The 68158-nt window shown below is 46.2% G+C and overlaps 7 protein-coding genes across 13 annotated transcripts; 3 read left to right on the forward strand and 4 right to left on the reverse strand.

Moving 5' to 3' along the window:
* The first annotated feature begins 1065 nt into the window (after positions 1–1065).
* On the forward strand, positions 1066–23225 carry vipr1b (vasoactive intestinal peptide receptor 1b). 2 transcript variants are annotated; one of them, XM_029148120.3, is made up of 13 exons: positions 1066–1393; positions 5864–5954; positions 6763–6873; positions 11901–12001; positions 13334–13431; positions 15277–15409; positions 17810–17963; positions 18061–18121; positions 18210–18282; positions 18422–18513; positions 18852–18981; positions 19531–19572; positions 21057–23225. In XM_029148120.3, the coding sequence occupies exons 1-13, from the start codon at positions 1340–1342 to the stop codon at positions 21246–21248; spliced, it is 1332 nt and encodes a 443-aa protein (XP_029003953.1). In that variant the 5' UTR covers positions 1066–1339; the 3' UTR covers positions 21249–23225. The 2 variants fall into 2 exon arrangements, with proteins under 2 accessions (XP_029003953.1, XP_029003951.1); XM_029148118.3 differs by having other exon boundaries at positions 1067–1393; positions 13331–13431.
* A 3981-nt stretch (positions 23226–27206) lies between these two features.
* On the reverse strand, positions 27207–31435 carry sec22c (SEC22 homolog C, vesicle trafficking protein). Its single transcript, XM_055507869.1, has 7 exons — positions 31295–31435; positions 30690–30901; positions 30302–30465; positions 29981–30160; positions 29717–29835; positions 29528–29593; positions 27207–29439 (listed from the first exon to the last, which is right to left on the reverse strand). The coding sequence occupies exons 2-7, from the start codon at positions 30869–30871 to the stop codon at positions 29239–29241; spliced, it is 912 nt and encodes a 303-aa protein (XP_055363844.1). The 5' UTR covers positions 30872–30901; positions 31295–31435; the 3' UTR covers positions 27207–29238.
* A 92-nt stretch (positions 31436–31527) lies between these two features.
* nktr (natural killer cell triggering receptor) lies at positions 31528–41880 on the forward strand. 5 transcript variants are annotated; one of them, XM_029146543.3, is made up of 17 exons: positions 31528–31665; positions 32472–32551; positions 32994–33068; positions 33998–34105; positions 34262–34306; positions 35199–35286; positions 35925–35954; positions 36093–36238; positions 36698–36908; positions 37050–37217; positions 37303–37390; positions 37495–37643; positions 37717–40404; positions 40484–40567; positions 40687–40746; positions 41008–41103; positions 41190–41880. In XM_029146543.3, the coding sequence occupies exons 2-17, from the start codon at positions 32494–32496 to the stop codon at positions 41257–41259; spliced, it is 4164 nt and encodes a 1387-aa protein (XP_029002376.1). In that variant the 5' UTR covers positions 31528–31665; positions 32472–32493; the 3' UTR covers positions 41260–41880. The 5 variants fall into 5 exon arrangements, with proteins under 5 accessions (XP_029002376.1, XP_029002377.1, XP_029002378.1 ...); XM_029146544.3 differs by lacking the exon at positions 31528–31665 and having other exon boundaries at positions 32337–32551; XM_029146545.3 differs by lacking the exons at positions 31528–31665; positions 32472–32551; positions 32994–33068 and adding an exon at positions 34598–34621 and having other exon boundaries at positions 34035–34105.
* An 883-nt stretch (positions 41881–42763) lies between these two features.
* zbtb47b (zinc finger and BTB domain containing 47b) lies at positions 42764–54547 on the forward strand. Its single transcript, XM_029147748.3, is given in 7 exon segments — positions 42764–43153; positions 51022–51430; positions 51432–52403; positions 52656–52803; positions 52979–53094; positions 53171–53315; positions 53396–54547. Coding segments are annotated over 6 exon segments (2145 nt in total). The 5' UTR covers positions 42764–43153; positions 51022–51103; the 3' UTR covers positions 53833–54547.
* A 3213-nt stretch (positions 54548–57760) lies between these two features.
* Positions 57761–60519, reverse strand: klhl40b (kelch-like family member 40b). The gene is given in 15 exon segments (XM_055507871.1): positions 57761–58304; positions 58307–58379; positions 58381–58413; positions 58497–58559; positions 58561–58646; positions 58649–58682; positions 58753–58800; positions 58802–58865; positions 58949–59109; positions 59261–59495; positions 59497–59618; positions 59621–59669; positions 59671–59731; positions 59734–59779; positions 59781–60519. Coding segments are annotated over 15 exon segments (1911 nt in total). The 5' UTR covers positions 60390–60519; the 3' UTR covers positions 57761–58077.
* A 429-nt stretch (positions 60520–60948) lies between these two features.
* hhatlb (hedgehog acyltransferase like, b) lies at positions 60949–64760 on the reverse strand. Its single transcript, XM_055508183.1, is given in 16 exon segments — positions 60949–61451; positions 61453–61517; positions 61603–61681; positions 61683–61747; positions 61810–62015; positions 62091–62110; positions 62112–62130; positions 62211–62355; positions 62447–62621; positions 62707–62916; positions 62995–63189; positions 63295–63408; positions 63498–63565; positions 63893–64012; positions 64406–64524; positions 64632–64760. Coding segments are annotated over 14 exon segments (1674 nt in total). The 5' UTR covers positions 63999–64012; positions 64406–64524; positions 64632–64760; the 3' UTR covers positions 60949–61244.
* Positions 64761–65192: 432 nt separating this feature from the next.
* On the reverse strand, positions 65193–68142 carry LOC114854848 (glycine--tRNA ligase-like). Of its 2 annotated transcripts, none has more exons than XR_008694496.1 (6): positions 66790–67849; positions 66521–66666; positions 66279–66441; positions 65801–66189; positions 65486–65642; positions 65193–65402 (listed from the first exon to the last, which is right to left on the reverse strand). XR_008694496.1 is itself a non-coding variant. In XM_055508182.1 (6 exons), the coding sequence occupies exons 4-6, from the start codon at positions 65844–65846 to the stop codon at positions 65289–65291; spliced, it is 402 nt and encodes a 133-aa protein (XP_055364157.1). In that variant the 5' UTR covers positions 65847–66189; positions 66279–66441; positions 66521–66596; positions 67880–68142; the 3' UTR covers positions 65193–65288. The 2 variants fall into 2 exon arrangements, 1 of the variants encoding a protein (XP_055364157.1); XM_055508182.1 differs by lacking the exon at positions 66790–67849 and adding an exon at positions 67880–68142 and having other exon boundaries at positions 65486–65727; positions 66521–66596.
* Between the last annotated feature and the right edge of the window lie 16 nt (positions 68143–68158).

The raw sequence follows: 68158 nt of genomic DNA on the forward strand, positions 1-68158 counted from the left end.
GGTGATGTGAGTCCGTTAATGACCTGCTGTGAGTAAGGAGACCATCTATTCGGCACCATTCTATCCCCTACTTGGACCCTGCACTGAGGCCACACAGCAACAAGAAAAAACCTGAAACGCAACACGTTCCGCGCTCCTTGCGCTGATTCCTGCTCCCGTTACTGCGCGCGGGTTTCCCCGTCAATATGAAGGAGCGGGCTGCGGCGGAGAAGTGCCCCGCGGCGTGAACCCGCTCTGTCACGGAGGCCGAGGACGGAGCTGTGCCGCGAGCTCTGGTCAGCTGTGAGTGGAGGCTGATCAGCTGTGACACATCCGCGGAGGAGACGGACGTCCGATGTTTCGGGGCGGATGATGGGCGTCGAGCGTCGGTGTGACCACGCGGCAGTAAAAAGCGGCACAGGTGCTCCGAGGGCCCGTAGATCATGTTTTATTGCTCCCCTTGACACAGAAAGCAGATGGTGTCTGCTGTCACTTTATGCTTTATGCACTTCTCTGTTTTCCTATTTTAATGTTCTGCTTTTACCTCATATAGATTTTCTGTAACATCTCGATTTTGATTACTCTTCTCATCTTTATGCATCACCCACTGAGAGAAAGGACCAGGGTAATTTGGATAATGGACTCTTTTTTTTATCATGGAAGCCTGTTTTATGAATTCCTCACAATATATGTCCGACTCCTGCTCCACAAATCACGCTGCTTTATTCCCATGTAGCTTCAAGAGCTTCCGGCCACCTGGAACTCACTTCTCATCTCATTATGGTCCGTCTACATCCAACGTCTCCAGAACCATCAAAAAAGGTTCAGGCTATGTTTACTCTCAGCAGTCACGTCATTCCTGCAAACTCCCATGTGACACTTCGTAGGTTTCAAGTCATACAAAATGACAGACTTTAAATGTTTCTTTGAATATTTTCTTTGTGTGTTGCTCCACAACATCTGCGGAAGATCAGAGTCGTATCAGAAACCTAAGTCCGCCCAGATCCGGGTTGCCCCATCCGGACTGTTGTTTACGCAACATTTAATTGGCGCACTTCCTATTTTCTGTCGTTAAAACTCATGGTCCTTCTTCAGTAGCGAACGAACAGCGTCCTGGGACGGGCGCGTGTGGAGGTGTGAACGGTCGAGGGGGCGGGTTCGGTCCAGCAGACCTCAGCTCTCCGGCTGAAGGAAGCGCGCAGAGCAAAGCGCAGTCCGACGGTATGGAGCGGCAGCGGCGCGTCACCCTCTGAGCGCACGCACGCACGCACGCACGCGCAAGCAGCCTCGTCGTGTGCGCACACACCTGAGCGGGATCACGGAGTGAGATCCAGAAGAAACATCCAGAGCTAAGGACAGGATGGATGCTCCACAGCTGTTCCTGCTGCTGCTGCTGTGCGGATGTCTGCCCAAAGTAAGTGACGTTACTCTGCGAACACTGTGCGCTCGCTGGCGACGCGTAAAACGACCGCGCGGTTTGTAGTCGTCGTTGTGTGTGAGGTCAGCGCACGAACTTAAGAAGGTTGTTATTGGACGTTTTTGGTCATTTAAAAGAACGACTATCCATCAGTCTGGTTGTAGTTGCAGTTGAGATTTCTTTACCACTTTAATCAGTTTGGAATTGAATGTCCAGGACGCATCTCCTCCATGAGTCCTGATTTCAAAGCAACACATTATGTTCATGTCTTTTGTTGCTGAATCAGTGCAAAGATGAGGTTTCTTTTGTGGCTGGGAACCAAACCAGTCACACCATTAAAACACAGCAGATGTCATACTGTAGGTGATGCGAGACGCTGAACGAAAAGCAATATGACCTTTCAGACTTGATTTAACACGGTCCTCTAAATCTTGTGACTATGTGTAATGCACACATCGCCCCACAGATCAATCATCTTGATCAATTTATGGTCCGGGTTGAGATAATTGGATGAAGAACCTCCGGGCTGTGCTCGCAGGTGGTGAGCTTGTTGTCGCCTTCTCTGGTTCCTTTTAGACAATGACACAGATGTCTTTTTTTTACTGTGGACACACAGTAAATGGCCGTGAGGAAGCCTGCGCCTCAGCCCACCCCGAGGGCTTCAGGGTCCGCCTGATACGTCATTCGCTGACATGTTTTAGTGGCTGCTGCGGCACCGGTGTCCACAGGCTGCTTCGCAATAACACGTGCTGACATGTTTTATATATTGAGTGGGGAAATGGGGTGTTGGGGGAAGCACGGGCAATCTAATAAGGGGCGAGGAAGTGTGCGTAGCGGCTCCAGGTCACTGGTACAGTCGGCACCAGGCAGAGCAGCAACAGGTTGGACTGGGCTTCCTTGAGTCATCTGTGACTGGATGAACGGCAACAGGCTTGTTAAAAGGCTTTTGAGTCGTACAGAGGCAGTTCATTTTAATAGCCGCGGCTCGTTACTCTTCCTCCATGCAGCACAATAACTCGCCAGCACAAGGACGCCACCTTTAGCCCGCGCTTTAAAAGGGATTCGTCTGAATCAGTCTGCTCTGCCAGAGCGACATGTTCCATTAGCATTGTGCCAGTCAAGGCTGACGCGCCGGATAAAGCCGCGCTCACGCCCGCAGCCACACATATTTGTTTTGCACTAATATATTTGTTGAGCTGAAGTGATACTGTGAACTACAGTAAATGAAGCACTACGGATTTTAGCCACAGAGCAGCTTTTTCCTTTTCGTCCGTCTGTCCGGCTGCAGACCTGATACCCCCCCCCCCCCCCCACACACACACACACCCCACCCACACCCCCGCAGCCGTAGACGTTGTTTGACTGGGATCAGTGGGAGCTCTCTCCACATCCCACAGTGGGTGGACAGAGGCGGTGAGGGAGGGGGAGGAGTGACTGTGCACTGTATGCGCAGGTGGAGGACGTGACATGTGTTGACAGCTGAATGAAATACCGATGGAATGGAAGCGACGCACTGGTAATTGTTCAAGCTGTCGACTTTAAGTCGGCCTTAATGATTTGCTCTTAACATCCATTGCTGTTTGTGAGTCAATAATGAGAAATGATGTCACACTCAGCTGAATAAACTATTTCAGGGCTGTGGATAATTCCGTTATTGCATTAAAAACGGAGTCGAAGCTTTGTCAAGGTTGATCTGAACATGTATGTCGAGTGCGGAGAGGATTGTGTTCGGTTTTGTGAAGCCATGAAAGGCGCTTGGTAAGATTTAAAAAAAGAAACTGTCCTTGTTTGTGTTGGAATAGTCACGATCCAGAGACAGGCGCGCGGTGAGGTGATCACCGGGTTCAAGCAGGAAACGAGTTTCCATCCGCTTCCTCTCACAGCCGAGCGCGTCGCGGCGCCGAACTCCTTCCTTCGGCCCTTTTAACCAGTGACCTTTCGGTGACCTTTGTTGTTGCTCACACTCCTCTCTCTCTCTTTTTCTGCCGTCGGTTTCCCGCAGTTTATTGGATTATCTCGCAAAGGACGGGACCGGCGGCCGCGTTGAATGACAGCAGCGGCGGGGGCTGGGAGCTCCGTGCTAACAAACTACCGGAGCCGGCAGATATTGGGGGACGCTGTGTATGTGTGCGTCCCTAAGGCTTCCCAGAGCTCCACTTATCATCTGCTGGACATTTTGATTCATTGCCCGATGCAGAAATCCCATTGGCCGATCTGTCCGAATTGCAGATGCTCCACGTATTCGTCTCTAACTGGCAGCACTTAATATTAGTCTGGAGCATAAATCACCGTCAGGACTCTTTTTTCCTTTCCTAGATTAAGACACGTACCTAAAATACAGCCGCTACCTTGAATCATAATAATGCTTTATTATCACTGGCCTGTCTGTGTATTCTGGCTCTGTTTCACAAGGTTGTACTTCAGCTCATCACCCTCCTCCATCCAGTCTAGAGACCACGCACGCATTCCAGCGTCGTGCCTCTCTCTGCTTCTGATGCTGCCGTTTCTTTCACTGTCTGTGCAGCGAGGTCAGGTTTGTTGAAGCGACAGAAGCGAAGCGTGTCCCCTTTAAAAGCAGCACGTCAGCTACAGCAGAGTTTTTAATTTTAATGGTCGCGAGGCTCTTTCTCCTACAGCGATAACCGTGGTATAAATAATGATTTTACATAAGACTGAGGTCATCTAAAGAAAAAATAACAGCAGCAATCAAACTCTCCTAACCCGATTATCGTGACTGGAGGCATCCGCGTTCTGCTGCGTCTGTTACGAGCCAGGTTTAGAGAGAGACAGGAGAGAAATGGGAGATCTTGCAGCTGAATTGAAGTCTTGCATAGTGTAACTGTTGCATCTGGTGACCTTACATTACAGCACCAACACTCAGGAGCCGATTCTCACGTCAGAGAGTCACTGTAGCAACAAGGAGAAGAGACAAGAGTCAAGTCGAGCGCGACCTCGGCGTCCGTGTTGAGTTATATGAAGTCATCATTATTAATCTTTTTATCGTGATCTGTCAGTTTGGCTGCTGTTGTTCTGTTCTTTGCTCTACTATCACAATTCCACGCCATCAAATCCATCCTAATCAAAAATAAGGTTAGTAAAAGGTCCGACCGTGACATTTCCTCCTCCGCCCGCGTTGCCGTGCGCAGATAATGCGAGCAGATTAATCTCGGCCGTCAGCATCCGCGGCTGCCATTACTCCAGGATACGTCGGATTCTCCTCCCGTAATCGGTGGCGGGCGAAGACTCCTGCGAGTAAAGTTAGGCCGATTATGATGGTGTCGAGGCGACCTTGTCTGCGGAGGGAAGGAGCGAGTGAGTGAGCGAGTGAGTGAGCGAGTGAGTGAGTGAGGAGATAAGTGTAGAAATGGGAACAGAGCACATGGAGATAGCTGGGGCTGCTTCAGTGTCATGTTTGTGAATGTTGTTTACAAGGATGGCGGCTCATGATGCATGGTGCTGTTTAATGCTCACAAGTCACTTAGCTGTGAATCATGAGCCCAGTTACAGTAGGACGGGATTCAAGACGCCTGTGAAGAATTTAAAAAGCACCTCCAGACACATTTCAGGAGCAAAGTAGAATAATAATTTTAATATGTCATGTCACACGCGTCCGTAGCTCCTCCATCAAATCATGAGAAAATCACCTAAGAGGCCGTCAGTTCTGAGGGTGTATTTATCATAAGCGTTGCCCACGCTGCCATAAAACAACACTCATGCTCATTTCCAAGCTTTTATTATGGTTGTGTATTAAGCTATTTAACCAGTGGGTGCAGCCAGTTGTCGAGTCCATTCAGCCTCGCCGCACGGCGTGAGCGTTGTGTACTAATTGCTGCTGCTTCATTTTTCATTAGGCCCCGTTTGGGGTGTTTGTCGTGTAACAGTGTCGTCTCCGCTGGGTTCGTGACTAAAGGCTACGCTTTTCTTTGAGCGTTCCTCATATTTAATTGCTCCAGAAACCGGAACACGGGTAAAAAGCCGCTACGAGGACGGGAGCAGGAGTCGGGACGCGTCGTGTGACACCGCTCGCGCCCGCGACCTTTACCGCTGCAGGTGCGTCGCGGCGTGACTCTCGCCTTGCGCCCCCCCCCTCTCCTCCCTCGTCGCCGGTGACCTTTTTCGCGGGGGCTCGTCTCACCCGCGTTTCTCAGCCTCCGCTGACACAGATGAACAGTCGCGGAAGATTGCTCAGCGGCTCCCTCTTCCGCTTCCTCTTCCATTTGCATGATAGCATCTGTCGCTCTGGCACGAAGGCGCTGTTTGGATTTCAGCGTTGTTGTGCCGTAGCACTAACTGGAAGTTCATCTCAAGAACACATAGTAGGAGCAGCTATAGCTGCAGGAATGTGCCGAGATAAGCAGCCTATAGCATATGTATGTAGAGCAACCCCTGATAATGCATTCTTCCAGTATCTGAGTGCAGTGATGGAGGCAGTTCTTGACCTTAATGGGCTTCCTGTCTCTCCCACAGGTGTTATCGGTCCAGATGTGCGACGTGGCCAATGAGATCGAGCTGGAGAGGGAGCGCTGCGAGAACAGCACCTCTGGGAACATCACTTCAGGTCATTCTCCAAACATGCTTTTTCCTCCCTGCGACTCTTTAAGGTGTGCAAGGGGCTCTTTGCGGGAAATGGGAAGCGGCAGGAGTAAATGCACAGCGAGGCGAGCTAATGGAGTGTGGGGGGTTTCAGATAAAGCACTATTACAACGGGAGGAAACATGGACCGCAGCATTATGTTAAGTGGAGGGAACCGCAACAATTACTGGAGCATCAGGCCTATTTTCAGAGCTTTTAGACGTTATGTAAAAAGAATAGAAACATTCTTTGTAGCTGCAGAACATTTTACATTGTAGTTGTTCCTGTATAAAAGGGTTTCAAGCCTCCTAAATGCATAAATATTAATTGCATCTTAGTTTGCTGTTTGATTTCGCTTCCTCGTCCTCGCGGCGGAAGCTGCTCCGATGTCCCATCTCTGCAGACCCGACTCGAGCGAGCGCGTGTATGTGCTCACGTTCAACACCTTCAGTTCAGTTGGATCGTCCACAAATTCCTTGTCTTCACTGAGACACGGCGGACATGAAGGCTAACGCGCGGTGACAGGTGGCGCGTCCTGGCATGCAGCACTAATGCATGGCGCCGGCCGGTCGATCGGCCAGGCCTCAGGATGCAGGTGAAACCCAGGCAGCAGCAAGAATGGACGGCACAGATCATTCAATGGGAACCACACACAAATACACAAATACTTAAAGCAGCTATCGACGCAGTTACGCACAACAGTCGCTGCATCACGTTGAGCCCGTGATTTCATTTTTTGGTGCACGTCACATTTGGAGCGATGCCGCGTTAATAATGATGTCTTCTCCCGGCAGGCTGCCAAGGCATGTGGGACATCATCGCCTGCTGGCCGTCAGCCAGAGTCGGGGAGGTGGTCGTAATAACCTGCCCCACGTACTTCAGCTACTTCAGTGACAAGCATAAAGGTAAAGTGGTTTAATGTTTGAAAAGTTACACTTTCAAGTGCGTGGGGGGGAGAAAAATACCATTTTGTTTTGTTTGTTTTGGTCAAGTGCCCCCAAACAAACAAGCAACAAACAAACAAACAAGCAAGCAAACAAACAAACAAACAAACAACAAAAGCTTTTTCATAATTGTGTGTTTTTACTGTCGAGCCTTTGGGTAGAAACTGAAAATGAAAGGTCTTGCTTCGATGCAAATGGCCACTGTGAGTCATTAAACCGCTGGATTCTCCATCGGCTCCCGAGGATATCAGAAAATTATTAGAAACCCCGCAGAAGGCCCAAGGCAAACAACTCACAGGAAAGTGGATGTTGATTCATGAGCCTCGTGGAGAGCATCATTACAGCGTGTGTTTTTTTCCACCGCCAGCGTCTACAAATCTCCGCACTTTCATCACTCCTGTAATGTGCATGTTATTTCTAAGCGTGAGGCGAACAGATTCACTCCCACTCGCTCAGCGTCTCGCAGGAGGAACGCAGCCGACCCGGCGAACGCCGCTGGCGCCTCAAACGGGTTTCCGGTAAATATTTGGAGGGGGCTCCAGGTGCTCGGGATCAAACTCATCCAGGTTGCTGTAAACGCAGAGATTAACTGAACCGAGCCAAAGATGCTTCACGTAAATCCAGGCGCAGATTGCGACCGGGGTTTGAGAAAACAAGCGGGAATCGGGCTCATCTCTTAACCTTTACTTTGGACCGAGCACAGACGTGTGTGTGTGTGGGGGGGGGGGGTCACCAAGACGAGATAAAGGAGAGACAAACATTAGCAGAATGTGGGACGTGCTTATGAGGACGTGAACCCCCCTCCCCACCCGCCTTTAGGGATCGTTTTAATCTCCCCGTGGTTGTTTTATCTGTGTTCCACGTTGTTTTATGTCTTTTGTTTGGAGTCATTTGATGCCTGCATTGTTGCTTTTACCTTCAGTCACTTTTCTGCATCCCTGTGTTGGTTTTGATCGTTGCTGGTTGTGTCCCACCACATTCACTCCTCTGGTGCCTAAATTCAAAGTTGCTTTAAATTCAGCTGATTCAGCCAACGAGAAGGAACCCTTTTTTGGTGTCACTAGCAGCCTGTTTAGATGCTAACTTGACCTCTGCTCGCCGCTACTGTAGCGTAATGTTAGCTATTAGCTGTTAAGACCTTGTGTTTTGTGATTCGCCTGATTCGCGTCTGAGCATCAAACTTGTTTCTTCCCAACCTGAATTGATCATTTTCCCAGGACACTAAAATAAGCTGCTTCTGGCTTTTAAGCGGTTCAGGTTGTAAAAACACTTCCACCGTGTCCTTCACTAAAACAAATTGCTTCACTTTTAATTTGATAAGAAGCCCGAACGCAAATAAAGCGGCCAGCGAGCCATTCCGATGGTTGTTTACCGAGGGAGCACGTGTTACAGCATGACGTGAAGGTCACAACCTGAGCCTGAGAGCGACCATGAAATATGTGCTTGTAAAGTCGTGGGTCGTCCGGAGGGTCAACAGGAAGCCGCACAGAGCAGCCTTTAGCGATAGCATCTGACTCCATACGTTTGGATTATGTCCTTCCAAAGGTCGGGTCAGCCTGAGGTGGGCTGTCTTAACGTCTACCTCTCAAACACTGAACTTATAAATAAAATAAAACAACACAAGACGTTTACAATATTCAATTCAAAGATGCACTAGGACATGGTTTAATATGAACAGACATTGAATATAGTAACTGAACAATCACGTTGGACTGGTTGCTGCTTTGGTCTCTTTTATCTGTACTGTTCAGCGTTGGCCCTGACTTTCTCTTGACCTTCTGACCTTTGACCTCCCTCATTAGACACATGGTCACGCACACTTATTATCCAACGTCAAAGCTTGAACATGCATTAGATCTTAAGACCGCTCCTGAAGTAACAGAGAAATTACAAATCTGCTGATCAACATTCGCTAGTGCTCTTCAGCACCTTTATTTGTGTTTAGGTATAAGAACCATCTTAAACTGTAATTTCATATGCCATAAAGCAAACCAGATTACAGATAATTACAGATAACCTGGTGGTTTTAATAGCTGTATGTTGTTTTCTTTAACTATACAATCTGCTTCATCCTTTCTGGCAGCTTCGTTGTTCTTTGGGAACGTCACCAATGGCTTTCACCTCGTTTCCCATCTTGTGTTTTATCAATAAAACCTTTGCTCCTCTCATTCGTAACGCTGTGTAGCAGCATGTTGCTATTTGGTGCTTCGGTCCTCTGGGACCAGGGACGGGTCCACTGTCCTCCCCACCGACGTTAGTACAGCCTCTGCTGCTCAGGAGACCAGTTATCGTCCTACGCCCAAACCCAGTAACAGTGGGACGAAGTGAGGACGCACAACTATGGTACTAGGATCCTACGGTACTAGGATCCTAGTACCGTATGATCCTACGGTCCAAGACCCTACGGCACTAGGATCCTAAGAGACACGGCCTGATTGGTTGTTGTATATTTAACCGTAAACATCTTCTAGTCCTTCTTATCATCCTGTGACCTAATTCATCTGTCCTACCACAATGTGCTGAGTTGAGCAATAAGTACAGGTTGTCATGTTGTCAGCATGAAGAGAACAATCTATTCAGACTATTCTCTGCTAAAGTGGACTTGACTTACAGCGGACGGCAATTAATCTTTCATTGTGAAAGACGAATATGAACGCTGGAGTGTGTCATTATACACTTTACAGCTAAAATTGGAGGAAATGTCCAAATAGAGCATTTGTTTGAAAACTAAATTGTTTCGGTTGCTTAAAGTTCGTATGTAATTGAAATCAAAGCAAACAGCCATTTTTCAGTGTTTCAACTTTCATCATGTAGTTTTTTAATGATTTAATTCTCCTTATTGCTGGATCTGATCTCTGTGAACCTTTGATTTGAGGACAGCGTTTATGGACCGGCAGGAGGATCGGCCTTATTTCTATGCGTGCGCCGCGCACTCGCCCCGCGTTTGCCGTGAAATGAGTTGCATGGTTGCAGAGACTGCTGCCGGCCTCTCTCTCTGCTCACCCGATGACCTCCGCCGTCGTCCGTCTTCACCCGCTGCTCTCCTGCATCGTTATCCAGTCATTATTACTCATCTGTGTACATTATTCATGACCCTCCGCTTCCACTCATCCTCGTCAACGCGTGCGCTACGAGACCTGCTCCTTCACACAGACTGGTACTGTAGGCAGCACACTACTTATCGGGCTACTTGTTGCCTATTGTGTGTTCTCTGTTCTTTCCTCTCTCCGCTCTCCACTCACTCCGATCGGTCAAGACACCCTGAGCCTGATTTTGCTGGAGTTCCTCCTATTGAAGGGACTTTTTTCCTTCTCCTTGCTCAAAAAGGCTAGTTAGCTTCTCTGCTCTTCTCTTCTTTGGTTCTCTAAGGTCTTGACCTTTCAGTCAATATTAACATACTTCACCAAAAGCCTGTTGTGTTCATAATTAACATAATGAAATGCATTTGTTCAGAGGTTTGAGGGATAAATGTTTGGTGTGTTGGTTGTTGAACAGCCTGAGTTTTACTGTTTAGTCGTCCCAGGTGACCATGACCCGTCGTCTTCTTCTGTACATAATGACTGCTACAATCTTCCCTCTGCATGAGAATGTGAAGACTCAACTGTTTTTGACGCAGTGGAAGCTTATAATGGGATGATGATGATGATGATGATGAAGATGATGAGGACAATGGTGATGATAATACAGTACAATATTTGTGTCTACTTGTAGACATTGCCAACCTTTACTGACATGATTTCATGTTATATTAGCTAATTTAAAATGTATTTATCAATCAAGTTAAGCAAGTTAGTTAAGCAAGTAACTAGTACTTGCTTTCAGGAGTTCTCTCCCACTTCTCCCAGCTCTTTCATTCCCGTCTGCAAGTTTTTTTAACGCAGCTGTGAGCGGCTGAAAAGAAAACAGATCTGCTGGAACCTCTCTAGTGAATGAACACTAAGAGCCTGATAGATTATTACATGTATTACAGCCTCCTGTCTTGGTGGAGGACGTGCTAAATTTATCAATACACTGTAGTGTACGCACACTAAATGCCAGCTTTTTGTTCCTTACCGTTGTGTAGTTGCCTTCACATGCAGCTGTTTCTTAGCAGACGTTTGCCAAACCCCTCTTTACCCTGGTTTTTATCGCATTCTGGTGTGAGTGCCATTGTTGGACACACCACAGCTCACACACAGACAGAACCTCTTATCTAGTGAGTAAGCTTCAGGTTAAGGTCAGGGTAAAGTGCCGAGAAGTGTGTGACGCAAAAGACGACACCCAGGAGATAAAATAGGAGAAAATGTAATAATAGGAATTAGAAGCACAAAAAAGTCTCAATGGCGTGTTGTTCCTCCTCCTGAGCACCCTCCTCTTCTTCCTCCTCCTCCTCCTCCTCCTCCTCCTCCTCCTCGCACTCGCTCCCCCCCACAGCTCAACGCCTGCGAATGATAACATTTAGCCGTAATTGAATACATTTACACTGAAGGAGCGACTTGGCTGGCGGTCACATGGCGGTTAAGGTCTCATTTGGGCTAAGCTGTGTACATGAACCTTTAATGGTCCTCTGAATAAAGCATGAATAAATCCCATGAATAAAGTAAATAAGCGACTATTCCTGGTGCCACTTGGTCAGAGCGCTTCCCATGCTGTAAAATATGTCTCTGGGGAAAAAAGTAGCTTATTTTGAGCATGCTTGCTTGGATTTGTTTGAATCTAAAATGCATTTAGGTAGTTTAGTCGTCCTTTGCTCTCAGATGAGGGAGGCTCAGCTCGTCGATGCCAGTAGCGCTGTCTTTTGGGCTAACGATGACTGCACTTAGCGCTGGAGAGTCACGCTGCAGCTTGTGCCAGTTCTCTAGTGACCCAGTGGTTCAATGACAATGTCACAGTAGGTCTCTGCGAAGCACATAGAGTGTTGGACCAATTTGAAACTCATTTGCCGAGTGGAGAAAAGTGAAATCCACTACCTGGGTGGCGGTGACCTCTTATTTCTCCTCCGTTTCCAGGTAATCTCTCCAAAACCTGCACAGGCGACGGCTGGACCAAGATGCACCCTATTGACATCGCCATCAACTGTGGCTATAATCTCAACAGCACTAACGATGATGTGAGTAAACCAGTGCGGTGTGTAAGAGGCAGCAGAACCCCCCCCAGTGCTGCAGGAAACCGTCCTGATAGACTGAATGAGAACATCGCTCTCTCTGCGGGTGGGTGTCGGGGAAATTGATGTATCGAGTGTTTGTTTATGACTCAATTGGCTCCTTCTGCTTGTTCTGTCTTCATCAATTCTGCTTTGTGCCGTCTTCTTTATTATTTCTGGAAGTTACAATTGCACCCGCACGTTTACCCAAATGATTGTTTTCAGGTATTGTTTTGCTGCAACCTTTGCAGAGAGAAGCCGTTCCGGCGATCAATAGATGGATCCATGCACGGATGGATTCATTTTCAGAGATTACTGTTTCCCCATAGTTACTCATTATCCAGTTCAGCGTAGAGTTGTTGCAGATCTGCAATAGCAGTGTTTTATATTTCTATTTTACTTATGCACAGTTCACTGAGCTTCCTGCGAGGTTATTGAAGCTGTCAGTCCAACAGTGATGATGCTCCACATCCTGCCTGTTTCCCCTTGCATCCTCGCTGTCCTACTGTGCAGACCAGCCTCCTCCTCATAGTTTTGTAATAGTTTTCATGTCCACGTTCATAACATGCATTTTTTTACATACGTGATTTGCATTGACAAGGTCTCTTAGTAATGCTGCCCCTGTTATCGGGCATCATGAGTCATAATAGGGTTCATTCGTGTTGCCCTCGGGGTCGGGAGCCGAGGAAATACATGAACTGACAGCATTATGCAGTTTACTTTGAATGCACAGAGCTCATCCTGCCTGTGTTGACAAAGGTGGAGCCGGGTGAAGTGCAGGGTGGTAAAAGCTTTCTTGGTGGCCGCTCGGAGTCACTCATTATATGCCACGTACTGTAGGAAGTCAGGAGGGACCCGCAGCTGAGGTCCTCTAAAAGGAATTTGATGTTCGCCTGTCTGCATAGTTGATACCTCCACGCGCCACGTGAAAAGATCTAGATCTCATTTCCATCCAGGCAAAATGAAATGCCGCAGCGTGAAGCTGCTCCGGACGCCTCGAAATGCCCATGCGCTGAAGTCAGTGTTTTCTAAAATCAAGTGGGCTGTTACAGTATGTTCTGTTAAATGCCTGCTGGCCTGGACACTGTCTATATATAGAGCTACTGAAAGACAGTGGTTTACCTAAACCTTTACTCAGGATGCTAAAATCCTCAATTAGACAGGAAACGTTTCAAATCTTTGTATACAATGAACAGCTGCTCGTGTTGTGGCTCAATGGTTTTTTGAAGCTGTGACCGTAGCTCCAGCTTGGTCCGAACAAGCCTGATGAACTGTTTGTGTCTGCGTGTGTTCCAGCAGGGACGCTTTTTCTGGCAGGTGAAGATCGGCTACACCATCGGCCACAGCGTGTCCCTCGTCTCTCTCACCACGGCCATCGTGATCCTCTGCGTCTTTAGGTGCGTAGAACCGCAGACGTGTCCCGCGTTATTGCAAAGTGCTGGAGAGAAAAGTCCCGATGATCAAGGTAACGATTGCATTCGCTCTCGGAGCTGCATTTTGTCACCAAGTAGGTGATTATCTGCTGCGAAGCCTCCATAGAGGACACAAGCTGATCGCCTCCTCTCCTTCAGTTTACAGCTAAAGTAATGTGACGAGTTAAGTGTTTGCTTCATCCAAGCATCCCTCCTCTTTTGTCTACACATTAACTCCTGCAGAGGCCATGGGGTCGTACCCGCTTTTCTCTTATATCGCAGGAAATTACTTTTGTAGTGGCATTTGTCATTCCTCACCTGTAATTGTTCTCTGCAGCTTCACTGTAATTACTGATCTGTCCCACCTCGAACGAAGCGTGCTCACCTGAGAGATCTGTTTACTCTCAGGAGCCTCTCCAGTCTGAATTGCTTCAAGGTTCCACCTTTTGTTTACCATCTTCAAATCCAAATGTAAAACATATAGATAATGGTTTCGACCTCTTTCAGTCCTGGTCCTCTGCTGCTGCTGATGTCCCTCAGTAGTGAATCACTGTCCTGCGTGATGATGCTTCTCTCATATAGTTTTGATGCCTGATGCAGAAGCAGCTGTGCAGCCCGAGGCCATGACCCCCGCTCCCCCAGGCCTCACAGATGTAATTGTGTAACAGACTGTACTGGTCTTCCCAGTGGTCTCTCCAGTCCGTAGAAACCCAGGTGGCTCACCTTTGTGCAGTCTGCTTTTCTGGTTCTACTCCAGTAATGTGGGCTTGAATGTTTCACACCATTGCTTTAATAATAAAGACTAGGACATTGTCTTTCTCATCCATTAAATGTAGCACCAAGTAAAAGCCATATAATGATATGCACAATGAAATAAGCCTTTTCATTATTGGACTTTCTTTGTAAACTTGATATTTCGAACCTTGAAAACTTCTTTTGAATCTCTGTGCTGTATTCAGCCTCGAGGACCTCAAACACGCCGTCTGAGTTAGTTGAGTTCTTGGAGATGAGGAGACTTGCAGCTCGCCTCCACTTTATTAGGCAGTTTATTATTTTTCGCGCAAGCTAAATTCCTTTTCATGGAATCCAAAATATGAGCCTAAAGAACAGTGTGAAGTAAATGTCAGCATTCTACGACATAATATGTAAACAGCAACTGAAGACATTCATTCTGTGTTTCCAGCAATTAAAGCTCTAAAGGAATTTCAACAGGAAAAATACTTATTAAAAAGCATTGATTTATTGATTATCTGCCACAGTGTTGAATAATCTTATTTGGCTCTGTACCAATCTGTATCAATGTATTGATGGAGATTAACTCTTACATTTGTCCCTAAAACAAACAGTAAATAATTCTACATGTGACATTACACAACTAAATTTCTGCTCTGTGAGAATCCGACCAGCTACTGCGACTTCACACAGGCATAAGAGTGATCTGTGCATATTTACACTGCAACTAAAGCTGCAGAAAGCAACACTTTGATTAAACAGCAGTCGCCGTATGCACCGGGAGGAAATGTGAAAAGCTGCCACAGAATATTAAGAGGATGTCCTTTAGAAAAGGCTGGATGAGGCTTTGATGAATCCTGAGGGGTTCGCTCAGTGATTGGGCCTGTGATGCATGACAACTAAATATTTCCTCACCCTGAGAACAGGAGTCATCGTTACATGCAGTTAGTGCTGAAGGGAGCCTGACACCATCACTATCTCTCTCACTCTGATCTTTGATTCTGTTGGGAAGGATTTTTGTGTCTGATTAGAAACATAAATACATATAGAAATATGTCTAAGGACCATCTTCGTCTTCTGTATGTCTGTGTGTGCCAGAAAGCTCCACTGCACCAGGAACTACATCCACATGCACCTGTTCGTGTCATTCATCCTGAAGGCGATCGCCGTGTTTGTCAAAGACGTGGTCCTCTACGAGGTCGGGGAGGTGGAAAACTGCTCCTTGGACTCTGTGAGTTGATTGTCTGAAGCGCTGCCGCTCGCTCCAGTTGCGTTTTGGGATGAAAGACCTACCGATGTGTCCGTGAGCCTCAAAAAGGATGATGCCTTTACGAAGCTCAGCAGGGGAGCGAGGACACGCCGGGGAACCGGAAGCGATGCAGAGCTGCCGGACTAATTATTCAAATTAAACCAGGCTTCACGTGATCTCAGATCTGATGAACGGATCAGTGATGATGTGTGACAGCAGATATGGAGGGAGCTTAAGTCTTCCTGACCACTTCTATTATTACATCGACAACACCGAATTAAAATCTAGATTAGTATTAGAAAATGATATTTTGAGGGATTCAGCAGTCTGACAGCCGTCTGTATCTTGTAATATAGAGACTAAAGTAATGAAGCCTAATATGTTATTGTAGAGAATAGTATCAAAGAATTAAATTACAGTTTAGTATTGATTGAATTGATTTGCCCTGTAGCACTAGTAGTCAGTCTTTTTTATTGTTTGTGTGAATTGTTTATTAGCCGACCGATAATGTAATAAGTTACAGCTGTCGGAGTCTTTTCAGGTACAAAGAGGTTTTAGCATGTTATAAGAATATATAAGAATATTATAAGAATCTATAAATCTGAATATGTTGGGTATAGACATAAGTAGGTTAACAGGGACAGTTAAATAAGCAAGAGGAGACACTTCATCAAACGACTGAAGCCTCTAATATTGTAGTGGACAGGTGAGGAAGGTTTCATCATTTATTTTGAAATGTTTTGTCAGTGAGATTAAATGAGAGGCCGTGCAACAGCCGGTGCTCCAGTGAACCCAGGCACAACGACTTCACACAGTCCAAACAGACAGTCGCCCTGCATGTTTATTTAAAGGCATTAGACTTTAATTACACTTGGGCTTAAGGCAGGAGATGTACTGCATTAAAGCAGTACTATAACTGCAAAACATAGAAACATCTGCCATTTTAATGCAGAACTGTAATGAGAGATCTGCTGAAAATAAATCAGTCAATAAATGTTTGCGTTTCCTTTAATGGGCCACTTTACGTTTTTGTAATTACTTTGACTTGGACTGCAGCAAATTTATTTGCAATTAGTTTCATTACTTTGCACAATCAGGAGCCATTAGGGAAATGTACATTGTACCTCAAGAATCACGGAATAAATTGGTATATGGTATCAACCATATAATGAGGCCCGATCAAACCTACCAGTAAACGAATGCCATTGCTTAAGGCTGATTCAACGAAGTTCATCGCGTCTCTCACGCCAGCATGTGGGACCGACCAGCGCTGGGTTTATGTTATGTGCTGTGGATGAGCGCGGCGTGTTTATTAGCGACTCTCCGGGCAGTTTCAGCTGCTAATGGAAGCACCGGCTTGACGGGAGCCAGCTGCTGAGAAGACATCACAGCAGAGAGACGGCTTTGTGGAGCTGCTCCTCGTGATCCCAGCTCAACCTTCTCTACACGTGGCTCAGCTACTGTTGCCGGCTTTATTGCATGCCTGCAGGTAGCTGACTGATACTGTATAATCAGTGTGGGGATGCTCATGCTAATCTGGCTGTTTCAAGGTGAGTGGATCGAGCACCAGTAGTGATTCATTCATTCATCCGCATGCTCGAGTCTTCTCCTGCCCTTCTCAAACTGGAGTGTGGCTCCGTCATGGGTCAGGTGGACATGCAGAGCGTACCCACCGCCTCCTCCCAGCCAGCGCCAGTGTTCAGCTGTAAATGAGAAGCTGTTTCGTGTCCGCTCGTTCATTTTCCCGGTGATGATTAACGGCGACCGTGCCTCTGTGAGGCGCGTGACTCCTCTTTCGAGGCGTGGCTCATACATCTGAGGTCATGTTCTATTTGACACTTTGCTGCCCATCCATCAGCCGCTGCTCCTCGGCCGGAGATAAGCGCTGCGGCGTGACATCACGAGGCAGTTGTCTGTCTAAAGCGACCGTCCAGTTCTGATCACGCCGTGTCCCTTTTCCCCCCGCTCGCATCCGGCTCATCTGCTAAAGTGCTCAACACGTTCGCTTTCACGGGTCACTTTTAAATGGATCCAGTATTGATTTCCCTTATCTCGCTGCAGGATCCGCTCCTGCTAGCGCAGCCGGTCCAGCGGGTTTCTGCTGGTGGTTATTGGCCACAGACCTGCACAGTGTGAGAGCGCAGGCAGTGAAAGAGCTGCTCTCTGGGTGTGTGGGTGATACTCGCTCTGGTGTGGGAGCGGGGCTGGCTCTGCTTCCCTGGGCTGCAGAGACTTAGGCCTCAGTTTGGTCCAATTCATTCAAGCCTTCTGCATTTTCATTTTCTAATGCTCAGAGAAATAAATGAATGAATGGATGTGTTGTGTCCTCCTGGTCTCAGTGGATCCGCTGTGTGATTTAAACCTTCGTGTCCCATATTTCAGGTCGGCTGCAAAGCGGTGATTGTGTTCTTCCAGTACTGCATTATGGCCAGCTTCTTCTGGCTGCTGGTGGAGGGCCTTTATCTCCACGCATTGTTGGCCGTCTCTTTCTTCTCGGAGAGGAAGTACTTCTGGGCCTACATCCTGATCGGCTGGGGTGAGAATGCCTTCCTTCCACCGTTGCTCTCTGTGACCCTCACCGGTGACGATCAGTCGTAACTGTGGTGTGCGCCTTTCATTTTGAATGTCTGCAGGGGGTCCGTCCATTTTCATCACAGCCTGGAGCTTTGCTAAAGCCTACTATAATGATGTGGGGTGAGAAAACTGCTGAACTGTCAAATGCCTAAAAATTGTGCTGGTTTGCATTGATTTGTTACATAAACATTGCTTTGTGTTTTCCCAGTTGCTGGGATATAATCGAGAACACTGATGTGTTCTGGTGGATCATTAAAACTCCTATACTGGCTTCAATTCTGGTGAGGGAGCATCCAGTCTTATGATATGATTTACTTGCTCCTAATCCCTGAGTCCAATCTCATGTGAAGGAATCTCACTTTTATTATCATTGTAGGAAAAACTAAATATATTTTCACTTCGCATACTTTATTTCCACAGATGAACTTTATCCTCTTCATCTGCATAATTCGAATCCTCCGTCAGAAGATCAACTGTCCTGACATCGGGAGAAACGAGTCCAACCAGTACTCGTGAGTTTGGTTTCTGTCACTTTAAACTGGTTGTTTAATTACAGGGTGAGTGAAGAGTGGTGACCAAACCCTGGGCAGCTGCTTTACACACAGATATGTGTTAAGTGATGTGTTCCCTGTGATGGAGAGCGTCCCCTAAGATGGTCATCATGCATGAGCTCTTTTCCCACTGACACTTTTAATGTTTTTTCTTTTTTTTCCCATCTCACCCTCTGAACTGTAAAATGTAAAATGAAAACCTCTCTGGAGCTGCATTTCATTATTGGCTATAACTATAACTATACAGTATATTAAGATGGACTGAAAGTACAAATCTGTATTTTGCTCTGTTTTTACAGGAGGCTGGCCAAGTCCACTCTGCTGCTCATTCCTCTGTTCGGGATCAATTTCATCGTGTTTGCATTCATCCCAGAGCAGGTTAAGACTGAGCTTCGGCTGATTTTCGACCTGATTCTGGGCTCATTTCAGGTATGATGGAGATACAGTAGCACATATTATCATGTGCATCATAACGTTATAATAACAGTTCCCATATTTGAACTCACTGCATGTAAAACAGTTTTCCAGTCGTTAGCCCAACACTGAAAACTTCTTCATTAATATTTCAAAAGAAGGTTCGGTCTCATAATTTGACTTAGTGTCGGCTCTTGGCTGCAGGAGCTTCTATCACAGAAGCCCTTGCCGAAAACGGTGGCAGGTCTCCAAGCTCTTTACGGGCTGATTTAATGGCAGCGTTGCCGTTTTAAGCCCCTCGTGTTATTTCAGTTGCTCACATAATGAGGGATGATGGAGAACGCAGTCAGACAGTGCAGCTGCATCACAGACTGGAGTCCAAGGAAACCTTTTCCAACCCATCCCTCACCTTCCTATTATGAATATTACCGTTTCTGCCGGTGCATTCTATTTATATGCCCTGTGCAATATGTGCACGCTCTTCTAAAATAAGTTACGCAGTTTTACTTGCAGAATTCACCATGTCGAACTGTGGCTGACCTCTAACTGTTTCTTTCTGTTCAGGGTTTTGTGGTTGCTGTCCTTTACTGCTTCCTCAACGGAGAGGTGGGTACAGCCCCCCCTCCCTCACACTGATATATATGAACACACTGTTTAACCTTTAAGATTTCCATGCAGTGATAAGCCTCAGTCTCAGTCACACACACACACACACACACACACACACACACACACACACACACACACACACACACACACACACACACACACACACACACACACACACACACACACAAACAGCCGTGAGGATGAGTCACCAGCGCTGCCCGTTCCAGACACGCTCCCTCCTTGGACCCCCTCACAGCATACAGTATCCCCCGCCCTCTGCCTGCAGGGCAGCGTGGCTGTAAAAAGCAAAGACTTTATGGCAGAGAGCTGCGCAGCGAAGTCTGCAGAGGTTCTCTGATGGCAGATTAGTTACGTTCCTAGCACTGGGCCCGACTAAACCCCACTGAGGAGCTGGATGGCGAGGTTTGACACTATGCTGCCTGTCTTTTTCTAAATTAAACAGTCCCTTTACACAAAAGCCAACAATAAACCTACTCTGCTTACCCATAATCCCCAGCAGCCTGTACTGTATCTGTGTCTATTTATTAGTCTGAGCTATCCAAAAATTACATATGTTTACCAGACAGGCTGCTCCACTGGGGGACCGGTTTCTGGATTCCTAACAATGTCACCCATAATCACCATATTTGCTGATTCTGTTAGTAAAAATAAATGATGGAGTCAAAGGAATGAAAAATGAGCCTGGAAACATTTTCAGTATTTGTTAGTTTAAAAGTAGACAAATTCACAAATGCATGTGCACAAAAGTTGGATCTGACACAGTTCTTCGCTGCCTTTTAACTAAAAAAGGACAGCGTGGTCCCTGTCACTCAAGCTCTGAAGTTAAAACGTCTGACAGCGACGCGCAGATCTGCACCAGCGTCCAATTTAAGCAGCGCTGGCAGAGCCACAAATAATTGAGCGTCCTGCAGTTATTTGTTCATACGGGCCACGATTGGCCATAAATTGCTTCAAAATGAGTACGATTTAAAGGTCTTTCAACTAGACGGCACATTAGGCCGCGCTCGATAAAAGCATACGAATCAGAAAGTGCCATTTAGTCGCAGCCGAGTCGATCTAATCAATGATGAGACCTCGGCGGAGCGGAGGGGCCAGAGCACGACAGCGACACTGAACAACAGCGGCGAATCATGGCGTCCGGCCAACTCTTAGCAAGATAAGCGGCTTAATTTCATTTTCTCGGAATTGGCCTTTTAGATAAAACCTTAAATGTTGCAAAAGTACGATGGGAAATTGGCAGCAGGCGGCTTCGTGATGCACATTTTCAGAATGAGCACGCGTCGCTGACCGAAGCAGTGTTTCGCAATAGATTTTGAGACTCCCTTGCTCAACGTTGAGATGGAGCAAAACAATAAATCGAGTTGTTAGAAGACCCGCGGTACGTCTCAGTCGACAGAGGCAGCACCTCAGCTGGCTGGTTCTGGTTTTTCAAGCATCACTTGCTCTCGGTGTCATTACAGGTCCAGGCAGAGATCAAGAGGAAGTGGCGTCGGTGGCACCTGCAGAGATACATGAGCGCCGACACCAAATACCAGCACCCGTCTATTGGCAGCAGCAACAACTTCAGCACCCAGATCACCATGCTGACGCGCTGCAGCCCCAAAGCCAGCCGGGGTTCGTCCTCCTGCCGCGACGACCTGTCCAGCATCTGACCCCCCGTGACACAAACAGTGACACAGACACGCACGCTGTAGAAAAAGATCCCACGGCAGAACGGCCGCAAAAAAAAAACAAAACCCACCCCTCGCTGCTGGGAGATGAATGAGTGCAAAAGGAGGAAAGGACTGTAATGAAAAGGAGGAGAATTAATGAGATAACTATCAGCTTCTAAGCAGCTTTTAATATTCATGCTTCCTTCAACAAGACACTGTTTCCTAAGCACAGCTTTTGCATGACAGCTACTAGTATTTCCTGAACCCGCTCACATGTACAGGTGCGTTTCGGGTCATATCACTGCGGATCATTCTGTGAATGGTCCTCCAGGCGCCGGGACCAAGGGAAATGTCACCTACAGTATGAACGGCGGCTGCACCAGCAGACGCACCATTAGGAATCGCTTAGCGCGTCGTTGCTGCCGCTCGCGCAGAAGCTGTGTTTCAGAACGAGTGTTCGTATCGTGAACGTGTGCGCGCCGACATCACAGGGAAGAGGAAAAGCTCGTAGGAGGAGGCGTCTGTGTCTGCCGGGAGTGATAATGGGAAAAAAATAGGGTTTAAGGCATATTTTCAGGCCAGTAGAACAAAAGCAGTGCGGCGTGAGAGGAAAAACCTCCATAAATACAGAACGGACGAGCAAATCCACGCTGATGGAGAACAAATGCCCTTCTCTGCACTATGACTCTCACAGGACACTGGTTGACCCCTTTTATCAGTGCAACCTTCCCTTATGGACAGTGTGACTCTGAGCGGCTGATTGGGTGGATTTGTCCCTTCTCACTCTCCTCGCTTTGGAGCCGGTCTTCGCTGGCTGTGAATGTTTAATGCGACGTCGCACATGCAGCATAATATACTGTATCGCTGAAGATTGTCGGTAATGGGACTTGATGCCTTGCCAGGAGCATGAAATCCTCTTGTCCAGGCCTGTTTATGAGGCGAGCCTATAAAACAGTCCTCCAGGAGAGTAATGACCCATGGTCATCACCCATGGTGATGATGTGCTAGACTGACGTCTGTAAATTGAGACAAGAAAACTAAACACAATTGACTTGTCACATTTAAACCTTTCCGCTGAATGGGACAAGTCAGCGGAGACTCCTGGATGACTGGTCCCGTCACCGTGATGATATCACTGTGCTTCTCAGCTCGCGACGTTGGACTCAAAGGTCACTTATGTGCTCATAGGAACAGGGAACATCCAGAAGCTCCAGCTGTGCCAGAAGAATACTGCCGTCACAAACAAAGGAACAAAAACAACAGTTTAAAACCTATTTATCCATAGGCTGAATGTATGTTAGCTCTAGGAATACAGCCAGCAACACAATCTGACTACCAGCACCTCATTGCAACATATTGCTGTGTTCTGTGTTTAGGATGAAGCTTTGGACAGTGCTGGACTAGTCATTATCCTCCTACTAGTCTCTATGCAAGTCTAGGCTACTGTATTCACTCGGAGGCTCATCATCACGCGCCGTGTGGCGCCTGGCTTCAGTGGTCGGTGAACTTTAATGTATTTGTGTCAATGTGGTAGTGCTGAATGTAAATAGATGTGTTCATACACACGATGCGCTGTGTAGATATTCTTCTAGTGATTTGTCCTTGTGTTATTTATTGTCTGTCGCAGTGATTAGCATAAAAAGGGACGTTGGGTGAAGATGTTCATTCTGTTAGCTAGGATTTTTCAAACTGGATGTGCTGTGTGTATTTAAGGTGTCAGAGCTTGTTGGTGGTGTGTCGTGTCGTGTTGTGTCGTGATGTGTGGAACTGTGTGCAAATATACTGTAACCATTCATTAGCCATCGCTCACGTTCATGTGCGCGCTCTCTCTATATGTTAAGTGTTCTAGCTTTAAGTAACGTTTTGTACAGTATTCATATGATGAATTTTGTTATACAGTGTAAAGCTGGAAGATTCAATTTGCCATTTGTCAAACATTGAATCACTCAAGTGTAAAAATAAATTATTTAGAAAGAATTTAGAGCTGTGAAAATTTCATTTTCTATAAAACTATGTGAAACTCCATTAAATTAATGTATAATTTAATTGTACATCTGTAAACTGAGCTTTTGTGACGCCATCTCTTAAAATCGATCACTGATCGCTGTAGAAAACGGCTTCATATTCCTTAAGTGAAACCAATTTCATTAAGTTTATTAGATATGTTTTACTCTCGGGGCTTCAGACTGTCGTTTATGCAAATGAGACGATCTCTGTAACTGTTCAATAAGCTGCACGCAGATTTCAATTCTCATATTTCACTGTTGATGCCTCACGAGCAGCATCACTGTCATCGTTCAGCTCGGGGACGTGCGATGACTAGATTAAATGTGTGTAAAATGGCCAGAAAGCAGCAACGCTGTGCAGCAGACAGCTCAGAGTGTTGGCAGCGTTTACTCCCTCAGTGCCTGGAAATGACTATGTTTTTTATACTTTTAACATCGGTGTGTGCTGCTCCAGGTCACAGTGTCCTTACAAAACATCTGACAAAGTAAAAAAAAGACCATTTCAGAGCTTAAGACTTTTAGGTCAACACAGATAGATAGAAAAATTAATTGGATCTTTTACATAAGGAAATGCTGGGTACTTGTCCATAATTTTATTAAATTAGATCCGACTACTGACACCAGGCAACAAGTAGAGATAATGAATGTTAAATACTCAATCTCATAGACGGCAGTGCCTCTATTTAGAAAGCTGTTTTCTTCCCACTAAATGATCTAAATCATCTTGAATTCATCAGAAATCAAAGCAACTTGCTCCCGTTCCTCCTCTGGCCCTTTTTTGTGCTTCAGTAACAATATCTGTCTGTTCTACCTACTCTGCATAAAGTCCGTCTGTGACGCAGGATAAATTTAGCCAAGAGGTATGAGGTATAGAACGAGCAAACGCACTCTGGTTCTTCAGGTCAGCTGCTTCGAAGTTTCATTAACTCTGTCTATGAAGTGGAAATGAGCAGGCGTATAATGTGATTAATTATTTAAAAGAATTATAATTATTCTGCATAGTCATAGTCAGCAAATGTGAAAATGTACATCTATAAATATATATTTCAGCATTAACTTAGACACTTACAGTAATATAGGATGTCTAAATAAAACTTTTAACTTTCGTACCAGCTGTCAGAATTCATTAAATGTTCTGAAAGAGAAAAGACGGATGAAGTTATTTTCAGATTCTGGGTGTCTTGTAAAATGTGAGACAGGTGTTTCGCCTTCGAGCACCTTTTAATATTCATGGCGTTGGTTAAATATTCATATAACAAATAAGAGAAAGTTTGGGAAAGGAGAGCGATTCAGCAAACAAGTGAGCTCTGTCCGAGCTGCAGAGAGGCGGTGGCGGTCACCTCAGGACCTCTCCCAGAGGTTTGATGTGCTTCACGCTTCACAGACCGAACTTATTTATTAGTTTGTTCAAGACTGGAGCCGAGTTGTGATTGTGACAAATACTTGGCTTGAGCCTCCGGACGTCTTCGGTTCCTCCACTGTCTCCTCTTCACTCCTCACTTTCGAAGCCATGCAGGCATTTCCTTCCAGTGTCGCTGCGACGGCGCTGCTTCCCCATCGTGATCCACGGAGTAAGAAGATGAATGTACACTGCAGGGCATTGGAGAGCTATTCTTCTCGCATACGCACCTACATTCATTATGTAAAGCGATCTGTCACTGCCTCCTCAGTACATTAGGAACTGTTACAGAGCTACAGTCAGTCATTCATTTTTAACCAAGGCATAAACAAACTTGGGGAATTGCTCCACATGTTTATACAATGGAAGACTGCTTGATCTCCCTTTTGATATACATGCATAATTCATTTGGAAGAAATATGACTAGTGTAGGGTATAAAATGCGCCTGCTCAGCTCGGATGCATTGTGTTTCTGCCTGGGCTGGTTTGGCTGGAGGAGACACACAGGCTGACCACACTGAGCAACGTCAAAGGCTGGAAAACACAAAGGTCTGCAGCTAGTTCTGATTTACATGGATTCACCCATCTAATATAATTTAAATGACTCAAAAATGTATTTATTTGTAGGCATTGTTCAGTATAAACGCGTCTGTGTTATGCTCACAGAATAATGCAGGAGAACCTTGTGAGCGAATTTTACCTTTTGATTTATCTCTGCTTTGCGATTTCATGCACCTTTCAGTCGAGTTACAGACGATGGAACATCAAAGCGCTGGATTTATGAATGGCTGAACATCCTAATAAGCAAAGCAGACATGCTATATAGGCCTCAGGTCTGGACTACCAGACTGTGAATCAACACATCACAGCCGGAGCACGCGCTGAATGCGAACGCGTGTTCCACCACCAGCACTTCTGTGTAAGAGAATCACGATCCGGACGATTTTTGGATCCACTTAAAGAGAAATCGGTTGTTGACTTCTCTAGAATCGCAAATTTGGACCCACTGAGCGAATGAGCTCTGGTTTTACTCACCTGATTTTAATTCTCCGCGTCTTCCACAGAGAGAGCGCCACACTCACCAGAAAAGACGCGTGTATGACGCATTCGCAATGAATGACAAACGGTGTAGACTCTGAACCCGGGACCGCGATTAACTACATGGAAGAGTGAGTGCTGGAGTGAAGCACCTTGATTAAATCTCCCACATCTCCGTCGTTTCATACAGTCCTGGAGGGTCCTCAGGGACACTTCCTGCAATCACAGAACAGGAGGCTGCTTGGTGGGTGTTTGTCACCAACACACTCATCTGAAGGTTAAGCCTGAGTTCTTATCTAACACTTTTAGCCCCTTTCTTTAACTTTTAGCAACAAGTGCTGTTGGAGCTCCCAAACGTCAGACTCATTAAATAACACTGTGCGGAAATATCCTTCCATAGTTTTTCTTCCAATCACGTAATTCCAATGATTCTTGCTTTAATTCTGCAGCCTTCTGATTTATTGTATTTACGTATGTCGTGCTGCAGAGGGTGGAGAAATGCAGCAAACGTCTGCTCCTGTGATTATGTGGAACGGACCTGGCTAATAGCTGTTCTGCTGTTCGGTGAGGTATGAGCACTTGTTTGGAAGGGGAGGAATTGCCAGTCATAAACATTTCGGCGGGACCACCCATGCTGTTAAGCCCATTTGTCACAGGACGAAGGTCTGAGGCTTCAGACAATTAGGGTGGAAGAGGTTAATTCCTGCAAACAATCATCACATCGGAGGCGGACGGTTTAATTGAGATGGATTGGAACGGGGCCGACGGCGTGGTGGATTTATAGGGAGGGATGCTTATACTGTATGTGTGCTTTAATAAAGGCCTCCTCACACTGTCACTGCCTCTGCCTGAGCAGGTCTCCCATGACAGGCCAGTCGAGAGCCTATCTGTCTGGACTTTAATGGAACCCACCAACCCCAAACTCAATTCAGGACGGTTATTAGGTATAAAAATGTAATGGTCCAGCTGTTTAAACTTCCATGTGGCCTATGGAAATCAGGGTCAGACACTCTGCAGGAACAATTGGTCTTTTTTCAAATTGCTAAAATGTGTCATCTAATAAAAGACTGTGGTGCGCTGTTGATATTATTCCAGCACTTTATGACTTTTACTGTCTGCGAGTTGGTCTCATACATACACAATCAGGATCTCTGCTGCTGAACCGAGCTGATGTCTTTCTTTCTCAGCTGTACTGTGTGTTTGTTTTACTAGGTTTCTTGGAGATCTGTAGTTAAAGTTTATTTTTACTAAATATGGAGCATCTACCTGATACATTAGATTCAGATGGTTACATTCATAATACAAGGTGGTAAACGAGCCCCATCTGCTGTCTGAAGGGGGAAATGCAACACGTTAAACCTAAGTCGTTTTTTCTGTTGAATTTCTAACTCAGGATCAGCATTTATCTTCATCTCATCTTCATCAATTATTGTATATATACAGATGTATAGAGAGTTAAAGCAAATAACAGGGACTATTCAATGACACAGCAATATCAACAAAAAACAAGTGGAGTCTTGGAAAACAAGACAGTATTTATTAATGAAATGTCAGTTTTACCAGAGGGAAAAAATAGCTCTGTAATGACCAACGTGTCATATTTATGTCCATCATTATAAACAAACTGTCTTTTCTGATTGACTGCTACATTATACAACATTTGATTCTATTCAAACTAATTATTAAAACAATTATGAACTATTAAATAGAGTACTATTAAATAATTATTACCGCTTTTAAATTTGTTGGTCCAAAGTGTTCATGTTACTACCCTTATCAGATGAATGCCCAAAGCCACAATTATACAAAACACATTAAAGCATCACGTCCTGCACAGACAGATAATGCAGCAGAAAAACATAGTTCCACCTATTTATTGCGTTTAAACATTGAATCTTAAAATGTACTTCAGATGAACAAGAGTTTGCTCCTTTATCACAGTCGTGTACATGTAAATGCCACCAAATGTCATATTATAATATAAAACCTAATCCAGAATTGTCTTTTTTATAAATTTATAAACATCACTTGTACAACTACTATGATTTTTTTTTGTTCTAATGATATTCAAATGACCTTTGAGATCTGAATTAAATGTAGATTTACCAAACAAGTATTTCATTATAATAAAATAGAATGGTTGGATTTTCAGAGGACATTGGTTTTAAACTGTTAAAGAAATTAGCAAATGGTTCAGTGAACATTTCACAGTTTCACTACTGCTGAAAAGCCAACCACCTGTCTGACAAACTACAATCTAATAATTTTTCTCTTTCTTAACAGAGATTCAGTGCACCATGCAATTAAAAACACATTTAAAAATCTGAATATTTCAAATGTGAAAACTCCTAACTCCTCAAACCTAAGAGACTTGCCTGTTTAAAAACGTTACAGTTTCATTTTATTCAATCTTCAATAATATCTATGAAAATTTTATGTTCTTAACATGTCACACAACAGGTGATAAGCTTGTCCTAAACCTCAAATAAAGACAAATTGAAAAACAAAAAATCTGGATATAAATATAATTTTGTCTCTAAAAATACATTCAGCAGTTTTACATAGCAAAACCAAACAATCTAAATGTAATAGTGCCAGATACCACAACAATGTATGCCCTCGAATCAGTGCAGCTTACATTTTGACAATGTTGAGATCAATGTCAAGACAGAAAACGGACGGAATAAAAACTTGATTTGACAAAAAAATTATTATGTCACCTTTCTTATACAGTTACTAAGGTGATGTGTCAAATATTTGCATCTAAGGTGCCATGAACTTTTGTATAAGAAGCTATTTCTTTGAAATTATGAATAACGGAGCCCTTACATTTGATCTATTGAATAGTTCCACACTAGCTGGTGAATCCATGCACTGAACACGCTGAAAACGTTCAAATAAACCAAACAACTTAGTTTGTCACACTAAGGCATAGACCTACCACAGATTACTTCTAATTTACACCTTCAGCCTTTTCTTACAGCCAAATTAACAAAAACAAACAAAATCAGCTAATTTGCTGACTTTCCTTGACTCACGCTAATACATAACCAACCCACTGTATGACACTGCCAACAATGCAAGATGAACTATCTCATTATGTTCTAAACAGCCACACGTGCCCGACAGAGCTGTAAACTGATTCAATAATCAATAGCCTGGTAGCACAAATAATACTGAGCTGAATATAAGCAGAAATTCATCTTAATTACAAAACTGTCACCATATCCAGGGTCACCAACATTATCAGGATTCTTGTAAGCTTGTAAACACACATGTATGTTTACAAATGCAGGAAGAACTGCATTTCACTATACAGTGTTGGAAACAATGTACAGAGTGCAAGTCTCAGTTCATACAAGAAAACATTTAACTATAAATATTTTTGGTGATGAGACAATATTTATGAATAATGTTTTCATTACAAATCCACATAAAGTCCTCGGAACTTATCTGGATGACTTCATTTAGTTATTTACCCGCTGTTCTCTAGCCTAGACTGATAAAGGGGGGGGGGGGGGGGTCATTTTAAAGTGTCCTCTGCTCCTCATACCCCACAATCATTAGTTCTGTCTTGAAGTTTGCGAGTCAGGATGAGGATGGTTGAGAGAATGGCGACTGAAATGTGGAACATCAGTTGCCACATGTTCCTCATGCCGAACAGGCACAAGTTGCATAGGATGATCACAACCAACAGAGTTAGGGATTTCAGTTTCTTCAGAGAGGAGTGGAACAGGTAGAGGTGGCACTGTGGGCACAAGATGTTTGTTTAAATCAAAACCTATCAAAATATGAAAACTGTTGTGTGTGATGTGTGAGTGTAACACACTAAGTACCTGCAACACACAGCACAAAAAGGCCAGAAGAAAAGCCGCAACGTTCCATATGCCTTCATAGTCATCCTGGGTGAAAAAATTCAAATTCAAACTATGATTCATTTGTGATTTATTTTTAAGGGTCTTTAATGTAAACTGTAAGAAATACATTTGCGTTTATAAACAGTTTACACTGAGTATACACCATACCTGGAATGTATACTCTATCAGGTGCACGCCACGGATTACGTTTAAAGAGGCACACATGATATTTAGGACCAGAGAGAGGATGCCTGATGCAGTAATGGGTTCAAGTCTCACATTCTGACCTGTTAAAAAAAGCAGTTACATAAAAAGTGGTAACTAATCTGACACATTCAAAAGTATGACAACTGTATAACTGACAACCAATAAATACATTGTAGAGATAAATCACAGCCAGTAAGTCTTTTACTCTACATTCGATAGTCTTACCAGATCCGGGTCCTTGATCCATATGTCCATTTGCAACACCATTGGTGAGCTCCACCTCCTCCAAGTTAATCACTTGTGGTGGATGAATTCTCAGATCTTCCTGGACTTCTGCCAATGTTACCTCTAGGGCCGGGCCACCAGTCTGGTTGTACTGCTGCTTCAGCCTCTGAATTTTGTTATCTATGACCAAATGGTACATTGCACAAATCAGTGTCAGCTTAATCAATAAGATAGTTGTTAATTTGTTGTTCAAAACAAGACTTTTGCAGAGTCAACACATTCACAGGAAATGTAGCTACTAATGCTTCTCTCCCCACTCACCAAATTCCAAAAATGGATATGGCCTGGCTGCCAAGGCAACAACAGTGCTATTGAAACATGCTGTGAACTCCCACTGCAGATCTTCCAGGAAGCAGAAGGCTTTAGCAACAGGGAGGCTGCAGTGGCACACAGTCATGTAAGATATGCCCTCTGAAGAGATGAAACTGAACAGGTGAAAAGAGAAAAGGTGTTTAGTAAACAAACAGCCCGGCACAGTGTGACGTAGAAGCCCCTGTGATTAGACAGACAACATTCGGTCCATCTTCCGTGCCACATAAGCAAGTAAACACTGTCTTGATGTTGTCGGTCTACTGTGTATTTGTTTTTGTGTGGCAACACACAGAATCACTCAAGCAGTTTGCCGCTGCTGTGTTTCTCGTCTCCTTACTATATATTGAGCTGCTGTCCTTTGATAGTCCCTCTGTCAGGAAGGCGGGACAGTCCTTTGCTGATGGCCCTGAGCTGCTGCTTTTTTTCCTGCAGTTCTCTGTTGTGTTCAAAGTCCGTGGAAGCTGACAGGGGGAGCCCATCCCTGACCCGAACCACGAAGGCAAACAGGATCAGAGACATTATCCACTAGGTCCATGAAGAACTAACTGTCTGCAAAGAAACAACAGATCATAAATATTACTGTGCTATGCTACAACTACAGAAACCCTAAATATTCTTTTCAGATAAATAATTTTGTTCTCAGTTCTGGTGCATAATAATGTGCTGTTTTGTAAGTGAGTAAATAATGCACCAAATATTTACACGTGATGTGGTACATTCTATTTTTGTTTTAACATAAATAATACGTGATAATTACGTTAAATGAACTGTTGTGTGTGTGGGGAATGCTTAGCTAGTGTAGTTACATTATACACTGGCACCTGAGTTCATAATTTTGACAGCGTACTCTGAAAATTATGTCAAATTTAATATTTTTTTTCTATGTTTTTTTCTATAAGATTTCTTTTAAAGGTAATTGATGTAATCGTGGTTGCACCTTACCTCATTGTATTGGCTTTCATGCTGCACCTTGTTACTTAGCTACAGCAGGTTAGCTGACGTTACAACATGGTTTCAAACAACCACAGCAACAGCGAGCCTCCTACACAGTGAAGACCTGTAATCGGATAATTTATTTTATCAGGGACTGATCAAGGGAATCCTAATAACTTGATATCTAGGTTTATAAATACAATAAAATTGGGTACTGAGCTAACTCCAAATCGACTTCCTGTTACAACAAAAAACACAATAAGTCTTCTACGGAAACAACAAAGGGACAAAACTAGTGAACGCCAAGCGAAGTTCCGCAGCCGAAGTTGGTTCTTGGCCATCAGTGACTAGCTAAGCGTTCGGCTAGCTACTGTACAGAGGTCAGTTGTGTTATTTACTGTACACATCTGGATTGTCTGTGTCGTGATTTGACTTTGACTGAAACTGAAACTATGGGAATGTGAAGAACGCGTGCTAGCGACTAGCCATTCGTTCAGCCATTTCTAAATCGCCTTTCACACGTTTGGATTAGCGTGGTGCTAGCTGTTAGTAGCTTTGTAGCTAATGAACGTTTAGTAGTTGTTGCTTGTGGCACAGTTTGAACCTTGAGTTCAGTGTCAACGTGACGAAATGAAGCACTGGACAAATGTGTGGATCGTTAGCTTAGCTAACGCATATGGTCTCGTTCCAAATGTTGAGTTCCTGGTTTAGATTTACGTATTGTATTCATCAGATCACATCTTCCGAACTAAAGAGCTAAAAAAGACTCCTCTAAGTGTACTTCTCTCCCAGCTGGCTGCATTTCAAGCAAAATGTGTTTTTTTCCTGTCAAACCTTATATTCTATCCAGTTTTATTTCATTGACCTTGACAAAATGTTTTTAGCTGTCACGCCTCCTATCTAAATTAAAAGAGTAAACACAGTTGAAGCTGTACAGTGGATTGCACTGTTTTTGGCTTGGATTTGCATAGCCAATATCATTTCTTCTGCTCTCTCCTCCCATCGGTCTCTCCTCCCCTTTCTGTTCCTGCTCTTCTACTCTCCCTACATTGTTTTTCCAGACGCTCTTTTCAGACTGCTGTGTTTTTCAGTCAAGCAGCAGATTCAAAAAAAGGAGCCCAAATGGGATTCATGCTACTTCTTTAGGAATTGACAGCCTTATTATTTTGTTGTCTTCCACCCTCAGGTCCACTCAGACCTGAAGCACAATGGGGGTGAAAGACCGCCCACAGTGTTACTTTGATGTGGAGCTCAACCGTGAGCCAGGTAGGAGAGTTTTAAATCAGTTTACATGTATGTATGAGGATTGTGGGCTTTTAGACTGATGCTTTGCTTTTGTTTGACATTGTAATTGTCAAAATTGAAAGTGCAACTAGAAGACTAGAGGACTGTTGGACCAGTTAAGTAGCCTTTAAAAAAAGAAATTTCATTAAGACATTTTTGGACAGGGAGTGACTAAACAATCCTTTATCGTACTCATAACAATACTTTTGGATTTACCTCTGCTTGTGGAGTTTATATATAGTTAACAGAGTTTTTTGTCAAAATTGTTATTGCTTAATGTAGTTTGCCATTAAAATAATAAATATATATAATAACATTTATGCCACTTCGTGGTAATTATTATTCCTGCTTTGAACTAGTTAAGCTCTATATATTTTTTTCGGGAGAAACTGTCCGTTAAGGATTTTTCTTTCGTGTCCTGTAGTTGGGCGAATTGTATTTCAACTTTTCTCGGATATTTGCCCCAAGACAAGCAAAAACTTCCTCTGTTTGTGCACTGGTGAGTACATTTTATGTTTTTTAACATGTACTGTTTTTTATTTTTATATAATTTTGAACTGTGACTAATAAGGCCAGAGTACAAACGAGCCAACAACAGTTTATTACTGTAGGTACAAATTTAATAAGGTGCCTGTTTTTTGTCTCTTTTTCCTAATACTTTCAGTGTAAAATGATCACTATCGGCTTAAAACCTTTTATAAGCACTTTAAGAGCCCCTTGTTTGAATGTTAAAAGGAAAGACAGTGGCTGTGGTGTAAGTGGTCCAATGACAGATGGCATTACTGGAAGGATAGTGGTATTTCTACCTTGATATTTCGTCCCACAGAGCTGAACAGAATGTCCTGTATGAGCACTAGTCCTCCCAGAGGTTGCCATAAATCTCGAAACAGATAGCAAATCGATCCTCCATCTCATTTTTTACCTGAATGACAGGAATGTAATCCTGGCAAGGGCAGATATGGGAAAAGGTTGGTTAGTTCATTCCTTTTCCTCAACATCGAACGCAGTGTAACACAAACATATAAACACATCAGATTGACAGTTCGCTGCAGCTTTTTCATAGTTTTTTGTATGTTCTTTTAGACGGGGATCAGCTCGCACCTATAAAAACACGAAGTCAATGAAGCAAAATCGTAGGGATTAGCTACCCAAGCTGCACATTTGAACAAGCAGCTTTCTGTCCTCTGAAAGCACCCTTAAAAACAGCCAACCCAGATTGTATTTAATGGATTCTGCATTGCTGCACTGGAGTATTACAGACAGGATGTGTGAACGAAGGCGTTGTCTTTTCCAGCTGTGCATTAATTCCCTTTAACTCCCATATCTCATGTGTTAACATTTTAGACCCGCAGCTCGAGGCACCCTTTGCAGTAGAATGCCAGTTCTTGTGTGTCCTCAGAGCACAGATAACATGCCTTTTAATTGCAGGTGAAAAGGGAACTGGCAAAATCACACGAAAAAAGCTGTGCTACAAAGGTTCCACGTTTCACCGGGTTGTAAAGAACTTTATGATCCAGGGAGGCGACTTCACTGAAGGTAAAGATGTCTAACACAATTTGCTTTCACATTGAATCTAAATTTAAACTGAATCTTATTCATATTAAAAGTCTATTTATTACCTTTTTTAAATGTCAATGAGGCAGCAGCTTTGTTATTGTAGTACATTTAGTCTGACTATATTTCTGTCTGCAGGAAATGGAAGAGGTGGAGAGTCCATATATGGCGGCTACTTTGAAGGTAACGAGAAAATAAAGTGATCTACCAACAGTCTGCATTGCTAATATCCCATAAATGTATATCTAATACTTTAATACGTTTGCATGTGTATAACATTGCATGTGCCTATTGTAATAATCATGGGTTTCTTGTGAATGACTCAGCTGACCTTCACGTTTACATTGTATAGTGCTGTCTTCGTTTTAGTTAAAGTAGTGGGCTTTATCAGATCAGCATGGAGAGTAGGCATTCTCTTTATTGTAAGCTACAATCTTCCTGCCTAAAATTTTCAACATATTCTTTTATTTATAGAGTGGTCTTTTGCAAAATGAGAAGGTAAGAGATGTACACAGCTCTGTAACACCATGTCAACATTGTCCCTACCACCCTCCTAACTCAGTAAAAAAAAAAAAAAAACGTTTGCAAAGGTACCAACGGATTTCCACTCTCACAAGTTGGAGCCCAAAGCTTCAGGCCTCTCAGATTACATAAGTGCTAATTATAGCTATGGTCGTAACATGACTTCGACATCCTTAACATGACTGGAATTATAACAGTTGGAAACATTGGCTTTGCCTGAAGTGCAGCATAGTGAAGGTTTTTGCACTGAAACATTGGCACGTTTATAATCATTCTGGAATGTACGTATAACTTAGTGATGATGTTGATGAAACCACGTCGACAAACGTGAGATTATATGTTGCCTGTTTGGAACTTGTAAACTTTTTATTGGAGCCATGTTAACACTGGACCAACAAAATCGCTGGCTTAATGGACGGACTGGTTGTTGAAGCAGTGATTAGGTTTAACAGATGTAACATGGATATTCTTACTGCACTTCCCTGAACCTCTCTGTTAACACCGTAAAAAGAGAACACACACGGAGACGTTTTTCTCTTTTTACTCCCAACAGATGAGAACTTCAACCTGAAACACGACAGAGCTTTCCTGTTGTCGATGGCCAATCGAGGGAAGGACACCAACGGTTCACAGTTTTTCATGTAAGTAACAAAATACTACTACTGCTTGTTCGTGTAAACCTCACAGTCCCTTCTCTTTGTGCAATTAGATGTTAAAGTTCAGCGAAACATGGATTCCTTCTTTTTCATCTTCAAATGTGTTACATTTTTTCTCTTGCCGTTTTTGTGTAAAATTTACAGAAACTCTAGCATCCTGCTCCTCCAAGGTAATGTGTCTCCAAGGCTGTGTTTCTCACTACCCTGACTTTATTTTCTATTTTAGTTCGTATTCACAAATGGTTTGAGGTGATTAGGCTTATCTGACTTTGTAGACTTTATCACTAAAGTAGGTTTTACCATCACTTACAGCATCTTCCTTGACTAAACACAACATCAAGGACAAAACATAGAGGAAGGATTATATGTGTACACATGCCTGTTTGTGGCTCTAAATTGAAACTTGAACAGAAAGTAAATGTTTCCAAAATGATTTGCAATCAATGTGATTAAACAAATGGTTATATGCCAAATGCTGTACAATTGAACATATTCCCATGTTACCGTGGGTTTCTTGAAGATACTAGTTTAATCTCAGTCTCTTCCTACTTTTTCTCCCTTTTCATCACTCTACATTCATGGACCGATCTTCCTTGACTTTTCCAATGGATTTTCACAAGCAGCACAACCAAGATGGCGCCGCACCTCGATGGGTAAAATGCATTCATTAATTTTGCACTATATAGTTGCATGATTTTATTTTCATTCAATATAAAATGTTTTCTAGTTAAACCACATTGCTTTAAAACAGTGGAAAAAGAATTCTCTTTGACATGCATGTGTCTGTGCAGAGTACATGTTGTCTTTGGACTCATCATCTCTGGGTTTGAAGTGATAAAGAAGATTGAAGGGCTGAAGACGGATTCAGCCAGCAGACCCTATGCTGACGTGAGAGTGGTGGACTGTGGTCAGCTGATTACCAAATCTGCAAATGATGGTGAGTGCCCCCTTATGTTGGGGCTGATGTTTTTCCTCAAGGGTAACACTGACTGTTTTGCATTTTTCTTTTCTAAAGGTTTACACTTTTTATTGTATCTTTTCTTTGTGCCTTGTGTGGGCAATAACATGTTGCCTGTGGTTTTAACTAGGTCCTATTTTGTGCTCACTGTGTAAGAACTTGGCATTTGGATGTCAGCCTTTTCCCCCACTGCTGGCATCAGTATGGTGTGTGTAACCTGATCTCCTATTTAATAAGGATCAGTGAGGTGATCTCTGTGGACTCTATTTGGCATCTGCCCACCTGACTCTGCCAGGCCAGCGTTTATTGCCTCCAACATCCCCTCACAACAGAAGCATTGTTGTGTTAGAGCCAAATCAATGACCTTTCACTTTCTACTTTAAGTGAGCATATACACAAAAATGTTATAAAATGACTTTCATTTTTTTCTTTCTTCAGTGCTGCAGGGAAAGAGGAAAAGAACCTTGCATTCCACCAACTCATCGTCAAGTTCTCATGAATCATCCTCTCAGCTCTCTACTGAAAGTGAGTCTGATGAAAAACACAAACATCGCAAGCACAAGAGACATGCAAAGAGTAAACATTCGAAAAGGAAAAAGAGGGAATCAAAGAAGGAGAATAACAACCATGCTATACATCCAAAGCAGTGGTAGGTTTGCTCTGTTTTTCGTTTTTATATAACTGCTGTGAAATGAACATTGTCACAGATTTGACAACTATTAATAGACGTCTAAATGAATCTTTGCATAGCAAATTTAAGATTTGCATTGTGTTGCTGCTGCTTTCACAGTTCTGAGGAGAGCGTGATGATGAAAGGAGAGACTGAAGTAGAAGAAGAGAAGGAACAAAGTGGGAAGAGAGAAAAGCCTTTGGTTCGACCAGAGGAAATCCCACCAGTGCCAGAGAACCGCTTCCTTTTGCGACGGGACATGCCATCTCAGGAGGATAAAGCAGAGATGTCAGTTTTAAAGTTGGGCTTCATTTGCAAGGATTCTTCTCTAAGCACAGTAATTGTTTACTTAGAAAAATGTTCTACTTTTCAGAGTTGTGAAAGACGAAACGTCTCTTTCAGCTGATCAGAAACCAGCTGTTTCAAAGTCTGGCCGTAAGATCAAAGGCAGAGGAACAATGGTATGTCCACTTGTATAATCATGTGTGATGACATGTATTAAAAATACATTTATCTGTGACTATGTATCATTGTTTTTGTCGTTTCAATAATTATTCTTCCGTAGAGGTATCGAACTCCCACTAGGTCTAAATCTCGCTCTGCATCACTGGAAGACCGTGGCAGTAGTGAAACACCACCACACTGGAAAGAAGAAATGAAGAGAACCAAAGTTTATCAGCCACCGAGCATTGAGAGATGGAGCAAAGGAGACAAGTAAGCCTTTTTTTACATAGTAACTTTAAATATATAATGTTTTGTTTTCTTCATGAATTTTCTAATTTAATAGATTGAATGACCGTTCCTCGAGCAGATGGGAGGACAGAAGTGACTCTGCATGGTCCCGGTCTGCAGATCATTCTTCAGACCATAGCTCTAAAAGGTCCAGCCTGCGCCACCAACAAAAGAAGGAGAAGAAGAAAGCCAAACACAAGAAGAAAGGCAAAAAACGGAAACACAGTAAGAAGAAGCTCTCCAAGAGCAAGCCCCTGGAGTCTTACATGTCAGAGGGTGAAAGGTCTTCGTCTTCAGGAAGGAAGGCCAGAAAATCTTTCTCTCCTTCTCGTTCTTCATCGAGTCACCATCATTCATTGACTCAAAGAAGAAATCGGTCTTCAGCATCTGTAAGAGATTCACATTCATTCTCTAGATCGTACACACGCAGTCGATCTAGATCTAGGGGGAGATCAAGGTCCTATTCACAATCCAGAAGTCGTTCTAGATCAAGAAGTCGGTCAATGTCTAGGTCCAGATCACCATCCTATTCTAGATCCAGGTCAAGATCAAGATCCAGGTACAGATCCAGGTCTTTGTCTCGGTCTAGGAAGAGACGTTTATCCAGATCCCCAAGAAAGAGAAAAACCAGCAAGAGTAAATCAGATGTCATGGTCCATGGGGCAGAGAAACCTCACGAAAGCAAAGTATTGCCTGTCACCCGACTTCCTACTGTCCCGGTTCCTGAAAATGTTCCTGTAATCCCACTAAGCGACAGTCCTCCACCATCACGCTGGAAACCAGGTCAAAAACCCTGGAAGCCCTCCTACATCCATATTCAGGCTATTAAAGCTAAATTAGCTCCCAGTGCTTTGGCCTCTATTGGACAAGCAGCTGATGATGACACTAAAAATGCCCCGGTTTCAGTTACAGCAAAGTCTCTGCCGAGTAAAACCAAAATTGACAAAGGTTACAAACCTGCACGGCAGTCGTGCAGCCGGTCATCCAGAAGCAGGTCCTATAGCCGATCATATAGTCGCTCAAGGAGTAGAAGTTGCAGCATGCCCAGGTCCAAGTCGGGATCGCCTCGTACAAATCACAGCAGGTCCTCCTCCTATAGCGGAGCAGAATCTGAAGAATCCCAGAAAACAGGCAGCAACAAAAGAAATTCACTAGAGAAAGAGTGGAAAGAATACTACAGCTCTCTAAATAGGATTAAAAACTTAGATCAGTGCTTTTCACTCAGAAGTAGCGAAGAGGATCATTCAAGATCAGAGAACAGGACGGGCAGCGCACACAGTCCTAATGTCAGCTTTTCACAGAGAAGTGGCTCATCAGAGAAAAAAGAGCGAGGCAGCTCACAGGAGGTGAAACATCACAGTTCTGTGCAAGGGGACAGCTTTAGTAGCAAGTCTGCCTGGGACAGTGACAGCGACAAAGGAAACAAAAACAACCATGCTATGGCATTGAAAACGCAGAAACAAGAAACTCAGTCAAGGAAAGTCCTTGACAAGAAGTCTCCAGTTACTGGATGGAATTCAGAAAGTGATTCAGAAAATGTAACTGCCAGGACAGTGGCTGTATCTGATAAGGAGGAAGGGGAAGCTAGTTCAGAGTCAGATTTTGGCACTTACAGAAAAACATCAGAGGCTGTAACTGCTTTAGGACTCAAGATCACTGCTACAGTTGCTTCTAATCAAACAGAGGCAAATCCTGACAAGGCCACAGAGTCAGAGAAGCAAAAAAGCAAGAAGAGGGCTAAACGCAAGCATAAACGCAAGAGAAGAAGCGAGAACAAAAGTAAGGACAAAGGAAAGAGATCCAGGAGGAAGCAGCAGAAGCAGAAAGAGACTTTTCACTGGCAACCACCTTTAGAGTTTGGAGATGAGGACGATGAAGATGAGTCCAGAAAAGAGAAACGCAGTCCCGGAACTGTTGTAGAAATGACTGGAGTAGACAGCATGGACGAAAAAGACCAAAATGGAGACTCTTCAAACAACAATCCCGGTAAAAAGGATGGCACACGGCAAAAAAGAGCAAAAGAATGTATCAACAAAAACTCAAAATATACTGAACCTCGTCCATCAACCACCAAGAATGGTGCTAGTGGTACTCAACTATCCTCCTCCAAGCAGGAGCAGGAGTCATTGGATGATATGGACATCTGTACCCCAGAGCATGACGCCGACGTAACAGAACCTCCACCAACACATGATTCCCACAAGAATAACTCCAAGTTGCCTCTAAATTCTTCAGATATGTCAAGTAAAGAGCCCACTCTCCCTCATGTCAAAGAACAGTCTGCTGTAGACTCCACTTCAGAATCTGATGGGCTGCAAGACAAAGCAGCTACTGGCACTGGGATTAATTTCAAATGGCGTCCTTTGAAGGGAACGTCAGCTCAGCAAATGGCTAATTTGCCACCTGTTACTGCAAAATGCATCCAGAATCAAGAGAACCAGGCCCTCGGCACGCAAGGTGTGAGAATGGAGATAAAAAGTAAAAACCGGGTCAGACCAGGATCCCTGTTTGATGAGGTCCGTAAGACGGTACGACTCAACCGGAGGCAGAGGAACCAGGAGAGCTCCAGCGAGGAGAGGTCTCCTTCTGTAGGAAAACCCAGGGCAGCGTCACGCTCTCCTCACAAGTCCAGGTCTGTGTCCAGGAAGTCTGACTCTGTTTCTAGTCACCGGACAGACAGTAGAGGGTGGTCCCGCTCCTACAGCAGGTCCAGGAGTAGATCCCACTCCAGTTACACATCCAGGCAAGTCAAGAGCACGAGGACAGTATCTCTAAACCCTTCTAAACGCCGACCGGCTCAATGTTGACGATTGTTCTTTCAGGAGCCGTAGCAGGAGTCGCAGGAGACGCAGGAGAAGGCGGTCGCGCTCTCGCAGCAGCACATATGGAAGTTACAGGAGCCACAGGTACAAGAGCTGTGGAAGCCCCACAGAGAAAGAGAGGTTTTAATACCTTGTTATATCCCATATTAACATCATCTAAGTAATGTTTCAGCGCATTCTCTCTGTATTTTCCTTTTCCTCAGTTGGACGTACAGTAGAAGTCGCTCCAGAAGTCGCTCATATAAACGTCATCGAAGATCCAGGTGAGTGAGCCTCCTTGATTTCATTCAAAATTGATAATGTCATCGCATTTGTGTATCTACAGGGTGAGTAAACATTCTTTTATCTCACTCTCTTCTGGTTGTTTAACTTAGCAGCCATTATATATTAGTAGGTTCTACAGTATGTATACTGTATGCAACAGGAGTAACTAACAGTTAACAGAATAACAGATTGTTTGTTGTGTATTTATTTGTGCTTATGCACCTATTTATTAGAACTGATTGTCTTTCATGGTAATGCAGGTCAGACTCCTATGAAAGCTATTCCAGTCGTAGCGTGAGCAGGAGACGAGGACGCAGACGGAGTGACAGCTACAGGAGCTCGGACCATCGGTCCCGGTAGGACTAGTGGTTTTCCACCAATCACAGACCACACAGTGTACATCCTCCATGCCTAAAATATTCCACTGTGACGTTGTCTGCAGGTCGTACCGCTCCTCCAGTCGTAGTTCTTCTAGACACAGGAGCCACAGTTGCAGCAGTCGCTACAGTTGAGCTGCGTCTCCGGCAGGTTTCTCATCTGATGAGAATGAACAAAACCGCGGATTCTGGACGTCATTCACAAACAATGATAACCACAGATCAGCAAGTGAAGCTGAAAGGGTTTAGTCTATTATTGTACTGTATCTCTTGACTATATAAGCTGAAATAGTGGCCTTCAAAGAATTGAATGTTATAAATGTATATAATTAAGCCACTTTCAAACTTGAGCACAGGCAGACGCTTGACTTTGTATGTTAAACTAAACTGTATATATATATTTTATATTCTATATTTGTCTGTTCCCTTTTTAAGTCTGTTTTTTGTACATTGAAATGGACAAACATTACGCTGAAAGTATCTAATCCTCTCAGTGTTGACATGTATGAAAAGTTAATGGGTTAGTGGTTATGGATTTAGGTTATGCCATAGCTTCATTGTCAGCTAGACTCATTTGTTTTTCTCTGGAGACATCCTTGTTGATGGGAAAATAACTCTGTACCAAGCTGTCATTTGTTACTGTTCCATTATTAATGTGGCATGCATTGTTTAAGCTGTGCTCCAAGTAGAGCGTCGTCTTTTCTTCAGTTTTATCATTTTAGAATGTTTACGATTAATAAATTTCAGCACCTCTTGTTCCTCTGGTTGTTTTTGTGCTTGAACTATACAATACACTGCAGATACTGTAACAGCAGAGATGCTGTCATGCCTCTACAATGATGCCATCTACCCTCCACATCAGTACTGCTGTACTGGATCAGTCTGGAAAGATGCACAGTGATGCCTTTAACCTGGCAGGTTTATGTGCATGTCTCAGCAGGACCAAGAATGATACAATGGCTTTTTTATTTGGATTAGCAAATCAATGCAGATTATTGCCAGCTACAGGACACTTTATTATATATTAAAACATATATTTAATAATTAATCATACTTAGAACTCCTTCATGCTGACAGCAGGAGCAGTGGAGTCCAGGGGCCTTCAATTGAATTAACAAATGTAAAATGTGCCTCAGGGCCCAAACATATCTGCAGGTCCAGAAGCTCCAGGTTAATTAGAAAATTAATTAGCAACTTGATTTTAATCATTGATTAATTAAAAGCAATTTTTTATAGAAGAAATGCAAAGTATTCATCGTATCTAGTGCCAAGACCCTTTTCCTTTGTGTTATTTCATTGTAAACAGAATATCCTGATATTTAAATACTCTTAATTTAAATTATATAACATACATTTACTTATATTGTATTCTTGTACCTTTCCTAAAACAATTATATATTGTAGAAAATCAAACACTTCACAAAACCTAAATTTGTGTCACAATAAAGAACCCTAAAATGAAGTGATAGTGACGGTGTCGTTTATTCCCAGGAAGTGGCCATTTATTGCTTAAATTCAGTTAGTGACTTCTAAAAAAATGGATGAAGCTTGAACTCCGTGACCTCCGCGTCTGTCTGTCCGCCTGACGTCACGCTGTTGCGGCGCGCACCGCGAGAGGACGCGCACTGGGTTTGCGCCATATGTCTGTTACGTCCCGTCCTCCTATAGTCACCCTCCTCACCCTAAAATAAAATAAAAAAAGAGCCAAGGAGCCTCCAGTACAAAGACATGCGCCTGTCTCGCAACTCCGCGTTAAACAGTACCGTGTCCCTTTAAAATCGTCTGACAAAAAGCCCATATGATCCCCGAGCTCCAATCACCAATTCCTCCTGCAAAAGCAGCCTCTGCATTTTTGTCTGTCTGAATGCTACAGCAGCACAGGGGGGGAGATTGAGGATAAGGCAAAAAAAAAAAAAAAAACCCTGGAGAAATGTGACAATTCAATGGTGATTTTCATGGCGAGGGGGAAACTGGTGCGGAAGGAGTTATTCTGGGACTCCTCGGAGCCTCGAAGCGCAGGATCAAAATGGTGAGCTACGGAGGAGCGCCGCGTTTTTGTTTATTTTTTATTTTTCCGTCCCTTCTTGATCTCTTGCAAATTTGAGCCACTCAGCAGGCCGAGCAAACTTGCCACACTTGAGTCTCGCCTCGCGTGTATACCTGCGGCTGTCACGCGCGCGTTCGTCGCCGTGTGTCGTCCACGGTGAAGTTTGGAACTTGCCGACGCGGTACAAGTTGGAAACTGAAGCTGGCGGAAGAATGCGACGCCTACAATAGCGACATTGATGCCGAGAAGGAGTTAAATTCTTTTATATCGGGGCGCTTCTGCGAAGGGCTCGGGTCGTGACTGCTGCGAGTGTGGACTGAGTGAAAGTAAAGTGTGTGTGTGTCCAGTGTAGGACAAGTTTGACGGAGTGTGGTTTTCCTCCATGAAATAAAAGCTCCGCACTCACTCTCCTCGTCATAACTTCACCTGCTAGCAGGTGAAATCCCGCCAATCTAACAGGTTCGGCAAATAAAGGAATGGCCGAGTGACGTGTGTGCGTGTGCAGTGAACGCACGCGCACGCCGTCATGGTGGTTGTTCACAGGCCGACTGTCTGCTGGCTCCAGGGTCACGTTAGGATGCCTCATTAGGAAAGCATGTGGAGCCTGATGCAGTGGTGGTGTAATCCCACCGCGCGGTCACATCTGGAGGCTTGGGTTAATATCTGGGTCGGGTCAGCCGGGTTAACCCTGGCGCTTGCTGGCTCGGCGGCTCCCGGCGCGGCCGCCAGCGATGGAGAGGGCTCCGACCGCGGCCCGGCGCCTTTTCCTCCCGTCGGCGGCGAGGCCGTGCGATTCGGGTGCTTTTTGGTAAACGTACCCCAGATAATGTGTCCAATTACTCTGCCGGAGATCAAAAGCGGATTAGTCGCGGGCAATTTGTTTTTATTTGTCACCAGTAGCATCGGCTATTATGCCATAAATTGCCTTCTACATGGATGGATTACTGAACAAGCACAGTGGGCACCGGCCGAGGGGCTCGAAGGGTCAGAGAGCCCCCGGGGCCGAGTTTGTCCAGAAAGTACATGATCGTGAAGTTACACAAAATGATTCCCAATACGCAGAATGACATTTATTGGTGGATTTGTGGTCTGTTTGCTTTTCTTGGGCATCTGACACAGTTGGGTTTCAGCCGGCACTGTGAGGTCCTGAGTTGCTCCTTCTCTGTCCTCGTGGAGCTGTGTGATTTACGTAACGGCCTATTCAGGGCATTCCTGCCCACCCTTGACTTTGAGGCTTCGCTGTCCCTGGGTGCCGGGCCGAGGAGAGCGTCTTTAGTGCTTGTGACAAGTGCAGCCATTCTCCGGCCCCGGCAGCAAACTCCAGCAGACATCTCCGGGCCCACGGTCGGAGGCCGCTCTCCGTGGAAACGCGGCCCGCGCTGTAGGTGCCGCTAATTTATGCCCCTGAGATTAAGAACAGTGGGAAAGGTTGCAGACAGCAAGGTCAAGCTCTCCGCTTACGTAAGGTTGCTTTATGTTCTTGGTGTGTGTGTGTGGGGGGGGGGGGGTTGTTTTAACTACTGAAACTAATTAGCCTTGTATCATTTTGTCATCTGTGTCAGTCAGCATTGGTGTCATGGTCCTTTAAAAAAAAAGACTTCTAACTTCATTATCAAAAGGGCCGGATGATTTCTATTAGCCGTTCATTGTCAGACATTTGAAGACATTAGGAGTCGTTTTAAAAGTGATCTTTCAGCTTTTTAGATGAATTCAGGCCAGAGAGAGAGAGAGAGACTTAGGATGAGCTTTAAAGTGGAGGGAAATGAGTTTTCATGCTGTTTTTAGAGAATTGCCAGGCAGGGAAGCAGGGATCTTTGATCTGATAGGCGCTGCACATATTTGCACTACATTTTGTGGCTGCGTAGAAACACTGTTTGGCTCCTGCACCTCCAGATAAATCGCTGCTTTATTGAATGTAAGTCTTTGTATTTCTGACTTGACGAATAAGACGCCGCAGCGACTTTGCATGACTGCAATTCACACGTCTACAAAGCTGCTCATACTGTGTATTTTTTCTGTCGATCGGTCAACGTTTACTGTGTTTGTGGTGGATTTAGTTTTTTGCTTAACTCAAGCGCTAACATCACATTTACAACCATATCCATGGTTCATATTCCATTCTACTGCAAACAGCGACTCCCCAACAGTTTGAACTCGTGTTTACCATGGCTATTGATTGTGCTGTGGAAAGCTGATGCTCCTCCTCTACCTCCTCTTCATCTCTGTCCTCTCTGACCTTCTCATCAAACATCTAGGCTGCCTCCACAGACAGACACACCGACAGGAGGAGCATTGGCTCAGCAGCGAGATCCCGCTGATAAGAAGTCTCTCCTTTATGTGTTTCACGCTATGAAAGTGAGCGTACAGTGGTTTAGCTTAAAGCTATGTTCGCGCAGGCCTTCAGGAGCGTGTGCAGTGGGACCAGCGTGCCGGGGCCCCGGCGGAGCGTGGTAACGCGTTGGCGAGGAGGCGATGCCAGCGCCACGGGCCCCTCTCCTGGCCGGGCTTCCTGAGTCAGCGCTTCCTCTCCCAGCTCATTGGCCCAGACACAAACTTCCTGGCAGAGCCTCAGAGCGGCCGCTCTAACCTCATCGTGAAACCCCCTGCTGCAACCACCCCCCCCCCCCCCACCAAACCCCACCCCCCCCCCCCCCCCCCCCCCCCCCCCAACCCCCCCCCCCCCCCCCCCACCCCCCCCCCCCCCCCCCCCCCCCCCCCCCCCCCCCCCCCCCCCCCCCGCTACGGCCACAACATCGTCAACCTCCCGGCCGCTCCTTTCATTATGCAGCCGCGCATCACTCCGACCCAGGCGGCCGCCCGGCTGACATCTTCCTTCAGCCGCGGCGTCTGATTGGCCAACGCGCGTTCTCCGTCCTCCGCGTCCCCACCCCGATGAAAAACCCCTGTCCAGTTTGCTCTGAATAAAATCGAGCAAAAAAGGGATTTTGAAAAGATGCAGCTCAAGCATTCTCGCTTGCGCTGTCAAATTTTAATGTACTGTACGGCGCCAAGATGCTGCTCGTGCTGTGTTCTCGGCCTTATTTTTGTTTGTGCATCCCAATTTCATGCTCGGGTAGCTGCGTATCAGACCTAGATTGGCTTGTCACCTGTGGTCGCATTAACATATAGATGGAAACATATTCAGATCTAACGGTGAACGCAGGCGGAGTCTAGCAGGTCTAACCAGCCAGATTAGGACAAGCAGGCACGTGTAGGTGAGATTGGACGTCCGGGATTAGAGCAGCGCTGAAGCTGATAGCATTGACTTTATTAATTGCAGGATTGAGAAAGTGACATGTTTGGATCGGCTGAGGGGAGTATTGTAATTAGCTAAGTGGCGACGAGAGAAGACTGAATCACCAGCAGCGCATTTTAATGTAATTCAACCTTCACTCTGCTGTATTTGTAATGGTCCTGGTGTGTGTTGAACCTGAGATGTCTTTTAGGTTTAACATATAGTTATTCATGCAAATGTCAAATATGTGTTTCGTTGCAAATAATGATCTTCTGAGTGTAAATGCATATGCAATAATGCCATTAATATCCACTAACCGGCGTCGCCCCATCATGTAAAAGTGGCTTTAATGTGGCCGTCCATGTGACCTCATCAGACCGCGTCTCTATCGCTGCCCCCCTTTAGTCACGACTATTGATTTTTATTAGCATTTTGCATCACAGCGCTGTAACGACCACCGTGGGACCTGCGACCAGTGGTTCAGCAACATGCCTGACGACGGGGTGACGTGAGTCAGCGTCGCACGCTCGCCACTTCCTCATTTCCTGTTTACAGATTACGAAGCAGGTATGCGTGACGCCTGCGTCTCAATGCGGGCGGTTCGAGGATCACAGGCGTGCAGTTCGTTGCTGCTGCTGTAGATATGCTGCTTCTACCTCAAGGTCAGCGCTGATTGGATTTAGGGAGAAGAGGACGCTGCACACAGAGGGGAAATCCTCCATCAGATGCATGGATGGATTAGCAGACATAGGAACATGAAGGGCCTCCATCTCCTGAATGCTGTTTTCCATCCATGTGTCTTCCTGATGCTCAGTCCACGGACTCGGGCTCAACGTTTCTGGGCCCGGACCCGTCCCTGACTTTTGGCGCCAGCATCAGGAGCAGGGACGGTTCGTTGAGCACACAGAGGACACAGTATCAGTCATTACCCTGATGACTTTTTAATGGCGGTCTGATTGGACTCCCCCAGAAATAATTACACACCCCTGTCTCGTTGTGTTTGCTCGTGTGAACGCGATGATTTGTCACCACCTAAAAAGCTCGGCGGCGTTCCCGCGAGGCTGGACGCCGCTGTCGCGAGGGTGGAGAGTTTGTGTCCGGCCTCGCCGTGCTCCTCCGTCTTCGGCGCCGGCCATGACTCAGGGATACGCGTGGACGTCTCCACGCCAGTGAGTGAGATGAGGCCTGACGCGGTGCCCGCTCGCTTTCCTCCGGGTGTCAGTCAGGACGAGGCCTGCGCCGGGCCGCTCAGCGGGGGGGGGGCTCGCTCCGCAGGGGGCTGCTGAGTCTGCTCTCTACTGTAGGTTGAGCTCCGTGTGAGGACGGAAGGAGGAGGCCCCACCCCCACGACGTCCCCACCGGGTACAAGGCCGAGCGTGGGGTCGCTGTCTTCGTGGCAGTGGATGAACGGGTGAGGCTGATGGCAGCGGCTTCTCGGTTCATATACAGTGTGGACATGTGTCACGAATTGACAGACAAACAGTAAACTGATTATTATGTGTTGCTCTTTACTAGTTATGAAATCATATCATCATTTTGCCCCATTGGTGGAACAAAACAGTCTGAAATTGTTACATTGTCCTGAGGAAATATTCAATATTTCACTCTGTTTTATTATCAGATTAGTCATTTAATAATATCAGTCATCTTAAAAGTTGCCCTTTCATAGATAATAGTTTAGACATTATTAATAAATGAGTTTGAAGGCCCTGCCATGATGGATAAAATGTGGATGGAAGGAGTGTGAGGGATAGTTAAGACGTGCCCAAAAATTGTCCAGTTGTATGATTTTTATCCTGAAAATGCATTTCAGCGTTTTTACCTATAGGGGTTTTTAAACATAACTTTAGCTAAACAAACTGCAGCTTAGTGTAGTTCCATTGTTTTGTTGATAGATAAAGAACGTGATGTAAGAGGACACTGAGTGCAGTCGGAGAGGCCGACAGAGAGAAAGCTTTGACCCCCTGCTGTGTTTTCCCCCTGGACTCCCTCCTGCCTGAATACGTCCTGCCCTCCCTCACTCTATTGATGCGTCCGTGACTCGGTGCTGTGCTCTGACATTGGCCCCCGCTAATGGCTCAGTCTGTTCTGCTGTCAGCAAACAAACAAGCGAGTCAAGTAGACGGTGTTTAGCTCCTTGCTCATAAATCTACGGTTAAGTGTGTGCAGAGGTTCGGGCGGCGTGGAGTGTAATGGGCTTGTTTTTTACCCCACAAACCAGTGCCGGGGATGAACACGCAGGACAGCGTTGGGTTACAGTGAACACTGAGGGGTGTGTTTGTCTGTCGCTGAGCTGCACACTTTACACAGTGGTAAATCCACACGGACGGGCCGGTGCAAAGGTGCGGAAGAGAAAGGCCATTCTCACCATCCAAAGTCAAATTAGAAAGAGGGATTTCATTCTCCTCCTGCTGCTCGGCCTGGCTCGGGTCCAGGGGTCGAGCTGCTGCCAAGTGCAGACAGTCCCCGCAGACTCTGACATGGCCGAGCTGGGCGAGAAGTCAAAAAGCAGCTTTCTGACCACTAGCGTTGTTTGACACGTTCACCGGGGTTTGAGTTGCACCTCCAGAGTCTGACTAACGGTGGAGATAGCAGGAAAAAAAGCATTAATTAGTCTCTGGTGATTGATGCAGGCTTCTTCTGGGGCCGAGCAGTAATTCTGTGCATCATCTATCACAGCTTCATCAAAACTGGATTAGTGCTAAAGTAGTTTCAAAATTCAAAACTGAGTTTTAATTAAAACATTGCCATCAGGCTGATCAGGGAAGTTTTTTTTTAAATGCCTGATTATCTTCCCAAAATGCATCATCCTTCTAAAGTTGCTCTTCATCATCTTCTAGCTTGAGTTTGGGTCTAAATGCACAGCAATGAGTCCAATATTCCAATAACCTTTGGACGAAGCTGTGAAGTGGATCCTCTAAGTGGACCCCCCACATGATGAAGCCATGCATGGATACCGTGTACAGAGCTTGTGATTGAGGACGAGCCACCGCCCCCCCCATGTTTGTCACAGGTCACACCAGGTATGAATAATGTATCGGGAGACGTCTGACTGAGAGGCAGCTTGAAGGTGACGCTTCCTCTAGTTACAACGGGCTTCATCGCTGTTTTTACCAAGGAAAGCAGAGGTGAAAGGTTTAAGGATGAGATCAATGATGCAAACAAGTGTGACGTTAGTAAAGTGACTTTTTTGTGCTTTGTGTTGCAGTTGAATTCTTCTTATTGTGCATGTAGGATGTCCAGGATCACATCTAAAACCCCATCATCATGTTAAAAGAGCTAAATGAAGGATCAGGGGATTAAAGTAATCACTCAGTTGAAGCTAAAGCCATTAAAAGAACTAAAAGTAATAACTGAACTGAACGGTTACTGTATTAAACCTCTTAGCTTTCCCAGGTTTTCTGGAATCTAGTTAATCACTGTGTAGATTTTAATCTTTGACTGCATTGTCCTACTTGAGTCCCAGAAGAAGGAGGTGATCTTTATCAAAAGGAGCATAACTTCCAATCTGCATCTTGTACTTGATCTGATTAAGGCTGCAGCGTTTTGCCCTTGGGCGGCGTCTGTAGCCTTAGAGAGAGGGAGAGATAACCCGATCTCCACTCGTCCCTGGCTCGGCCTCCAATTTAGCAGCTGAAAACTATGAATAAATCTAACACTGCATAATTGAAATTCTTCAAACAGGCCACATTTTCAAGGTTAGACCCAAATGCAACTCAATTTTCCAGCCTGAAACAATGAATAGTCAATATTCATTGATCTTAAGGAGAGAACGTGAGGCTATTAACAGCTGCTGTGTGAAATATGCACTGTAACATCATATTTGTTATCGTCCCAAAGTAAATTAGTTTATCTCCTGCTCCTTTTTGCTTTCTGTCTGGACCTGCACATGCACCTGAGCAGGGACGTATTACGGCTCACAGCTACATCATCCCCACAACAAGGCTTCTGTCAATACTTTCCTTATTCCGCCTTCGAGAGATGCCTAGAATGATAAATCCATTAATTGTTGGGAGGGTTAGTTAATATTTATTCGGCATAGTTTCCCTAATTATTTCGCCGGACGTGTTTTGTCTTGTGCATAATTCGCCGCTCCTCGGGGGACAGTGTAGTGAGTGGGTGTGCTGAGAGAGCCGGCTAATGGGAGGGAGGTGGCGCTGAATACCAATGCACGCGCCGGTCGGTCCTTGCAGGGATGAGACGCCGTGTTTGTGTTTGTTTGTGTGTGTGTGTGTGTGTGTGTGTGCGTCGCATACTGTATGCGTGCGAGTGTGTCTCTGGCTGTTTGCTCTGTTCGCTGCCGTGTCCCCGCTCACATCCTGTCTGGATCGAAACCCTGCCCTTCCTGTGCTAAAATAAACCCACCTTGGGAAGCTGAGGACCTTGCACAGAGCGCTGAGTGTTACACCTTTTGATTTTTCACCCACTCGCATGCTTGCACTCTGTGACTTTGCACAGCACACCTAACACACTGAAACGATTGTTTAGAACTCAGCTTGTATGTTGAATTTTTAATAAGTCACCACGGATAAATAGAATTAAAAATAATGAATGTAAAATCATCAAATTAGTAATTAATTCATTATAAGTGTACAATGCTTTGTGTCTCTCTCAGCTCATAGTGGAGAAGACCACAGAACTTCCCCTCTGCTGAGTTCTCTCTGGTGGAGGATGTGGCTCTGCACTTCACCTGTTTGATGGACAGGCTGAACGAGCAGCGCCTCTTCCAGCCCGACTTGTGCGACGTCGACATTGTCCTCGTGCGCCAGCAACAGCACTTTCCCTTCCCGGCCCACAAAGGCGTGCTGGCGGCCTACAGCCCCTTCTTCCACTCCCTGTTCGCCCAGAGCAAGCAGCTGCGGCGGGTGGACCTGTCGCTGGACGCGCTGACCTCGCAGGGCCTCCAGCAGATCCTCAACTTCATCTACACCTCCAAGCTGCTGGTGAGCAGCCGCACGGTGTGCGACGTGCTCAACGCGGCCACGCTGCTGCAGATGAGCGACATCGCCGCCTCCTGCCGCGACCATCATCAGCAGCCACTCGCTGAGGAGCGCCTGCGCAGAGATGGGCGACCGGGACGCGCTCGGCGGCGCCGGCGACCCGGCTGTGGCGGTGATGTCCCCCAGGCCAGATGTACCGCGGAAATCAAACAGGAGTTCAGAGCTTGGCAGGGTGTACGCGCAGGAAGGCAGCAGCCCTTTCTCTGTTAGAGTGGAGGAGGCGGGCAAAACGGCCTCCCAGCAGAAGCAGTACTACCACCACAAAGAGGAGGGCTCGGGGGCCGGGGGGGGCGCAGACGCTTACTGCAAAGCAGAAGGTAACGGAGAGGAGTCCAAGACAGAGGGACACTCGTCCTTCAACAGGGATCAGATCATTGTGGAAGTCAACCTCAACAACCAGACCCTTAATGTGTCCAAGGGCTCTGAGGGCAAATCCACAACCATCACAGACACAACCGCCATGTTTGGCCGTCGCCATGACAACGATCCTGATTCAGAGGACGACGACGCGAATAATGACGACGCGATGGAGGAGGACGACGACGACCTGAAACGGACGGATCTGCTGGGGCCGAGTAGTGAGGACGAAGATGAGGAGGAGGATGAGGAGGAGGAGGAAGAGAACACCCTAAACATTCCAGGCCTGGAGCAGGCGGCCATCTTGGACCGACCTCGACGGGGCACCAGAGCGCTGGCGATGGTGGGCAGCACCGCCGCCATGCGGCAGACGCTGGTGGAGGCCACGCTGGCCAACCAGCGGCCGGGGGGGAAGAGGCCTCTGCACGCAGAGGGCCTGGGCCAGAAGGTGAGGCTGGAGGAGAAGCAGCACTTCCCGTGCAAGAAGTGCCCGCGCGTCTTCAACAACTGCTGGTACCTGGAGAAGCACATGAACGTCACGCACAACCGCATGCAGATCTGCAACAACTGCGGCAAGCGCTTCCTGCTGGAGAGCGAGCTGCTGCTGCACCAGCAGACCGACTGCGAGAAGAGCATCCAGGTACGGAGGCACTGAAACACACGGCGGTCAGGATCAGTTATTCTAGCACAGCCACCAGTTATTATCCAGTTCAGTACATAAAGACGGTAATAAGGAGTTCTGGTGTGTCGGAACCTCACAGTGAGCAGCTGTAGTCCTGCTTTAATCTACTGACTCTAGCTGCTTTTGTGGTACCGTGCTCGTTCACCCGGGCCTGTTCCGCTCATCTGCTACCGTAGCTCCAGCGCTAACGCCGCGGGTTCTACTTTACAGTGCGTGACCTGCGGCAAGGCCTTCAAGAAGCTGTGGTCGCTGCACGAGCACAACAAGATCGTGCACGGCTACGCTGAGAAGAAGTTCTCCTGCGAGATTTGTGAGAAGAAGTTTTACACCATGGCTCATGTCCGGAAGCACATGGTCGGTGAGTGGCTGTGAAGGAGTCCCAGTACGTGTCTGTGCTGTTTTAGCAAAGCACCCACTGTGTGTGTGTGTGTGTGTGTGTGTGTGTGTGTGTGTGTGTGTGTGTGTGTGTGTGTGTGTGTGTGTGTGTGTGTGTGTGTGTGTGTGTGTGTGTGTGTGTGTGTGTGTGTGTGTAGCCCATACGAAGGACATGCCATTCACCTGCGAGACGTGCGGGAAGTCGTTCAAGCGCAGCATGTCCCTGAAGGTCCACTCCCTGCAGCACTCGGGAGAGAAGCCCTTCAAGTGTGAGGTTTGAGATCTTTTCTTTACCTGCTGACGCTTGTTCCTTGTCCCGCCCACGTCTGACGGACCGTGTGCCGTTGCAGAACTGCAGCGAGCGCTTCCAGTACAAATACCAGCTGCGGTCCCACATGAGCATCCACATCGGCCACAAGCAGTTCATGTGCCAGTGGTGCGGCAAGGACTTCAATATGAAGCAGTACTTCGATGAACACATGAAGACGCACACTGGTGAGTGGCCTCGTTGTTGACTGTAAGCATTACCTGTCCCCGCTGCCCCCCCCGCCTCCCTCACCGCTCCGCTTCCGCAGGAGAGAAACCGTACATCTGTGAAATCTGCGGGAAGAGCTTCACCAGCCGGCCCAACATGAAGCGCCACCGCCGCACGCACACCGGGGAGAAGCCCTACCCCTGCGAGGTGTGCGGCCAGCGCTTCCGCTTCTCCAACATGCTCAAAGCCCACCGCGAGAAGTGCTTCCGCATCAGCAACCCCATGGTCGCCGACGGCAACGAGCCCCTCAGACTCGAGCAGCCCCTCGCCTCGTCCGCCGCGGACCCCTCCGGACCGGTCCAGCTGGGGACGCCCGGAACCACGCCGGCCGCTGCCTCCAGCCCCCACCCGCTCCCCCTTCACGGCACCCAGCTGTCTCTCCCCCTGCTGCACTCCATGGGGGGGCTGCCCCCCACTCCGCATTTGCCCCCGCCGCCTCCCCTGTTCTCTACCGGTAGGATGAACTCCAGCAACTAACCAATCTCTGTAGCATTTGGAAGCACTTTGTTACTTTAGTTTAGTTTTAGTTTATTCTCTGAGGAGGACTCCTGCTGCAGGAATGCGATGCACTTCAGTGACATTTACACAGAAGGAAAAAAATGAATGACGGCTACACGGAGGCCTCATAGAAACACACACACACCTACAGTACCATAATAAGAAATAGTTATTTTTTACTCTATTCAATACAATAGATAACCTCAGTCAGTAGGACGTGTTGTCCATCACTTCTCTCATCATTCTGTCCTGGTTTCAACTGCACAATGAGTCGACTGTAGCCTCCTCACTCATTAGGGGCCTGTCAGCTGAGTGAGTGCCACACGATGATGGAACACGTTTTATTTCCTCTTCTCTGCCAAGGTGTAGCGAGTGGTTCTTGTCTGACCCAGCAATAACCAAATGCTGATTCGTCTTCGAGTATATATATGTACACGGCATTGCCAATAACCAAATCCCGTCAGCTCACCTGCTTACATAGGTAATGTTATACAGCATTTATAATCGATCCTGCACCTTACATTTAACTCTAGTGATGTTTAAAATGTATTCCAACCTGTCTTCATTTTTATAATTGTGTTAGTGTGTAACTTGTGGCACGTTGCGTCAGTTTGTAAAGACACAAAGGAAGCTGTGACGTGAGGTGAGTGGAGTGAGTGAGTGAGTGAGTGAGTGAGTGAGTGAGTGAGTGAGTGAGTGTAGTGAGTGAGTGAGTGAGTGAGTGAGTGAGTGTGAGTGAGTGAGTGAGTGAGTGAGTGAGAGCCTGGAGGTCAAGCCTAATCAACATTTGAGCTTCCGTGAGTCAGGAAATGCAGTCATTTGTTGTCTTCCATCTTTTGCTTACATTAAGCAGGCGCTCCTCTCCCGTGGATCTGGCTTTGAGAACCATGTGCCACTTTTTTTTTTTTGTTACCAAACCCGTTGAAATCCCACCTACACTATATGTGTAGGTTTAATTCTAATGTTAATTTAAAGGTATGTGTAAACAGCAGATCCAGTTCAGTTTGCACCTTTGATCGGGATGTGGAGCGACACAAAATGCACTTCACAATAGATTTCGAAAGGAAAATAATAATTATAATAATAATAATAATAAAGTCAAAATCATTTCTGAGGATCTGACTTCTCGCTCCGTTTCCTATCCAAAAAGAGTCTCTGTGCACTATTGATGCACTCCCGTTCACTTTATCTGTAGCTCGTAGTGTAGCATTACCCTGTACTGTAAATACTGTTACGACGTGTTCATTATGTTTATGTTATAATTTGATAATTTGAATGTCCTCTCACACGTTTCTTGGCTGGTACTAGTGGATGTCAGAGTTTGTAATTGTAATAAGCCGTGTGTTATTTAATTTTAAAGACATATTCCTCATGTCTTTATCACTGCTTATATGTATTTCCTAATCTAGATGGTTAAGGGCCACACCGGATGCTGATTTGTTAACGGTACTTTATTTTTGTGGCACATTGTGTTTTTAAATTGCTGCTTTTGAACAGGGTCCAGTTTCAGACCCTTTAACTGCGATCGTGTTGGCCGAATTTAGTCTCATTGGGTCAAAAACGTGCTACAGTTTCAATACTTGGAGCAGTTTAAGGATGCAACTGCCAACAGTTTACTGAGAGGATGAGGCCTGATTATTGACACAGTCAGAGATGAGGCCTGTTCCTCTCTTTAAGCTTAGAGATCAACCTTTTTTTTTTTTTTTTTTCAGTGGCCCATATTTATCTTTTTGTGTGTTTCCCCATCACTGGAGAAGCACTAGCCCAAAAGACAGTACTGAAATACTGTGTTAGTAGTTGTGTTTGCCTTACACCTGGAGGGATCTGAATGTTTTCGTGTTCTGGATGGGGGTGATGGTAGCTGATGGTCGAGGACGAGGGAGAGTAGTTGATACTACTGAATTATGCACTTTGATTGCCAACCTATCGCGCAATAGGGGGCGATGATTGCAGACGCAAGGTGGGAGCTACGACCTGTAAACTCGAAACCCAATACACCGTACCTTTCACGTAGATGTAAACGTATCAGGTGGGTTTTGAGGCTCGCGACTATCGCATTATTTGCTCATCACACTACTTCTGTGCGTTTGAAGTCCATCAGAGGTTGATCGGTTGCTGGAATAGCAGCACCAGGCCCGTGTCGGTCTCCTAGAATCACACTGCGGGTCGTCTGCTGCTCGCTGAGGACGGCTCAGGAGTGAGCGGTCACTCAGGGGTCACCTTTCAACCACGCTGAGCTGGTGTCTCAATCTACCTGTCTTACACTGCGCTGCTCCCTAACGTCTGTGTGCAGCTCCCCCTACAGGGCGTGTGCGTTAACTACACCTGTGGCTGTTTCTGGTTGGTTCTCCCTCTGGTCACAAATGTTATGTCCTGATATGTGACTGTTATGTTTCTTGTTATTAAATCTATTAAAGGAAGTTGCCAAATTGACTCGTGAGAGGGAAATTAACCGTTGTGAGCACTTTAAACTCCAGTTGAGCTTGTCGGGTTAACTGGCTGATATAGTAGCAGTAGGTTATGTGTGTTCACATATTCTGATCCTGTAGAAATCCTGATATATAAAATATGATGAGCTTCCAGACCCCTTTAGTTTATTATCAGTTGCTAATATTAGCATTATTATCAGTCAAATAAACACATTTTGAGTTTGGTATCATATCGAGAGAACATTCGGAGATGGACCCAGCTACTGCTCTACAAAGCATAATTATTAATGAATTAATCTTTTGTCTTCGATTATTTAGCAAATACCTAAATCAAGCTGAAAATAAGACCAAACCCAAGTGCGATTTCATTTATAGAGATGCTCTGTGTGCACCCTGCAAAAAAAAAACAAGTCCGCCATGTTTAATGTATCGTGTTTTTAATTGAGCGCTTTAAAGTTAAACGCAAGTAAAACGGAGGCTCTAGGAAATATGCAATCTTTGCACAGCGTTTATGAATCCTATATTCCAGGCAGGTCGGCTTTTAATTAGCCAAATTCTCCTTTCCTACGGCTAGCAGCCAAAGCCTTGTATTAGATTAAGCTAAGGTGGACCTGTCCTTGTCCTCAGACGAGGGCTTGTCAGTGATGAAGTGTCTGGCCAGACTTCACGGTGACTGTGCTTTCTGCGCCGTCCGCCCGGCCGGTGACGCGTCCTGATAGAAGCAAAGGCTGCTCATGGTCGTCACTTGTGGGTTTGGGTTTATTGTACCAGCTGTTAAAGTGTGTGTGTCCTAAAAAATTTGATTACGTGGCCTTCAGGCCATTGGGTTTTAGTGCCAGGATAGTGGAGAGAAAGCTGTGTGTGTGCGTGTAAAGATTAATGTGTCCCCATGTTGGTAAACAGCCAAAATAAATAGAACTCATTACATCACTAATAATATTGTTCCTTTAATGGTTAAAGTGTAAAAAGTGGTGCTGTGATGACTATTTAGGCAAAGGTACCATAGGTGGCCTCACCTGACTAGAGCTTGAAGGACAATTGGCTTATTGTTAACTATTGAATTGACAGTATTATTTATCAGTGTATTGATTTGGAAACTTTGGTCCAGTTCCTGGCAACGTTTCCTGTTTTCCGGCTTATGTGATGGAACCACAGGCACCGGCGCCATGGTCATTTCAGTAACGCGTCACCCACGCACCCTCTCGCTTTCCCACACGTCCTGCCGCTGTGTTGAAAAAGAAAAAAAAACCATGATGTGTACTGTTCTTTGCTGATTCTCTACATTGTGATGTAAACACGATGTCTTAGTTAACTCTGATGTACAAAGACCATGTGTAAGCAGTAGTTGTCGACTTCAGCTTTGTTAAATACTAAAAACAGTACAAGGACAATAGTGTCTAGAGGTGCTATAAGATTAGACTGTATGTTATGTCTTTAATTGGTATTAATGCCTAGTGTTTACTGTCTGTAACACAACACAGCGTAATTGAATCATTTCAATATTAAACAGTATAGATATATTATTGCAAATGGACGCGTGTGCTGTTTTCTTGTCAGTACGATTGTCTGCATACATTGCGACTTTGCTGCCATCTGTCGGGGAAACATGACCCTTTTGGTGTTAAACGTCTGCATTTTATTTTGTAGGAGTGTCTGCAGGCTACAGGAAACGGAAATGTATAAAAATGTCTTCAATCAAGAAAAGTGTCCATTGAAACACAAACACACGATGATGCAATGTGCCCGTGTCGAACGTCCTCGTGACCTCCAGCCTTCATTCTGCCGGGCTGTGGGTTCACATCTTGGTGAGGCGCAGGGTGTTGAGGCGAACGCCCAGGATAGTGGCCCCCGAGGAGTACTGGATCTCTCTGAGGATCCCGTTCCAACGCCCCTCGGCGGCAATCGTATCTGACGGGGAAAAAGGTCACGTATCATTTCATTTTGCAGAGTCTGGAATGAGAGGCGCGGCGACGATGACCCACCTCCAGACGTCGTTCATCTCCTTGGGAACCACCTCGTCTCGTCCTCCAGCGGCATCATGGCGAAGCCTCCGACGGCCGTAGAGCAACCTGCCACAGACACCAGGTTCAGAGAGCTGGCGCTCCTGGGGGAACGCTGTGAAATCAGACCACTGCGGGAACAAGTAACGTAAGCGAACACTATTTTATCACCTTGACAACTGAATGAGTGCCCATTAGCATCTGAGCTTGAAACTCAACGCGTTGGTAGCGTGTCGTAAACTCTACAGAGTCCGTTAAACCCTTTGTCCGTGACGCCCCGCTGCCACGTATATCCTCCCGTCATGAACGGCGGCGCAAAATAATGAGCGTGCAACCTTCATGGGCGCCAGCTCCTTCCATTCAACCTCCTGGCGTCGTACGCACACATGCTCTTCAGGCGCTCCTGTGCAGAGGCCAGGCCATGTGAACCCTGACTTCACTGCTACAAAACCTCAGTTTTGACCACGTACTCACTTTTCCTCTCGCTTCCCTCCAATCACGTAGACGACATCATTGTTGGGACACCGTGGCGTGTCCATAGACCAGGTAAGGGAGTGGCTCTGATTCGCCCCATTTGAACGATCTGTGGGCAAAAAGAAGCAGCGTCCGTCACTAACGAGAACAGATGTCATCAGATTTCATGCACAACCTCAAACTCGGACTCACTGCCTGTCGTAGACCAGGACCGAGTCCAGTGTGTGCTCCTGCTCCTTCAGCTCCTTCCCCCCAATGACAAAGATGGAGTTCTCAGCCTCGCCCAGGCCAAACAGGAAGCGGGGAGATGGGAGGGGGGGCATGCCCAGCCAGTCGGCGCTGACGGGGTCATACTGAGGTCACAGGAGTCAGGGTGTTTGTGAATGGGCTGTGCTTACGCTAGCTGAAGTATCTTATAGTAGATGCTACTGCGTGCAGGTCAAAACACATCTAGAGCTTCATGCTCGGATCAGAACCAGCCCCCTTCACACGGTGACCTCCTACCTGCAGGAAGTAGGAGCAGAGCGGATCCTCCTTGTTCTGTTCGTCAAAGAACAACCCCCCCGCCACAAAGACCTGGTTCTCCCTGGTCACCAGGCTGGCGTGGTTCTTGGGGATCTGCGTGGAGAGCGAGGCCACGAAGCAGTCGTTCCCCGTCGGGTCGTAGGCCACGGCGCCCACGTCGTTCACCATCAGTATCAGGTCGCGCATGAACATGCCGAACCGCAGGTTATCTTGAGGATTCCTGGAGGAGCTCCTCCTCCTCGTCCTTAGCCTCGCCGTCTCCATCCTTGTCCGCTCCAGTGGCCTCCTTCGTTGCCATTGCTCTGTTTAATAACTCCCGGCATCTTGCCCCGCGTGCGCGTCCTTGACCAGCTGGAGCTTTTGCTGCAGCTCGGGTTGGACGAGATCACTGGTGCTTCTCCACCTTTTCCTCTCAGGTAGTCCCCCCGACCAGACGCAAACGAACGCATCCAGCAGACCCGGCAGCTCCTTCTCTCTGCTTCAGGGGTCCAGCGCCACCCCAGTTCATCAAGGCCTCGAACACAGGCTTCCTCGTCTCCACGTTCAGGTTGTCGTTGGCTAAAATGGCCGCCAGTTCGCTGGGCAGCAACTGGTAGAATTCCTCGTCCCTGGAGATGAGCTGGAAGCGCTCGCAGGCATAGTTTCGGGCGGAAATGGCCAACCTGGGACAGTCCAGCATCAAGCCGAGCCTGAAGACGGCCAGGCAGTTGCTGAGGCTCAGGCGCTTCTGCAGGAAAGAGACGCAGACGGTGAAAATGGAGGGGATCTGGTACATGTTGGCCACAGCGAAGATGTCCTGGACGTTCTGCTCCGTCACGTTGATCTTGGACGTGTACAGGTACTTGAGGATCAGTCCCATGACGCCCGGCTCCACGTCCTCCAGGACGATCTCTTTCTTTTTGCCCTCCTCCGGGTCGGACAGGATCACGGAGCGGAAGTAGGAGCTGCAGGCGCACAGGACCAGCCGGTGGCAGGGGAACTCCTTGTCTTTGATCTTCAGCACGCAGTCGACCAGCTTGTCGTCCTCCAGCAGGTCGTACAGGCCGTCCTGGAGCAGGGTCTGCTGGTAGATCCTGGGCTCGTCCGCGGGGTTTATGGGAGCAGCCATTGTTGCCGGTGGGAGCCTTTCTGGGGCTTCAGCTCAGGGTGAGCGTGGATCTTCCTTCCAGTAAAGCAGCTCTTGTTTCTAGCCGGACAGGAGAGGACTCGGGGGCACTGACAGCCTGCTGTTAGCTCAGCTCCTCCGCTCTCTCACTGTCCCAGAACCTTCAACTCAGCCCCAACTGGTGGCCTATTTATAGGCTGGAAGCTCGGCATGGAGCTATGGGCTTCATTCTAAAAGGTGACATGCAATATCTGGGCTTTAGTCCGTTTTATATTATATCCGCCTCTAACCCCACAGGAGCGTCCGCTCCGCATTCAGGCAGCTGACAACATGGCTTCATACGTCGGCCCTGAGTCATGGGGGGTCTGCGGCTGAGTCATAGCCTCACTGTCACCCTGTCATTTGACTTTATTTACTACAATGGCATCGAATTAGCTTGAGCGTTACTTACTGGTTTGCACTTTGTTTAACTTTATATTAAAGTAGTACCGTGACATGATTTTCCATTATAGTTTTTTTCCATAGCCTATTAAATGTGTAATGAGACCCCATAGTCATATAAATCAGTCATTTATTTTATTTGTTAAATGTCACTAGATACCATTTGTTCAGCTGTTCAGGTCCAGGCAGTGACTCAGTGCAGACCTAGATAATACAGTGTCCATCAGACAGGTATTAAATGACTGCTGACATGATCTCACACGCCCAAAACGACAGGAAGCACAGCTGTTCATTTACATGGAAGTCATTTTTTTAATAACAATGTACTGAGCATATCACACAGACATTAGTGCTCGTTACCCTCAGTCTAAAATAAGAGCAGAAGTTTGAGTCAATCGTGCCACACGGCATCACTGTTTAAAAACCTTGATCGACAGCAACACAGTCGTTGATGTTCCAGAACCAGGGACCAGGGTCTACTCTGCTTTCTGCTTGCTGGGGTCCGTCCCGTCCGGGCCCGCCTGGGCCGCGGACGCAGCGGCCGCTCCGGCCTGGCTGCCGGTGACGTCTGCAGGTGCGGCCCGGAGGGTCGGGGTCGTCCATCAGGGCCCGTCTCCGTTCCCGGCTCTTTGATCACCTGGATCAGGCAGTAGGTCACAAACATGACGAGGACGGTGGTCACGGGAAACCTGGGGACGCGAGAGACAGCAAAACTCCATGTCAATAGGTTGTTAAAAATGCCTGAATGCTCATGGGCTTATTAAAACATCATCACCTTTTAGAAGCAGCCGTTTAGCGACCAACTTGGCAAAATCCAAACTGTTCAAAGCCAGAACATTGTACAACACAATGCTCCCAGAAGTTGAAGGTGTTGAAGACGGCTCTGATCCGACGGGAACGTCGCCTCCGTCATTCCAGTCCTGTGAACAGAACCGCGTTCAGTAATTCCCGTGACGCGGCCCGAGCCTAAAACTCCACTGACCAACCTCGAACGACGCGAACGGCTCCGTGGAGAAGAACTTGGCCGTCCACAGCTCCAAGTTGAGGCCGAAGCAGTTGAGGAACGCCCAGATCAGCACGGCGCTGCAGGGTCCCAGCCAGAGGACGGTGACGCCGAAGGTGCACAGCGAGGCCACCAGCTCCTCCCCCACGCTGTCGTGCTTCCCACCCAGGTGGTCGTACACGTATCTGTAGGAACACTGACATCAGGCCTTTGTTGAATTAGGATCGGATTTATTTAAATCTTCTTTCTGTGGCTCTCACTTGCACAACCAGTTCGTTATTATTTCCTCTGTCGAAGTGTCTAAAAGGATCGAAAATACCTTTTAAATACATTTCTACTGACGTAATCAACAAACGTGATCGTGCTGTATCACTACCCACGTTTCGGCAAACACGTAGAGCATGGTGATGCATTTCGGCGGCTTGGGCGGGTCCAGGTGATCCAGTCTGGAAACCGTGTTGATGACTCCGAACATGACGGCCGCCTTGACCCAGTCGTAGACCAGGTTGAAGTAGGCCAGACCGACTGGAAGCAGGGCAGCGGCGTGAGTCACGGCTCTTTGCCGTCGGTTCGGCTGATTCGACAGATTAACAACAGGCGGGGGACCGGCACAGACCTACAGCCCAGTCGGAGAGATGCTTCATCAGCCTCAGGTCTGTGGGGATGGTGAGGATGTACATGAAGTGGAAGAGGACGTCCACCGCCACCACCCACGCCGAGTGGACCAGGCCCTGCACCCTGATGTTCCACATCTCCCACTCCCTTCCTTCTGCCACGTCCGCCTTGTTGACCTGCAGGCAGCCACAGGCGCAGACCACAGGGAAAGATTCTTCCACCATCTTTTATAGTGGAACCAAAACCTTACTGGAAACTCACTTGTATGTAAAATTTATCAAAGGTCATGATGGGCCCAAAGTAGAAGAAGGGGAGGTAGAAGTTGTACTTGAGCAGCTCCAGGAGGCTGTAGTTTCCGTCCTTCCTTTCGCAGTTCTCCAAGGCGAAGCTCATGCAGCGCATGATGGTGAACCCGCAGCCTCCGTAGAAGAGCACGTGGCGCAGCTCAAAGTCCCCTTGGACGAAACCGGCCTGAAGGGAGAGGAAACGGCACCGATGGGGAATAAAATAAAGCGACGGCCCCACACAGTGAGCATCGCGCGTGTTCACCTGCCAGGACACGAAGGGCTCACACTTGAACGTGGCCAGAGTGCAGAGCCCCGTGGCGAAGCACAGCCAGCGCATTTTCACCAAGGAGATGCTGTAGAGGAGGATGCAGTGGGACAGGATGAGGGTGACGTAGGTCCAGCCCATACTGGTCCACACGGCCAGCAGCCCATACGCCATGTGCACCAGGGACCTGTACTGTGGGAGAGGGGGAGAAACCTCCGATTATCAGACCCACGACTGGAGAGCGGCCACGGCTCTCACTCCTGAGCAGCGGGTGCTGAATGGGCTGGTTTGAGGCACCTGCGGAGCCAACATGGAGCAGATCTTGGCGAACAGCACGTGTCCGGAGAGAGCGAACAGGATGTGGGCTCTGAAGGTGGAGAACCACATCACCCACTCCAAATCGGCTGCGTCCTGTAAACCAGGCAGGGAAGAGTGGAAGTGGGAGACGGTTCAGGAATCAGCGACATGCGTCTAGACAAACACAAGCGGTGACGTCTCACCCTTTTCCTCCCGACGTAGTACCATCCCGGCTTCACGCTGGTTCTGAACGCCTTCCTGTTTGCACTGGCTGCGATAAAAAAGACGAGAAACACAGGATTAGTCTGTCTTATTTTGAAAATCTTTTGAATTCAGAATAAGACACCAGGTTTGTCACTGCAGTCCTGCCCTGGAGACTAACAATACTCTTGCACTGTGACATTAATACTGACACCTGATCTGTGCATGGTCTGCATAGCTCCCACTGTACCACACACACACACACACACACACACACACACACACACACACACACACACACACACACACACACACACACACACACACACACACACACACACGTGTCACTCAGCGTACGCCTCGGTCCCAGTGTGTGCGCGTGTTTGCTCATACTCACATCTGGACACCTCAAAGATCCAGCTGCTGGCCCAGAGGACGGCCACGCACAGCACCACGTTGTAGAAGTAGAGCTCGTATTTGGGAAGCGCCGCTTTTATTCCCATGGTCCCGTAAGCTCCTGGACACAACGTCGGACCAGACGACACTCGGTTCCATTGACTATCACACTTCTAAATCACAGCCCGATCAAATCTTTGCGCTATGAACCCGTGAAATAAAAATCAACTGCAGCAGTTTCACTATGTAGAGTGTTTTATTGGCAGCTCACTGTGACTAAAAATAAACCCGACTTGTCAACAAGTATTGATTTTACATATAGATCTCTGTCATGTGATGAACTTTAGCCAGTCGTGTTTCTCACCTGCTCACAGCTGCCAGTTACTTTTCCAGCATTATGCTTTTGACATGCAAGAGATCTTCAGGTTAGTCTGTTGAGGCTAAACTACATTTACAGGAGTAGTTTTAGCAGTTTAGCAGTTTTAGCATCGGACTGAATAAAAGAATCACCTACATTCAAACCTCCGTCCTTCTGTCACTTTCTGCTGCTGCTGCTGCTAAAATACCACACGTTCGTGCGCTTCAGCCCGTCCGTCCTCTGCGGCACCTGTTGTGATCCTGACCTTGAACCAGCTGTTATAAAGCGGGAAAAAAACTTACTACAAAAATAAAACTCGGAGTTCTTCAAAGGAAAAAACACATAAAAAGTGTGTTGCAAGTAAATAATCTGTAAACTGTACCTGTGCGTTCACAGAGCTCAGGCTGCAGGTCCCACTGACTCTCAGAGAGGGAGCTGCCATCAGTTAAAGGTGACTTGATGTATTTATACTTTGACCAGTGGGACAGGGGGCAGAACAAAGGGGCTGTTCAGCATGAAGCCACATTGATCCTCACATGTTACAACTTGACTTAGCAAATAATACAGCGCTTACACTGTCTTTGAACTCACCAGGCTGTAAATCTATATTATGATAGAGTATTTGATTACGTCATATTTTTTGTAATTTAAATCTTGAATATGAATAAATATTGTATGAATGTGACTTATAAGATGTGATGCCTCCTTATAAGATGGCCGATGATTTCAAACTCCAGGGCCTCTGCTCTGTGTCCTCTTGTCATTGTTTTCCATATTCCTTGGTTGCCAGGTCTGTTTTGGGATCGTCTAAACCGCCACAATTCTGAGCGGTGGCCACGCCTCACATTCTACAAGCGGCTCTGAGCTCTAACGGCACCGACTAGAGACAAGACTGCACAATACAGTCAGTGCAGTGCACAGAATTAAAAGTCTGGCATCCATGTTCACTCAGAGAAAGGTTTATTAACAACAGCTGAGCCGATGAACTCATTTTTTACAGTATCAGTGCTCAAATGTTCGCTGACAGCACAGACACCAGCTACTCCTTCTTGCTGGTCTCCTGTCCTTCAAATATGGGGAACTTGCTCTCCACCTCAGCCCACGTCAACGCACCACTGGCCAGATGTTGGACCATCCCTGGAAGCTCTGCGACCTTTGAGACAATTGTGTGAGTCGGTCCAAACCCCTGATTTGCGTGGATTCATCGACTCCACAGGCGGCTGCTTTCTATCTCACCTCAGCTCTGATCTGCCTCATAGAGTCTCGCTCCCTCAGCGTGGCCGTGTGCGGCGTCCTGTTCACCGCGTCGAAGTCGACGGTGACACCGAAGGCCACGCCAATCTCGTCGCACCTGGCGTAGCGCCTCCCGATGGAGCCCGAGGAGTGACTGAAACTGGAAAACACAGTGTGGACGGTTTTTTGAAACCTCTTCACCGCCACCATGTCTTTGGTCAGTGTGAACCTCGAGGCTGAACTGCCTACAGGGTTAAACGCAGTCACATCAGCTGTGTTGAGTTTTGTTAAATGACGATCAGTGGCGTCTGTAATTACCCAGTGCCACTGAGAAGCTTCTCCTGATCACTGTTGTAACGCTCATCACACGCAGATGAGGAAGTCCAGAACCAGCTTGGCGTTCTTCTTGTAAGCTGCGCCGATGGCTCCTTTGTTGGGCTCAAACTGCACGACGTTCACCACTTTGTAGGAAGAAGTTAAAGGAGAATCAGCTAAATACGAACTGAGTCAACACTTTAACAATTAGCATCATGATTATTTGATTTCCCTTCATTCACACATAAAACTATGACCGTGTAGGTGTTGTGGATTGTTGGACTGGAACCATCAAAGGCTATGGGTTCTTCCAAGGGTTTTTCAGCCACCAGAGGGGCTGAGGGGCACCACTGACAGGAGCGATCGGCACAGCCCACAATCTCAACCCAGCCCTGCGAGACAGGACCACAGGTACATGTTTGGTTCTGATCCGTTGCAGCTGCTGAACTTCTAGGCGAGAAACGTCGGGGGGAGCGTTTACGTAGGAGGTTCTGGCCTCTGCGTCCCAGCAGTCGCACGCGCAGTGAACCCTCTCGTTCCTGTTTCCGATCTGGGCTGCTCTGAAGGGAAGCTTGCCCTGGTTGAACTCCAGCAGGCGCCTGACGTTGAGGAACATGCCCTGAGCGGTTTCAGGCCTCAGACAGCTGCACAGAAGCAGTTGACAGGATTACAACAGGGCAGATGAGACGCTTCAGAGACACACAGTGCTACTCTGATCAGCACCCAGACGTGTTGCCCCCTGGTCCGATGGACGTCTGGAACATCAGGTTGAAGGAGACGGGAGGTATGAGGTCATTTCCTGTGGAGGGAGATTTAACTTTATACTTGACAAACAGTTCCTCCAGCTCCTGCTGACTGTAGTTATCCCTCTGAAACAAAGACGTGATGCATCAGACCTGCCAGCAGGTGTCAGCATTTCCTTCACATACGACATCATACGACATCACTCCTGCATGGGAGTGTGTGAAGAAGAGTGTTCATCAGCTCCACACCTGAGTAATTACGTCTTTCACCTCCTTCACGTTCTCTTGTAAGCATTTCTCATCAGACATCACTTTTTTAAGTAAGCTGTGAAGAAACAAAGACTTCATGCACTAAAACTGTGGAATGTCGACTGACAACAGGCTCATTTTAATCCTCTAATGAAGCACATTCCCCTTGAGGAGGTGGTCGGCTCGACAGCACTCCCCGGTCTTTGCATCTTTCACTATGTAGTCAGCGAATTCATCCACGTGCCCAGATGTCCTGTGAAAAGCAGCAGGTCTGAGGGAAGTCTGTGCAACTTAAATGTGCACTCGGTCAAGAGTTTTCGTGGCGTGAGATCGCACACACTTAAAGGACGGCTCAGGGGTCAGCATGGTGCAGTCGACCTCCAGGATCTGCTCCTCCTGGATGAAGTGCTGCCTCCAGGTCTGCAGGATGTTGTTCTTTAGGGAGCAGCCAACTGGGCCAAAGTCATACAGGGCCGCTCACACCTGAGGAAAAGGACGTTAATATTACAAATAGTGGACAATGAATTCTAGTATTTGACCTCCATATATGGCAAAAGCCTGGTCGTAAAAGAATCCCTCTTTAAGGCATCCTCCATCTTCACCCTGTCCACTGCCTCATCTTCAGGCTGCAAAGCCAGCTCCTACATGTGAGTACATGCATCGCAGGGTGCTTTATATATTTATAGATGCTTGAACCCAATAAGCAATATTGACTCAGCGAGTTAATAATTAATGAAAACATCACAGTCAGGTCGAAGAGTAACAATAAAAGCTGAACTAGAAGGTGTAAAACTCTGACTTGTGCTTCAAGCATCTTCTTCTGGGCTCTGAGCTCTGTAGCAGCTTTTGCTCCTGCTGCAGCTGATGCATCAGCTCGCCCTGCAGAGAAACGGCCATTCAGGCCTTCTTCATTGTCAGCATCTTCCAGTTTATTCTCTTTATCTAAACCCTTGTTTGCACGTTGCAGGACTCGACTGATCCTTTCTAGCATGTTAACAGCTGAGGCTTTAATTCGAACAAAATATAATTAAATAAAAAAAACGTATTGCTTTTATTGCCCCCAGGTGTTTTACCTGCTCAAATAACTCACCTGTTTCCTCAAAGTCTCCCTTAAAAGCGCCAGCACTGCTTCCATTTCAGCGCGTAGAAATGCTCCATTCAGACTGGATCCAGACTTAAGGAGTGAGAGGGAGGCGCCCGTTTACTCACTCACTGTGAGGTTTTGTCTGAAACCAGACACTGTTGTTGCATTATCCAGGAAATTCATACCAAGCTTTATTCTGTTATAAATACTATAAAGCAGTGGTCCGTTAGTCCAAGCTTAAACGGAGAGAACATGCTTGTTTTGAGGCCCAGTAATGTATTGCTT

This window comes from Betta splendens, chromosome 4, assembly GCF_900634795.4.
Source record: "Betta splendens chromosome 4, fBetSpl5.4, whole genome shotgun sequence".
Classification (NCBI taxonomy): domain Eukaryota; kingdom Metazoa; phylum Chordata; class Actinopteri; order Anabantiformes; family Osphronemidae; genus Betta; species Betta splendens.

Coding starts and splice junctions, on each gene's coding strand:
- vipr1b (XM_029148118.3), top strand. CDS start 1,340: ATGGATGCTCCACAGCTGTTCCTGCTGCTGCTGCTGTGCGGATGTCTG. Junction 6,874..11,900: donor CTTCAGTGACAAGCATAAAG/GTAAAGTGGTTT, acceptor CTCCGTTTCCAG/GTAATCTCTCCAAAACCTGC. Junction 18,122..18,209: donor GCCTACTATAATGATGTGGG/GTGAGAAAACTG, acceptor GTGTTTTCCCAG/TTGCTGGGATATAATCGAGA.
- sec22c (XM_055507869.1), bottom strand. CDS start 30,871: ATGTCTCTGATCCTGTTTGCCTTCGTGGTTCGGGTCAGGGATGGGCTC. Junction 30,466..30,689: donor GGACAGCAGCTCAATATATA/GTAAGGAGACGA, acceptor TCACCTGTTCAG/TTTCATCTCTTCAGAGGGCA. Junction 30,161..30,301: donor ATATCCATTTTTGGAATTTG/GTGAGTGGGGAG, acceptor ATTTGGTCATAG/ATAACAAAATTCAGAGGCTG.
- nktr (XM_029146543.3), top strand. CDS start 32,494: ATGGGGGTGAAAGACCGCCCACAGTGTTACTTTGATGTGGAGCTCAAC. Junction 32,552..32,993: donor GGAGCTCAACCGTGAGCCAG/GTAGGAGAGTTT, acceptor CGTGTCCTGTAG/TTGGGCGAATTGTATTTCAA. Junction 33,069..33,997: donor CTTCCTCTGTTTGTGCACTG/GTGAGTACATTT, acceptor TTTTAATTGCAG/GTGAAAAGGGAACTGGCAAA.
- LOC114854848 (XM_055508182.1), bottom strand. CDS start 65,846: ATGAGCGTTACAACAGTGATCAGGAGAAGCTTCTCAGTGGCACTGG. Junction 65,728..65,800: donor AAGCTTCTCAGTGGCACTGG/GTAATTACAGAC, acceptor TTAACCCTGTAG/GCAGTTCAGCCTCGAGGTTC. Junction 65,403..65,485: donor TGAGGCAGATCAGAGCTGAG/GTGAGATAGAAA, acceptor ATTGTCTCAAAG/GTCGCAGAGCTTCCAGGGAT.